Below are 72089 nucleotides of genomic sequence, written 5' to 3' on the forward strand. Positions count from 1 at the left end.
GCGAGTAAACTCTCTCCAAAAAAATATCTCAATTTTTTATTGACGATTGTATTATGTGGCATCTAAACACACTTGTGTTTCTTTATTGAATACAAAAAACAAAAAATAACATACTATTAGTTCATCTAAGATAAAGCGATAGGATGAGATGGTATCCCCTCCATGTCAAGCATGTTCATATAACTATTGTGTCAAACATGGAACAACTCCCTCTTTTTTCAAAGTGATGCTGGAAGGGAACTTTACAAAATTGGTACACTACATTTTCCTTTTAACTAAAACTAATTTCCTTTATATTAATTTTTTTTTGTAGTCTACACTTTTTAACTTTCATTTGGTGATTTTTCATATAATACCACCAACGTTCATGCCGGTGGTTTCCAATATTCTCAATACGTATGTTGGTTTGCAAGAACCGATGAGCATTTAGTGGGATGTTCTTCTTCTTGCAGACCATAATGTTATTCAATTTATCGATGACTGGCAATAATTTAAAATTGATAATAGCCTCAAATAGGGAGATTTCATTGTGTTAAAATGCATGGCCAACTCATTTTTTAAAGTTATAGTCTTTGGTAAAATAGGCTATGATAAAAACCACCCTCTTCATAATGTGCACACACATCCACCTCTTTATCGTAAGCCCACCCCATTTTTTCCAAGTGATTCATTTTAGGGCATTAATAACACAAGTGGTGAACCTCCAATTTCTGCCAACATCAACCATGTTGAAATCTTCTCACAACATTGTTCCTCTCTTGATCAGTATACTCTACTACGCCCATTCTCAACAAAATGAGTATTAATTCATCTGTTGTATGTTTCCTGCTTTTAGTTTGTATTTTATCAATAAATACTCATTCCTTGTTTTCATTTCTTCCCCTCTCCACCTCAGCAACCCCTGGCCCACCCACTAGCTTTGTTTCAAAGAAACCATACACAACTATGGTTGTAAAATGATGAAATATTGGTGGAACTTTTTGATGGTATGATGAATCATAAGGATTTGGACAACTACTGAGATGAGGGGTGAATCAGTAGATGGAAAAATGACTAAACTTTTTCCAACCTCAAAAATAATCTCACAAGTCAATCTCTGAACTAACTGGTTCAAACACTAAACTACAAATTGCAATATCATTGTCTTGAGTATACCGGTTGACTGTCATAACAGAATAATAGTATAATAGCTTTGAAATTCTCAAAACCTTTTAACAAAAATATTCAAATACTTTACTAACAATAGTAAAAGAACATTCAAAATTATTGTCGGTCATCTTATCATATCTAAGTGGATTTAGTAGTTAAGCAAGTTAACCATAGCAAACATAACCACAAAAACATTCACCACTTGACACAATGATTTTGACATGGAAACCCAAATGGGAAAAACCATGGTGGGGATGAATAACCATGAGTATTTTGAACTCTTCTGAAGTTCACCCTGTTAGGAGCCAAGCCTATTAAAGCTTTACAAAAAGTCCTGTTAGGAACGGATCCTGTTAGGGACCACCCGGTTAAGGGATTGACTATAATTCCCTATTAGAAGAAATACCTTGTTAGGAGAAACCTCGGTAGAGGATTTGAAATCCAAGCTAATGGATCACTTGGTTAGAGGATTTAGATAGCACTAAGCCTATTAGAGCTTACCTGATTAAGGGATTTGAGTGTTGTAATTGTTAGAGAACAACAGGGGTTTGTTGATCTGGTGAATAGCACTACTCTACTTGATCAAATCATTTTCATTCTTCTATCTACCTTCACACATACTACAGATACACCTTTTGGTTCGGCAACCAATCACACTTACACTTAACCAAAATTGCCAACTCTACAACAAAACAACTCATCGTTCTTATAAGCAAAACAATAGGTCGGTAACACATCACAAAATAAGATCCTTACCGTTGACAACCTAAAAGGCAGAGGTTTTGCCCTTCCTAACAGGTGTGTGTTGTGCTTTCAAGAGGAAGAGTCTGTGGACCACCTTGCCCTCCACTGTTCCTTCTCAGCCTCAGTTTGGGAAAGTTTCCTCAAGAGCTTTAGTTTAGCTTGGGTGTTTCCGAGTAAAATCAGAGATTTGTTCTCCTCCTGGCATATTCAATGGACTAACTCTTTTTTGAGATGTATGTGGCAGCTCTCTCTTCCTCACATCTTATGGGGTCTTTGGAAAGAAAGAAACAATCGAATCTTCAGGGATGTCTCCCTAAATCAAGATATTGTATTCCAAAAAATTCAAAGGGCTATCCAAGAAAATATGAGAATCATGGAGGGTCCTTGTTACTCAAATAACTCCCTAGAGTCAAATATCTTAAGGGCTTGGAATATGAAGATCACTGATGGTCCTAATCTCAGCTACAATAAAAGGCTTGAAGCTAAATGGCAAACCCCTCCCCAAGGCTGGCTCAAAATCAATTTTGATTTTGCAGCCAAAGGTAACCCAGGTCCTTCAGGTTGTGGAGCTATTCTTAGAGATCATAGAGGAATCTGCAAAGAGATGATTGTTGTCCCTATTGGAACCCAAACTAACCATAAAGCTAAAGCTATGGCAGCTCTTCAAGGCATAATCCTAGCCAAAAAATGGAATTGCCCCTATCTATGGATAGAAGGGGACTCAAATAATATAATAAAGTGCCTCAATGGGACTTCAAAACCTTCATGGTCGATTCACAACATAATCACTTCTGCTATTGACATTATTAGAACCTTTAAAAAATGCCATATCTCCCATATCTATCGGGAGGCCAACTATTCTGCTGATTGGGCTGCCAATGTGGCAGTTAAAAATGAGACAATTACCACATGGATGGGTGAGAGCGGACTCCCCGAAGATGTCAGACAAATAATAAGTGATGAGCGATATAGAAGTACCCCAAAGACTCTTGATTGACAGGGTAATAATGAAAAGTACTAATGTGAACACTTCGAGTTATTTCTATAATGAGAAAATCACTCATTATAACATCAATGCCATCAACTCCCACAATTGCTGGGTAATTGTTTTAGCTCCGAAAAGCTCTCTATTTAACCAGCTCTGCAAGTTTCAAAATTTGGCTGTGAGAAGCGACATCATGGGCGGAAATAGGAGATGATATGAGCCAAGTAGCTGCAAAGAATGGAAACAGAAGGAAGAGGTGTGGGGTATTTTGCAGAAGGGTAGTCTCTCAAACTTCATAGAGAGACTCCACGGCCGTGATGGAATGGTAACTAGCCTTTTCTGCAAAAACTGGAAGAAGGGCATGTTAAAAATGGGTGCCCAAATGGTGGAAATTGATGAAGATTTAATTGCTAAAGCTACGAGTCTCAATAGGGAAGGTTGAAATTTCTACAGAGATAGGAAGGTCAGCAGGGAAGCCATTGAAAGGTACCCAATTACTGAGAAAGAGAAAAAATGACTGGTAAAGTTGAGCAAAATGTACTACCCGCCTAGGGCTTTTGCCAAACCCTGGTGGGAAATTCTCTTTGTTTTAATGTGGTATATTACTCTAGATGGTAGGTTTACGAAAGTCTATGGGTATCATTTTGTTCTGTTAAACCACTTTAGGCATAATGATAAGGTGAATTTTCCTTATTTCTTGCTTTGCTCAATGAATGCTTCCCTTAAAGCCTACAAAGAGAATCCTCTGGGCAATACTACAATGCACCAAGGCCTAATGGTCCTAATTTATGACCATTTAAAGGCCAATCAAATTAACCGGATGCAGCCCTCTGTGGACTCTAAGGAATATATGTCTGATTTTGCTTTTTCGAAGGAGGAGGAATCTGACAATGATTCCTCATCTGATACTGAGGATAGCTCTGATGATTCAAAGTATGAGAGTAGTAAGAAGAGGAAAACAAGACCCTCATCTTCCAAGGGCAAAAAACTTCAAATCAAACCCTTAATCAGCATCTCTTCGGAAGAAGAGGATTCAGATTATTCTGAGGAGAAGAAGAACCCTAAAGGGTTGCTAAAGAAGAAAATTAAAAACCAAGCCCAGACCCAAAAAAAGCATAAGAAAAAAGAGGAGACTGGCAAGGAACCGGAAGCTGACAAGCAAGCTAGGACCCTGGAAGCCGAGCACAGCCTGGAAAAGGAGACAATGGAAGAGACTCTCAGGGTTTCCGACACTATCTCTACCCTCCATATCCCTAAAGATGAACAGGTAACCCCTGGAAAAGTGACTCCCCCCTATGGCCCTCCTCCCGAGGGCTTGCATGGTTTTATGAAAACTATGGAATGGCTCATTGATGGTTACAAGAAAGCTGTGGATGAGTATAAAAAACTATGCAACAGAGTCCTGATACTGGATACCATTAATATAGGGGAGGGGAATACAATGGCTGACTATATTAAGGATCTAAAAAACACTATTGCTAAAGTGGAAGACATCAGAGATGCTTTCAACCCTAGGTTTGAGAAGATTGAAAAGGAGATGCTGGACAGAAAAAGCCTTGCAAAAACTAGTGAAAAAACACTCTCGGATACTGTCACTAAAGTAGAAGAAATTGAGGAGTGCCTTGAGAATATCGCGGAGTAGAGCCTTAGTATTCTAAAAATCTCGGCCAATAATACTCATACCCTCATCAGTAAGCTTGATGATGACAAGGAAATCCAGGAAATTGACCTGGATGCTGAAGGTACAGGGAAAGCTCAAGGTCCCCGAACCCGCACCAGAGGCAAGAGGAAGGAAAAGAAAATGAACAAGGATCTGGAAGAGCTGAAAGCTATCGGGGCTACCTATGATGAGTTGGTGATAAAGGCAGAGGACCTGCTAAAGAAAATTGTTGAGTAGCATCTCCCCAGTTTCTTTGCTGTGTTTTGTTGTTTTGTTGCTTTGTTGTTCTTTCTGTTCGCTAGTCTTCTGGCCAATCGTTATGTATGCGGACTTTTAATCCTTTTTCTGCTCTTTCTCTTTCTATGATGTAAAGGTTTCAGGTCCTTAAAACCTATTTTTTAATCAATCAGAACACATCACAAACCTAAGATCTCATAGAGATTACAAACAAATCAGTTCAAGTATGACCGTTGGATTACATAGAAATCATTGCACATTATTCAAGACAACCTCGATCGCTCCTTAATCACCATTTCATCGATTCCTGGAACTCATCACGCAGTTTCCACTTCATGCAATGTACTTGATCATTCCCAAGATAAAACCCATATCTCTACACACCAAATACCATTTGAAACTCTTCACATACAACATGCATGTGTGGCATAGTCATTACTATTCATCATTTAATCATAAACCAATATAACTGATTTACCAAACTCCATTAGTTAGGGTTTAGTACATCAATAGGTAGGGTTATCGGTTGATCTCACTGCTTCTCAAGTAATACCGGTTTCCTTCACTATCTCGCCTACCAGTTGCAAAACAACATCATAACAACATCATTATCGGTTATAATTGACATCAATGACAATAGAATAGTTCATCAATGCAATCTTCATGCAAATGCCAACAATCTCCCCCTTTGGCATTGATGGCAATACAAGTATCAATACCCTTGATTGTAATGATTGAGAGTAATGCACATACACAGGTATAGGAATCCTAGTTTACATTTTACCATGTACTCTCCTTCAACTGAGTCTCTATGTCTTCAGCTAGTAACTGGCTATAGATCTTTTTATTTATTAATCATACAATTCTTCTCCTCGTAATCATATAGTTCTTCTCCCCCTTTGACAACAATGCCAAAGTGAAAGTAAAACATGCAGTGTCATACTTCACTGTTATGCATCAACAATGTGTAGCTTGATGCTCCCCCTATGGAATAACTCCACTCAACACCAATCCTACTTCAAGATTCTTCAATTAGCTCTAGGACTGATGTATTCCACTTCTGCTCAATTGACCTCATTAATGGGCACAACCCCTAGCTGACCTCTAAGATACTCAAAAGTAGTTTAGGTAGAGGTTTAGTAAAGATATCTGCTAGTTGCTCATTAGTAGATACATGCTCCAGTAAGACATCTTTACTTTGCACTTTCTCTCTCAAGAAATGATATTTCAGCTCAATATACTTTTTTCTAGCATGCAACACCGAGTTCTTTTAAATATTTATTGCACTGGTGTTGTCATATAAAATCTTTACTGGTTCTGTAATCTTCAACTTGAATCCTTCCAGAATGTGTTTAATCTAGATTGTCTGGGTACAATTCATATATGCTACAACATATTCAGCTTTAGCAGTCGACTGTGATATACAACTCTGCTTCTTGCTACTCCAAGATACAAGTCTTCCTCCAAGAAAGAATGCACCACCGGTTGTGCTCTTCCTATCATCAACATTACCTGCCCAGTCTGCATTTGTATAAACCTTCAAATCAAATTTACCTTCATATGGATACCATAATCCATAGTCAATAGTACCTTTCAAATATTTGAATATCCTTTTAGTTGCTATCATTTGTGTCTCCTTTGGATTCTTCTTAAATCTGGCAAATAAACCAACTGCATGAGCAATATCTAGTCTGTTGTGAACAACATAATACAGTTTCCATATCATTGATCTATACTCCTTTTTATCAACATATGCGGCGTCATCCTCCTTAGACACTTTACGACATGTAACCATTGGTGTCCCAACTCGTTTACAATCACTCATTCCAAATGTCTTCAATACCTCTTCCACATACTTAGACTGTATGATACAAATACCACTCTTCATCTGCTGAATTTGCAAACCTATGAAAATTTTTATCTCTCCTACTAGAGACATTTTAAATTCACTTTTCATCTCATTTTCAAAGTCATCACTCATGTCATCATTGCCTTCAAATATGATATCATCTACAAACACTTCACTAACCAGTATCTTATCTCCTTCAAATTTGAGATATATATTGTTGTCTTCACTGGTTCTCTGAAAAACCTATCTTAATCAGGTGTGAATGTAGTCTTTCATACCATGCTCTTGGTGCTTGCTTCAAACCATATAGTGCCTTATGCAGCTTACACACCATATCCTTTGCATGAGTCAAAGCATAACCATTTGACAGCTCAATGTATACTTTATCTTCCAATATTCCATTTAGAAATGTTGACTTCACATCCATCTGATATACTTTGAATCCCTTATATTCTGCAAATGCAAGTAGAGTCCTAACACTTTCCAATTTAGAAACTGGTGCAAATGTCTCTCCATAGTCTTCTCCTTCTTCATGTGCATAACCTTTGCATACCAATCTAGCTTTGTTTCTGGCTACTACTCCATCTTCATTCAGTTTATTCCTGAATACCCATTTAGTGCCTATCACATTTTTATTCATTGGTCTGGGTACTAGGGTCCATGTATTATTCTCAATCTAGTCAAGCTCTTCTTCCATAGCTTTAATCCAGTGATCATCTCCAAATGTTTCCTTAGCATTTCTAGGCTCAATAATGGAGATCATGCAAGAATTCTCTCTAATTCTTCTTCTGGTTAATACTCCAGCATCTTTATCTCCAATAATCTGGTTAGGATTATGATTGAGTCTCGCATACCTTGGAATAACATGATCATTATCTTTAGGTTCTTCTTCCTCACTATCATCATCTTCTTCTACAGAATCTACCTGTTCTGGTTGAACTCTAGAATTGGTACTACAACACTTACTTCACCAGTTCTGGTTCCAAAATCAGAATGTAAGGTTCATCATCCTTTTTCTCCTCACTAGTTTCTCCTGAAACTTTAGGATACTCATCCACTCAAACATTAGCACTCTCAATGATTCTCTTTGTCCTGTTGTTGTAACATTTGTAGAACTTACTCTTGGTGGAGTAACCAAGAAATATGCCTTCATCACTTTTAGCCTCAAACTTACTAACATAGTCACCTCTCTTGATAAAACATTTACTACCAGAAATCTTAAAATAACTCACATTAGGTGATCTACCATACCATCATTCATAATGAGTTTTATCCTTACCTCTCTTTACCAATATCTGGTTCATAGTGTAGACAGTTGTGTTAACAGCTTCTCTCCGGAAAATTTCTGCAACACCTCCTTGTATTAGCATCATTCTAGCAGCTTCAACAAATGACCGGTTGTTCCTCTCTGCAATACCATTCTGCTGTGGTGTCCTCGGTGCAGAAAGATGCCTCTTAATTCCATTGTCTTCATAATATCTAGTGAATTCCTTTGAAGTAAATTCACCACCTTGATAAGTCCTCAGACACTTTATCTTCTTACCACTTTCCTTTTCAGCTAAGGTCCTAAATGCCTTGAACTTACTAAAGGCTTATTTTTTGTCCTTCAAGAACATGACCCAAATCATTCTTGAGAAATCATTAGTGAAGATCATAAAATATCTATCACCTTGAATAATTTTAGTCCTTATTGGTCCACAGAGATTTGTATGAACCAAATCTAACAAATATTCAGCTGAGAAAGATTTGTTGTTAAAAGTTGAGGATGTCATCTTTCCTAACTGACATTCTTTGCACAGAGAATTCACCAGTTTGTCCAACTGAGGCAAACCTCTTACCAACTTGGACTTACTGACTTTGACAATGTTATCAAAATTTATATAACAAAATCTTTGATGACAAAGCCAAATATCATCTACTTTAGCAATTAAACAGTTGTTGACTTTAGGATTTAGGTGAAACAGGTTATCTTTTGTCTACTTGCCGGTTGCAATTAGTTCACATTTGCTCCCATAGATTTTGCATATTTCATTCTTAAATTCTAATGGATAACCTTTGTCATTGAGTTGAGCTACACTCAAAAGATTGTGCTTTAATCCTTCAAGTAAGAAATTTACTCTGGTCACTGGTCATGTGGTGTGAACAACCACTATCTATGATTCAATCATCAAAACTATCCATGCGAGAAATTAATTCCTTGTGATAAGATGTCTCCTCTTTAATGGCAACAAAGACAATGTCTTCATTAGCATCTCCCTCAGATTCCTCATCAGTGATACCACCATCAACTGCAATGAGACAATCTATTTTGCCTTTTCCTTTGTACTTATTGTACTTCTCACGCTTATGTTCATTGTCACCATTAGGACAATTAGCTGCAATGTGTCCAATATTGTTACATGCAAAACACTTCAAAGGTAATTTACCTCTGTACTTACTGATACCTCTGGGAAACCACCTGGCCAACAATGCTTCAAGCTCAATCAGACTGTCTTCATCATCAACTTCTTTGCTGGATCTAGACTCATAACTGTGACTAACATCTCTACTTTTCCTCATAGGTGGATTAGAAGCTAAAGCTCTAAATGCAAATTTGGATTTCTGAGCACTACCATCATAACCATTTAATTCAAATTTAGTAAGTTTACCAATGATGGAGTCAAGAGTTACCTTAGTTTTATCAATAGACTTTATCTCCTGAATAGCTGCAACTCGGATAGCATAGACTGGTAGAAGAGTTCTCAACACCTTACTAACCACTGTGGCATCCTCCACTTTACCACCAACACTCTTGATCTCACCAACTATCTCCATGATCCTTTGACCATACTATTGAATATTCTCACCTTCATCCATACACATGTCATCAAACTTACCTCTCAGACTCTCTTCTTTGGCAATTGTCACATGCTCATCACCGCTATACATTTCCTCAAGTTTCTTCCACACATCATAAGTAGCCTCTAGACCATGGACATCAACATACTCTAAATCATATAAAGAACTGATAATGACCTCCAATTCTTGATTATTTTCTTGTTGCTCTTTCTTTTGATCATCAGACATAGTCCCACTAGGTACAACATATTGAGTAACAACATGTTCCCAGTATTGACTTCCTAGAGTCTTGATATAGATTTTCATCCTATCACTCCATATTCTATAGTTTTCCCTATTAAACATTGAACCTTCTTTCTTCATCATGTTCTTCAAGATCTTTACCTCAAGCTCTTAGGCTTAGACACTAGAGGACCTGAAATGCTTTGATACCAATTGATGGTATGATGAATCAATAAGGATCTTGACCACTACTGAGAGGAGGGGGGCAAATCAGTAGATGGAAAACTGACTAAACTTTTTCCAACCTCAAAAATAATCTCACAAGTCAATCTCTAAACTAACCGGTTCAAACACTGAACTACAAATTGAATATCATTGTCAAGTATACCGATTGACTGTCATAACAGAATAACAACTTTGAAACTCTCAAAACCTTTTAATAAAAACATTCAAATACTTTACTAACAATAGTAAAAGCACATTTCAAATAACTACCAGTCATCTTATCATATCTAAGTGGATTTAGCAGTTAAGTAAGTTAACCATAGCAAACATAACCACAAAAACATTCACCACTTGATACAATGATTTTGACGTGGAAACCCAAATGGGAAAAACCACAGTGGGGTTGAATACCCACAAGTATTCTGAACTCTTCTGAAGTTCACCTTGTTAGGAGCCAAGCCTATTAAATTTTTACAAAAATTCATGTTAGGAACAGATCTTGTTAGGGACCACCCGATTAAGGGATTGACTATAATTCCCTATTAGAAGCAATACCCTTTTAGGAGTAACCTCAGTAGAGGATTTGAAATCCAAGCTAATGGATTACCTAGTTAGAGGATTTAGATAGCACTAAGCTTGTTACAGATTACCCGGTTAAGGGATTTGAGTGTTGTAATTGTTAGAGAACAATAGGGGTTTGTTGATCTGGTGAATAGAACTACTCTGCTTTATCAGATCCTTTTCATGGTTCTATCCGCCTTCACACATACTGCAGATACAACTTCTGGTTTGACAACCAATCACACTTACACTTAACCAAAATTGCCAACTCTACAACAAAACAACTCATCGACCTTATAAGCAAAACAATAGGTCGATAACACATCAAAAACCTAAGATCTCATAAAGATTACAAACAAATCGGTTCAAGTATGACCATTGGATTACATAGCAATCATTGCATATTATTCAATACAACCTCGACCGCTCCTTGATCACCAATTTATCAATTCCTATAACTCATCACGCGGTTTCCACTGCATGCAATGTACTCGCTCATTCCTAAGATAAAACCATTATCTCTACACGCCAAAAACCATTTGAAACTCTTCACATATAACATGCATATGTGACATAATCATTACCATTCATCATTTGATCATAAACCAATACAACCGATTCACCAAACTCCATCATTTAGGGTTTAACACATCAATAGGTAGGGTTACCGGTTGATCTCACTACTTCTCAAGTAATACTAGTTTCCTTCACCAGCTCACCTACCAATTGCAAAACAACATCATAACAACATCATTACCGGTTATAATTGACATCAATGACAATACAATAGTTCATCAATGAAATATTCATGTAAATGCCAACACTTTTCTCATGGTGAGCATTTGGAATTTGCTTTTCCTCTTTATGTCTTGGTCTATATAATATTTTGTCATTTTGCCTTGTAATTCTATTTCCTTCTTGTTGAAATTTACAAAACATTATCAAACTCAGCTAATACTTTGCACACGCGATGGTCGTTCTTGGCCTGTTAAATATATAATTGATAATGGTACACCAGTTTTCTCTACTGGTTGGAGGCAATTTGTTTATGAAACAAGGTTAAAAGAAGGTGATACCTGCATATTTGAAAATCTTGGCAAATGCAATATCCACGTGCACATTTACCCTTCTCATATACTAGGTAATTAATTAACTCTTCCCTATTTCATTTTTTTTCACATGTGTATGCTTACAAAAAAACATTATCATTACGAATTGCACATTTCTTTCCCTAGATATCAAATCTTTCCTTCTGCATGCAGGATAAAATAGGCTTCATCAACTACCGTGTGCATCTGTTTAATGAATTATTTACCAGTTGCTGAGCTTCACTAACTTTTTGGGTGGACAAAACTTTATTGCATTACTATTATATACATATACATATTATATAGACTCTATAGTTACTATTTTATCTAACAAAGGCATAGTTTTCACAAACAATATCTTTTTATTATACTCTATCCACTGCTTATATACATTGTGATACTTATAATAGACATGTCTCTTACCTTGAAATTTTTTACTATTTGTACAACTTTTTTTAGTGATTCTATTGGTGTTTGTAATATTACAACACAAATATGCAACTTTTCCAGGAAAATTCACACACATACTCATTGCTATCTACATTTAATCAGTATATAAAAATGCTTGAGTATATTTTTTATTTCAAAATAAACATCTTCTTCTTGTGTATGTATATCCATTCACATGTACATAGGTATATGTGTATATGTATATATACATTTATAGGTTCTACCTATCCAGTATGTTGGAAAACTTAAAATCTCTTGCCATTGTCCAGGAAAGGAGGACTTGTCGGAAACATACTGGAAAATGCACCTCGCTAGAAGACTGACACTTTCACCTCTTTCAATGCTATCTATCTCCTTAGTTATATATCTTTCTCCACAAATGCATATATACATGATTACATGCTTCTATGTATGCACCAAAAAAAATAAGCTAAACTTTCATTGCATTGTTTTCCCAAAAGAAAAAGCTTCCCTCCTCCAATAAGCATACCTCTAAACAAAAAAAACTTCACATTCTGGTACAATATGTCTATAAGTCTTTTAGTATGCATATAAACACATGCACATATCCAAATATACATCTCCAAGTGTGTATATTATATATATACATATGTATATATATAACTTCCCAAAAACTACATGCCTTGCCCTCCTCGCTCTTAAAGTCCCTTTGCACAACTTCTTATTTGCACAACATTTTCTGCACACCATTGATATGCATTGCATGTGGCTTGAACTTATAATTTCCAAACTATTTTTCTTCCACGTACCATCACTTCCATCTATTACTGGCATGTTTTATACATGAATCACACATTGTAGTCCACCCATTGTACAACTTCAACACTCTGCACTTGGTCGAGGTGCACATGTTTCTCAAGAAGGGTGTGACTATAATAATCATAATTCTCTTCAATCAGCGAAGGAGGGTGGAGAACCATTGGCAGGGAATTAGGGTTATACCAATTGAAGAGTTTTTATTTGTACAGTTTTTCAACTTTTGTTAAACTTCATTGCCTCTAAACATGATTTCACCAACTAGTGCTTCTCAACAGGTACAAAAGATTTTAGTTTGCAGTTCATTTGCCTAGCTTCTTATTTTCATTGTCAAATTCCATTACGATCTTTACCTCTTTATATTTGCAGTGTTTCTTTTCCTATTGTGGCCTGCATACATACACATTTTCACATTTTAGGCAAGCTTATCATGACCATTCCATTCACTGTAAGTACATCGCTTTTCAAATTACATCAATCTAAAGCACTTTTCTTATTGCAACACACTTCTCCTACAATTTTTGCTCACTTAATCACCTGTTTTGTACCTTGCAAATAAAGATCAGTATCTTCCCCACAATGATACTATCAATATTTTTTGTTGGTAGCTTATAATAAATACTTGCTCATTCAAAAAAAAAAAAAACTATTGTAGGTATATAATATTCTCTTCTTGCATCTTTATAATCTTTACTTTTGTTAGTACAACTTCCTTTCTATAATTCTTCTATTCAACTATTTTTCCTTTCGGTTCTTCCTATACAACACTAAAAGTTGCATGTTTTTTTATTTGTACTAGGTTCTGATACCATTGCAGGTCTTCTACGAGCATTCTCATTGAACTCATACTTTGTTGTATCTACAAATTGGCATAAAAACCACACATAAAATTTTTATTTTGGATGTTATCATTGCCTATTATGGCCGATATAAAATGCTTGTTATTGTATAGTTACTGTAACTTTCAAACATATCATTATGATATTAAAAGATGTACCTATACTCTTTCACAAATTTAAATGGTATTACTTCACCTTTTTGTATATACTTCTCCAAATGAGAATACTATAATACATTTGTATTGAATTGTTCCCTTTTATTATGTGTTTCAAATATTTCAAAACTTTCAAATTGTCTAATTTTTTTTTTTCCTTTCTACCTACTTCCCATATTTCCTAACAATCAATAAATCAGACTCATATTAATAATCTACTTTACCCCTACTCTTTTGCTTGCATAGTTAATCGGACTTTCAAACTTCCATTAATAATTGCCATTAATTTGCTCTTTTTATAAAAAATATATGCACCACCACCATACATTTTTAAAAGAAAATGTAGAAAGTTTACATATCATGCTTATACTCCTTCATACTTATAGTGCTCCATACTTATAATACTTCTTTTAACTTATTATTTTTAAATTTTCACAAACACTTGTAAAATCAAAATTTAACAATAACTATTTTCTTGCTACTCTACAATTAAAAGACACTTATTAATTCACAAAAAAATAAAAAATAAAATTAAAACTATAGATCTCCAAATTATTTTTACTTGAACATGATACAAAACAATTACTCACACTTGTCTAAATACATATCCCTATTATATCTCCATATTCACTAAATAAAAAGAAAAAAAAAATCACAGTCTTGCTTGTAAGCATACATGGATACCACACCGTACTTATTGTACCTTATAAAAATTAATAAAAATTCTACATTCAAGCTTGCAACAAAAAAAACGATTATCGAAAAATAATTCATGACTTATAACACATTTAACATTTTTCAATAAAATGCAAAACAAAACCACTTTGTTATTCATCTTTAATTGTGCAAAACAAAGTATCACTCTATTTCTAAAAATTTCACTATTTTACCCCTCTTACAACTTACACAATAAAAAATAACCAAATACTTTCAAGTTGCATTGCATTTTGCCTTGAAACATGGAAAAAAAAACCACACCTATATAAACCCTAAATAAAACGGAAATCACCTTTTCAATAAACCTACACTTGCTTCCCTCCAATACAAAAAGAATCATGCTTCCATAATTAAACACATAAATAAAACATTAACACCACAAGTCTACATTTCTTCCCTTTCGTAACCATAACTCAACAATATGTACCATCTCCTTTGTTCAATACAACAAAACCAATAAGAAACACGCCACTAAACCAAATAATCAACAACAAAAAACATAGCATTCAAAGTTAAGGTGTTCACTTACACATAACCACCCTCCCAACTATCCTACACACAAAAACAAATCATGCTTCTCCCTATCGACTTCGTTGCATGCAAACTAGGCAAGTGCTAGGTTAATTTAGACGCGTCTATTTGGGCTCCAAAATGGACCTATCGTACCAATGACATGCATCGACATACATGTCCAACACATGCATACCATGCCAACTTGCCATGGTGCTTAGACCCACGATAGGTGATGTGGAGTTTCTTGTGCAGTTCGTCGAGTTGCCAGTTTCACTCCTCGGGGCCCATGCGAAATTACATGGACATGCCGGAGGACGGCCACAATTGGCTTCATGGTTACTGACGGTTTATTGTGCATAACACGCACATTAAAAGTAAGTGAATGAAGAAACCGCATTCGGACAACATCCTGATGGGAAACAAAGGGCACTGACTCCAAAAATTGGTATGTTCGTCAAAGAAAAGACTAACATGACACGATTTGATGTACCTAATGTGGGAAAAGTCGCATTAAGGTTAGTTTTGTTAGACAATTCAAATAATCGAAAGACAACTGAGAGGGGTGGGGTGAATCATTTGTCACAGATTACCAGAACATTTAGCAATTAAAACTTTAATACCAGAGCCCAAAACATTAATACCTGAATGCTTAAACCAAATACCAGAATAACAGTTAAACCAATTAAGCATAAACAATAATCACAGAATAAATACCATCCACATGACACCAAGATTTATATGTGGAAAACCTGATAAAGGAAAAAACCACAGTGGGAAGTCTACCCACAATCAGATAATACTTCTGCAGTAAGTATGTGAATTACAATTAACGGGCTTGCACTTGCAGGAAGGCCAACAACCTAGAGCACACTGCTCATCACAAAAGGAGTCTCACTGACTACATAGAAATCCAAACTACAATCCTGAAGAAGTGTTTGAACTGCAAAGATAGCATCTCCTATGCCTGAGTATAGTTCCAGTTAAGCTCAATACCAGAGGACTAAATCCTCTTACATAAACCCAATTTGATCTCCAATGATCAACCAAATCCTCTTCCTGAATGATATTACATTATTCAGACATTACTTATCCATACCCCATTCCATTACCATGATCTACAATGAGATCTACCATGTTGGGAGTGGTTGTCGTTGCACCAAAAGATCGACATTTTAATGTCTGATACAACCACTAGACTTATATAATCCATAGGAGGCGGTTAAGCCATGTTGCAAACACACCGCTTTTGTTGTATAGAGATCAAGGGCGCACACCTTGCAACAATCCCTCCCTCAGCACAAGCGAGGTTTGAACCTATGACCCAACACTTTAATACCATATTGGGAGTGGTTGTCTTTGCACCAAACGATTGACCTTTTAATGCCTGATACAACCACTAGACTTATAGAATCCATAGGAGGCGATTAAACCATGTCACAACACACCGCTTTTGTTGCACGGAGACCAAGGGCGCACACCTTGCAACAATCCCTTCCTCAGCACAAGCAAGGTTTGAACCTATGACCCAGCTCTCTGATACCATGTTGGGAGTGGTTGTTGTTGCACCAAAAGATCAACCTTTTAATGCTTGATACAACCACTGGACTTATAGAATCCACAAGAGGTGGTTAAGCCATGTCGCAAACACACTATTTTTATTGCACATAGACCAAGAGCGCACACCTTGCAACAATCCCTCCCTCGGTACAAGTGAGGTTTGAACCTGTGACCCAGCACTCTGACACCATGTTGGGAGTGGTTGTTGTTGCACTAAAAGATCGACCTTTTAATGCCTGATACAACCACTAGACTTATAGAATCCACAAGAGGTGGTTAATCCATGTCGCAAACACACCACTTTTGCTGCACAGAGACCAAGGGTGCACACCTTGCAACAATCCCTCCCTCAACACAAGAAAGGTTTGAACTTGTGACCCAATGCTCTGATACCATGTTGGGATTGGTTGTCGTTGCACCAAAAGATTTATCTTTTAATGCCTGATATAACCACTAGACTTGTAGAATCCACAAGAGGCGGTTAAGCCATGTCACAAACACACCGCTTTTGCTGAAACAAAGACAAAACTCCCCCTATGAATAATATCTATATAAAGCTCTAAATTACACATATATCTCTCCCCCTAATGTATACAACTCCTTAAGTTTTTCTTTTTCACATCAATATCTCTCCCCCTTTGACAGCAATACCAGAAATCTGACAAAAATATCAAAGAAAAAACATAAACCACTCAATCACAAGGCTAACTACTCCCCCTGAGCAGTAGCATCCTCAAAACAATCCAGAATGAGTAGTATCTCTGATAATGCATACCGGAGTGATGCCAAACCACATCAATCAAGTCTCTACTGGAGGGGCAGAAACTCCCAATTTGACTCTGAAGTATTCAAATGATTCCTTAGGCAAAGGTTTAGTGAAGATATCTGCAATTGATTCTTTAGTGTTCACATAAAACAGACTAACTGTTGATATGTGGTGATTGATCAACAAAGTACTGTACACTCGGCCATTTTTGTTGATGAAAACCGACATTGTAATAAAACCCTAAAAAGGCCGACTTTGTTTGTTGCCCTAAAAACGCATGTTATAAGCAGCGGCTGGGATGCTTAAGGATCATAAGGTTGATGTACTTTTTTTGCTAGATAATAAGAAAGATTAGATGGCTCTGTATGGTGGATGTAACCCATTCTGGGTGAATCACATTATATCTCTGTGTTATCTGTGTCTTGTTTTATTTCTTTATCTTTTGTATTTAAATCTGCATATAATTGTTAGTTCATATTTGCTTCGGATCTGCTTGAAACCCTAGGTTTTCTATAAATTAACAGGACTTTCAGATTTGAGTGGGAGCAATGGAAGATTCCAAATTCAAGGTCAAAAAGTTTAACGGCCAGAATTATCAGTTATGGAAAATGCAGATGGAGGATTACCTGTTAAAAGGATTTGTGGTGACCATTGGAAGGAAAGGCAAAGAAAGTGACCACAATGTCAGATGAAGAGTGGGACATTTTAGATAGAAAGGCACTAGGATCCATTTGATTGTGCCTTGCACCGTCTGTAGCATTCAATATAATAGAAGCAAAAACGACTGTAGATTTGATGGTGACATTGGCTAAGTTGTATGAGAAACCCTCAGCTTCAAATAAGGTATTTCTTATGAAGCATCTATTTAATTTGAAAATGAGTGAGGGAGGATCTGTAGCGAAGCACTTAAATGAATTTAATACAATTACCAGTCAATTGTCTTCGGTAAAAATTACTTTTGCAGAAGAGGTTAGGGCTCTCTTGATTTTATGTTCTTTGCCAGAAAGCTGGAATAGCTTCGTTATGGTTGTAAGTAACTCTGTCTCTGGTAAAAATACTTTGGTATTTGATGATATTGTTGGTGTTATCCTAAGCGAGGAAATGTGAAGGAAAAGCATACGTGAGACTCCAACATCATCAAGTAGTGTTTTGAATGTGGAGAACAGAGGAAGATCAAAGGAAAGAGGAAAAGGCCCTAGGAATTAGAAGTCACGAGGGAAGTCAAAGAAAGGACGCTCTCAATCTAGAAGAAAGAAAGATTGTTGGTACTGCGGAAAGCCTGGTCATCTAAAGAAAGATTGTTGGTCTCGAAAAAACAAAGAAGGAGACAAAAATGAAAATGACAGTAAGGAAGCTAATATTGCAAGTAATACTTTACAAGATTATTTAATCTTATGTTTGGATAATGTTAATGATTCCTGGGTAATAGATTCTGGGGCTTCATTTCATGCTACACCCCATAGAAAATATTTTCTAGATTATGTTCAAGGTGATTTTGGATAGGTATATTTGGGTGATGATGAGCCCTGTCAAATTGTTAGAAAAAGAAAGATAAAGATCAAGTTGCAGAATGGAAATGACTGGTTTCTGCAGGAGGTAAGACATGTTCCTAATTTAAGAAGAAATTTAATTTCTGCAGGGCAACTAGGTAGTGAAAGTTGCATAGTTACCTTCTCAGATAGTATGTGGAAGGTTGCTAAAGGATCATTAGTAGTAGCTAAAGGTGCGAAGGTAGGCACATTATATATGTGTACTAGTAACACTTACTCTACCCTAACTGCTATAGAAAAAGTTACTACAGGGACAACAACAATAGATGTTGCAAGAACAGATTCGATAATGTGGCACCATAGGCTTGGGCACATGAGTGAGAAAGGGATGAAAATCCTTCACTCCAAAAATCGGTTGACAGGACTAAAGAAGATTGATTTAGAGTTTTGTGAAAACTGTGTTTATGGTAAATAGAAAAGAGTCGGGTTTATAAAGGTTAGGAAAGAGAAGAAGAGTGAGAAGTTAGAGCTTGTGCATTCAGATGTATGGGGACCGGCTCAGGTATCATCTCTTGGTGGCTTTTGTTATTATGTTATTTTTATTGATGACTCAACCAGAAAAACATGGGTATATTTCCTAAAACAAAAATTAGATGTTTTTGAAACTGTTAAGAAATGGAAAGCTTTGGTTGAGAATGAGACAAGGAAAAAGTTGAAGTGTCTCAGATCGGATAATGGAGGTGAGTATTGCAGCAAAGCATTTGAAGATTACTGCTCCTTAAATGGGATTCGAAAGAAGAAGACGGTTCCAGGAACTCCACAGGAAAATGGTGTGTCAGAGAGAATGAATAGGACTATCATGGAACGCGCGAGGAGCATGAGATTGCATGTTGGATTGCCCTTACATTTTTGGACAGATGTTGTACATACTGCCGTCTATTTGATAAATAGAGGACCTTCAACCCCTTTGGATGGAGGTATTCCAGAGGAGGCATGGACTAGTAAAAAGCTAAATTATTATTTTCTGAAAACCTTTGGTAGTGAAGTTTTTGTCCATGTTGATAAAGAAAAGAGAACCAAGCTTGATGCTAAATCTCAAAAATGTACCTTCATTGGATATGGGATAGATGAATATGGCTATCGGTTATGGGATTTTGAAAATAAGAAAATAATTAGAAGTAGAGATGTTATATTCAATGAGAAGGTTATGTATAAAGAACAAATGTAGGAAAAGAAGCATGAATAGGACAAACAAGAATATGTGGTGTTGGATGAGATTCCTAAAAATGAAATGCCACAGGTACCTGATGCTCAGCAACAACAGATTGTCCCACAAACTTCTGCAAGTGTTAGATGTTCTACGAGGTCAAGTAGACCCCCTGAAAGATTTTCTCCTTCTTTGTATTCTATTTTATTAACTGATTCTGGTGAACTCGAAGAATATGAAGAAGCAATGCAGGTAGATGCCAAACAACAGTGGGAGCTAGGCATGAAAGAGGAGATGGACTCTTTGATGAAAAATAAGACTTGGGACTTAGTCCCTTTACCTATAGAAAAAAGAGTCTTGCCTAACAAATGGGTTTATCGGCTGAAGGAGGAGGAAGGAGGTCAGAAAAGATATAAGGTCAGACTTGTGGTAAAAGGTTTTGCACAGAAAAAGGGTATAGATTATGATGAAATATTTTCTCCAGTTGTAAAAATGACTTCAATTAGAATGGTACTTAGTCTTGTGGCTACAGATGATTTACATCTTGAACAATTAGATGTCAAACAGCTTTTCTCCATGGAGATTTGGAGGAGGAAATTTACATGTTGCAACCACAGGGATATGAGGTCAAAGGTAAGGAGAACTTGATGTGCAGGTTGAAGAAAAGTTTGTATGGCCTAAAGCAAGCACCCCGGCAATGGTATCTAAAATTTGATAGTTTCATGGCTGGACATGGTTATCATAGATGTCATTCTAATCATTGTATATATTTTAAGAGATTGGATAATGACAGTTATATTATCTTGTTGCTTTATGTTGATGACATGCTTGTTGTTGGGTCTAACATGCAACACATAAATGATCTTAAACAGAAATTAGCCAGGTCATTTTCTATGAAGGATTTGGGTGCAGGTAAGCAAATTCTCGGTATGAGGATTACAGGGGACATGAAAAATAGAACCTTGAATTTGTCCCAAAGCGAATATATAAAGAAGGTGTTGAAAAGATTTAACATGCAGGATGCAAAAGCAGTCAGTACACCTTTGGCTAGTCATTTCAAATTGACTAAGGAGATGTACCCAAAGGCACAGGAAGAGGTAAATAAAATGTCTAACATCCTGTATTCATCAGTTGTTGGTAGTCTGATGTATGCAATGGTTTGCACAAGGCCAGATATTGCACATGCAGTGGGAGTTGTGAGCAGGTTTATGAGTAATCCGGGTATGGAACATTGGAATGTTGTGAAATGGATTCTTCGGTATTTGAAAGGAACTACTACGAAGGCATTATGTTTCAAAGGATCTAATGTTTCTCTGAGTGGATTTGTTGACTCTGATCTGGTGGGTGATATTGATTCACAGAGGAGTACTACAGGGTATGTTTCAACTATAGGGGGAATTGCAATCAGTTGGATTTCTAGGTTGCAAAAGGTTGTTGCACTTTCAACCACTGAAGTTGAGTATGTTGCTGCTACAGAAGCCAGCAAGGAGATGATTTGGTTGCAATGTTTTTTGGAGGAATTTGGTTAGACACAAGAGGATAGCCCATTGTATACTGATAGCCAGAGTGCCATTCATCTTGCGAAGAACTCTGCTTTTCATTCAAGGACAAAGCACATTCAGCTCAGGTACCACTTCATCCAGACTGTTTTGGAGGAGGGCTAGTTACGACTTGAGAGGATTCACACAAGTGAGAATCCTATCAATATGTTCACAAAGGCAGTTCCACAGGAGAAGCTAATTTCTTCATCAGTTTTTGTTGGTCTTCTTGATTGATAATTGTGAATTTATACCAATCGAGTCCTAGTGTTTTATCTAGTGGATGTTGCAAGTACAGTGGTGTCATCTAGTATCAGTCTCCAAGTGGGAGATTGTTTGGTTTGGAGCCTGATTAGTCTCCAAGTGGGAGATTATTGATATGTGGCAACTGATCAGCAGAGTATTGTACACTCAGCATGTATTCTCGTCAGGGTCCGGGGCCGAGCCAGGCCTCAGGAAAGTGGGTGAAGCCTGCTATGGGGGTTTGGGGGCAGCAACCCCCAAAGTGGGCGAAGCCCGCTATAGGGGTTCGAGGGTGGTAGCCCCCGAGAATTTTTTTTTGCCATTTTTGTTGATGAAAATCGACATTGTAATAAAACCCTAAAATGCATGTTATAAGCGGTGGCTGGGATGCTTAAGGATCGTAAGGTTGATGTACTATTTATGCTAGATAATAAGAAAGATTGGACGGTTGTGTATGGTGAACGTAACCCATTCTGGGTGAACCACATTAAATCTCTGTGTTATCTATGTCCTGTTTTATTTCTTTATCTTTTGTATTTAAATCTACATATAATTGTTAGTTCATATTTGCTTCGGATCTTCTTGAAACCCTAACACTAGCTTCATTTTCTTCCACCTTTTTCCTTCAAAAAGTTATACTTGTTAGATATGTGTTTTGTCTTAGAATGAAATACCGAATTCTTTGATATATCAATAGCAGCAGAGTTATCACAGTGAATAACTAACAGTTCATTACAATCCACCTTTATATCCTTCAACATTTGCTTCATCCATAGAACTTGTGTATAGTTAGTAGCAGCAACAACATACTCAGCTTCAACAGTAGATAAAGAAGTACATGATTGTTTCTTGTTGATCCATGAAACTGACTTCTTTCCAAGAAAGAAAGCTCCACCAGAAGTACTTTTCCATTCATCAAATCTCCAGCCCAATCAACATTTGTATATGCACATAATGTAAAGTCATCATCCTTAGGGTACCACAAACCATATTCCGATGTACCTTGTAAGTATCTAAAAATCTTTTTCACCGCACTCCATGGTTTTCTCTAAGATCACTCAAAAATCTAGATGCAATACAAATAACATTCATTATGTCAGGCCTAATCTGAGTCAAATAAAGAAAACCTCCAATCATAGATTTGTATCTTGTAGGATTTACCAGTGTAGAAACATCTTTTCTTGTTAATTTCTCACTTGTAACCATAGGAGTACCAACCAGTTTAGATTTTTCCAAACCAAATTTCTTTAATAACTCTCTAGCATACTTAGTTTGATAGATGAAAATACCTTTGTCAGTTTAAGTAATTTGCAAACCTAAGAAAAATTTCATCTCCCCAATCATAGACATCTCAAATTCATTCTTCATATTGTTATAAAATTCCTTACACAACTTATCTTCACCTCCAAAAATAATATCATCAATAAATACTTCAATAATCAGTATATCATCATCAGTGATCTTATAATATAAATTACTGTCAACATTACCCTTGGTAAAACCAAGCTTCAAAATATATTTATCCAACCTTGCATACCAAGCTCTAGGTGCTTGTTTTAATCCATATAAAGCTTTCCTTAACCTGCAAACCATGTTTGTATCATCTGATAGTGAAAAACCACCAGGTTTCTCAATATAAACTTCCTCATCAAGATCCCCATTCAAAAATGCACACTTAACATCCATCTGATAAACCTTGTAGTTTTTGTAGGCAACATAGGCAAGAAATAATCTTACAGCTTCAATCCTAGCTATAGGTGCAAAAGTCTCTCCATAATCAATTCCTTCCTTCTCAAAATATCCTTTACAAACCAATCTAGCCTTGTTCCTTACAAATTGACCATCCTCATTCAATTTATTCCTAAAAACCCATTTAGTTCCAATAACATTCTTATTTTTAGGTTGGGAACCAAAGTCCATGTGTTATTTTTCTCAGTCTAATCTAATTCTTCTTCTATAGCTTTCAACCAATATTCATCTTTACGTGCCTCAATTACTAATACCAGTTCAACTTGAGAAATTAAACATACCCCATTAGTTGTTAGTCTTATTTTTGTCATTACTCCATTATTCTTATCCCTAATGATCTGATCTTCTAAATGATTCGATCTCACATACTTAGGAGTCTTCTGACTCTCTATTCCTCTTCCCGATTCTTCAATTACTGTAGAATTTTATGATACTGCCGAAGTAACTGGTTCAACACTATGTTCTGGTAAAGGTGCTACCGGTTCATATATAATCATTTCCACTGCCGGTTCCTTCTCATAGACTCTGATTTGACCTCTATTCAGCTCATCCACTTTACATTAGAACTTTCCACAATTCTCTACAATCTCTTGTTATAACATCTATATTCTTTTCTTTCATTAGAATAACCAAGAAATATGCCTTCATCACATCTAAGATCAAATTTGCCAATGATATCATCTCTCCTGATATAACATTTACTACCAAAGATTCTAAAATACTTAACTGTAGGTATATTGGCAAACCATAATTCATAAGGTGTCTTATCGGTTTCTCCTTTGATATGTACTCTGTTGAATGTATAAACCATTGTGCTCACTACTTCTCTCTAGTAGATATGAGGTAGACTAGCTTCCATCATCATTCTTCTAGCAACATCCAAGATAGTTATGTTCTTCCTTTCCACAACTCCATTCTATTGAGGTATCAGTGGAGTAGAAAATTGTCTTCTTATACCATGCTTCTCACAAAAGTTATTAAACTCACCGGATGTGAATTCTCCACCATGATCTGAACTCAAACATTTAATCTTCAATCCTGTCTCAGTTTCCACTTTATCCTTAAAGATTTTAAACTTTTCAAGTGCTTCAAATTGTTCCCTTAGAAAAGTAACCCACATAATTCTAGAATAATCATCAATGATTAGCATGAAATATCTATCACCTTGAAAACTTTTAACTCTAGCAGGGCCACAAAAATCAGTATGAATAAGATCAAGAACATCATTAGATTTATCTTGTATACTCCTAAAAGAGGTTCTAACCTGTTTACCCATTTGAAATTCTTTACATACCGGATTATAGGGCTTCACAATCATAGGTATATCTCTAACTGTCTTAGTTGAACTGATCTTCACAATGCAATCAAAATTCACATGACACAACCTTTTATGCCATAGCCAAGTCTCATCAATTTGTGCAATCAAACATGTCTTCTCACCAGAATTCAAATAAAATATATTACCTTTTGTCTGTGTACCGGTTGCAATCTCCAAACCAGATCTGTTAATGATTTTGCATTTTCCATCATTGAACTGTAATTGAAATCCTGTATCCACCAATTGTCCTACACTCAAAAGATTATGCCTTAAACCTTCAACATAATAAACATTGTCATTATTGTTCTTACTATCCAATGATATAGTTCCTTTTCCTTTGATCATACGTACTTTGTCATCTCCAAATCTAACCAGACTGCCATCAAATTCTTGCAAAAATAGAAACTTCCCTTTATCTCTAGTCATATGATGTGAACAACCACTGTCAATTACCCATTCATCCTTGTCTTCAATTTTAGTAGCAAGTGCCTTCTCTTCTGTAATGCCCCGCCAGGAAACCCCGAAGGGTTTAAGTTTAAAACACTCAAATAGAGTGTAAAATTTTTTTTTTATAATAATTAAGAGAGTTAATGAAACGTTACAACGTTAAGATAGTTTGAAGTTGTCTCCGTACATAATTAGACACAACATTAAGATACATTGTAGTTATCTGTCGACTTAGATATCACAGCGGAAGGCTCAAACAATCCTAAGAGGTTTCCTAACGCGATTACATAACCTTACACCTAACTCAACTTGCGTCATCAGATCCATTAATCTGGATATCTTAATTACGGGATAATGCATAGGTCTTAAATACATATGTGTTCAAAGATATGACATCCTAAAATTTTAGGAGGCGTTCATTTACTTGGGTGGTTAGGAGGCCATTGAGGAGTTATTTATTCAATGCACTTAATCTCATATTTACATTAAGCGGCCCCCAAAAGGGTTCATGTGTTTAATATAATGAAGTTCATTCCTTGGGTTTGTGGTACCCATTCACAATTGATATATTTTTTTTTTTAATATTAAAAAGTATGGTTAATAAGAGAAGTTCGTTCCTTAAGGATTGACTACAACTAAAAGAGTGAGGTCCCTTTATTTGATTCCATGCGTAGCCAACTAATGAATTGAAGTTCTTTTATGAAAGGTAAAATATGAGTAGCCATGGAAATTCATTTGAAGTTTTAATAATACTACTAGATGGCTAAAATCATTACGTTGAAAATGTATTAGAGCCACATGAGTTCATCCTTTAACTTTAAGATATAGTTAGCAAGATAATATTTACCATTTCAAGATTAGAGTATAAGTTCCAAGAGATGTTCTTCCATTAGGATTGAAATACAAATTATCCTATTGCACATCACTCTTTTTTTTCTTATTGTTAAATGAATATAAGGTGAGAGAGATTCTTTTATTAGATTTAATGTATCAACAACTAATTGAATCCCTTCTTTCCAGTTCATCTTTAACAATCATAAGGAAATTCACTTGTTGGGGTTATAATTATGGTGGACTAGTTGAGTTTCACCAATTATCAAGTTAAATTTCGGTAAGGTAGATTTGTTAAGATTAAACGTAATTGACCAAACAACTATATCCAATATAATGAAACATAATTAACATGACGTTTCCCATTCTAGTTCAAACTTAGCGAACATGAGGGATTCCTTTTATAAACATTAACATATGGGTTTTCTAGTTGGGTTCACCCGGTTTTAGAAGTAATCTGGTGAGGGTTAATGATTAAAATTACAACATAAATTACTAAGTATATTCATTCAATACACAACATGAATATTTGATTGAGTCCACACGATTATCAATTTAATCCGGCGAGGATTATTGTTAAGATTAAAACATGAAATAACTTAGCAAATTTATCCTATGTAATGAAACATAACTGACATGGCGTGATTCATTTACTAAGGTAAAAGGATAGATATTTCTATGATGTTCTTCTTTTAAATTTCGATCTAAGAATTGTGACAAATTTTTTTTAACTTTGTTATTCCCTTTTTACATTCATTCCATTAACATTCTTTTTAACAATTAATCCAATGAAGTATTTCTATCTAGATTTCTTCCACTATTACAATTCAAATTAACATTACCCAATTACCATTTCCACACTTTAATTTTTGCAATATTTAAATACCATGCCATATTCATAATTCACAACGTTTTATGAACTTAAATAACTACAGTTATCCATATGAATAATGTTATGCATTTAAATTCGAATTCATTAAACTTCCACCATACACTCATGCAAGATTGCAGCCTTTCATGATAATTCAAAACATAAAACAAGGCACGCTATAAACATCGCATAACACAGATATGATCTCGGAGTTCACCCCGGATGGGCTACATCTCCGGGTCTGCTCAACTGCAAGACCCCTTTGGTATTATATATAGTTAAGGATACATATTTACATGTCTTTACAATCTTGCCTTTTAGGCGATCACAACCAACTACAATGACAATTTCAGTCAGTAAAAACAACTCTACAAGTTTTCCAACTAAGTTCACATAAATGTAAGCATTTCTCATTTGGGTATTTTACTTAATCCTTAGATACACATCACTGACATGTTGGTTTGGAACTATACACTAGCACCCCCCATCAATTTATAAATTCCCTTGCATATATATAAAACAAGTATATGTAAATCTCAATTTATATCTATCCGATTAAAATTGTCGTCTGAACACTAAGGGTTAATTCACGGAATGTATTCGTTACGAAGGGACCAAGAAGCCACATGTGATTAATATTATATGTTGATATAAGAAATTCCTAAGATATCATTTGTTAAATAACCACATTTAACCATAGTTTATGATTAGTAATTATCAATGCCAGTTATATAAATCAGAATGTGGCAAAAAGAAAGCATATATCTCTATATGAATTTTCGAGCTTCCAATATTCTAAATTCCATATATTAATCATACTCAGCTTAAATAATGTTAATTAAATAAGGGAGAAAAAATAAATCTAAATTTAAATAATAACGAGACTCCATATAAAATCAGTATAATGTTTTTTTCCCCTTTTTTTTTTTTCATTTATTAACATATCCTAAATTTATTATTTTATTATTTTCTTTTGTTTAAAACAATAATAAAAAAAAATAATAAATTAAAAACAAATTTAATAAACAAAATTTTTTTTAAAAAAAAAAACAAGGCATATTGTAACTGGGGTTACCCACGTGGGCCCCCTTGGTAGCCACGCTACCATTGGTAGCGCTGCTACCAACTGGTAGCAGGCCGCTACCCTTGGTAGCGCTGCTACCAGCTGGTAGCAGTAGCTACCATGGTAGCGATGCCTCCTCCCAGCGATGGGGGGGGGGCATAAAACAGTTTTTTCTTTTATATATATTTTTTTTAATTTTGTTTTATTTTATTTTCAAAAAAAAACATCCACTGGTAAAATAACAGTACCAGATCCAATTTTTTTTACCATTGCAAACCCAGACCGAACTGCCTGAGTGCAGTCCACAATTTGCCAAATGAATATATATAGATTTTTTTTTTTAAAACAAAAAGAACAATATAAGTAAGTAATACAAACAAAATGTATGATTATTTCACCAAAGCACAGTCTGAAAGCACAAATTTAAAGTCTTTTCCAGCAACCCCATTTTTGAAAAAAAAAAAAACACACTCACAGCCATTCCTCCCTTTTTTTTTCTTTTCTCTCTTTTTCATTCTCAGAATATTATGGATTTCAAAAGAGGGCAAAATAGAAGAGTCTTTGAAGAATAACCAAGCCTTCAACCAACTGAAAACTAAATCTTAATAAACACTCATGGGTAGCAATCCTCTCTATTTTTCTAGCATTTCATGGAGGGCATAACAATAAACAAAAGAGGAGAATAAAATTTCTTACCTCCAAACGCTTTCCAGGAAGAGATTTTGATGAAGATGAGCTCCCAAATCAGCTGCTCTCATTCCTCATCCCTCTCCAAAATCCCCAATCTCCCTTGCAAGAACCATGTTTTTCCAAAAAAAAACCAAAGGCCAAGAAAAACCCCCAAAATGCTTACCAAACAAGATTAAAAAGAAAACCCTAATTTTGCCCTAATTTTCAATTTCGAAATTAGGCATTTATTTTTGAAATAAAAATGAATGAAAATCCAAATGGGAGTCATTCATTTCCTCCTTATTCATTTTCCTTTTAAAATTTAAAAGCTTCCATTCCTTATTCAACTCTAATTTTTTTTTAAATTTTCTTCATAACACTTTAGCCAACACTTTATACTTGATTAAATTTAATTTTCTAAAAAAAATCGAACTTTTATACTTTATCCGCTTTACAAGTAAAATGGGACTAATTTCTTTTAAATAGTAAATTTTACCCTTTTTCCCCCAACAAGCGAAAATAATTAATTTATTTATATTCCTCAATTGACTTTTAAAATAATTTTTCCTTTTCTAAACGCATACTTTATTAAAATCGTCGTTATTAAAATTAACTATCAAATTAACTCGCTACAACAAAATAAAGCGACATTTTAAAATACATGACTAATCTAGAACAAGAGTCTTATTTATTCTAATTTCCCAACTACATATGCGTAAATGTTACAAATGTGTAAATGAGCATGCTAACCCCAGTTAATTACCTTAAGCTTGCCACGATAATAATTTAAAGCGATTTCTTAAATTAATGATCAATCATATAAAGAAAGCTACCCCTTTAAATTTCTGAATTGCTAATGTGCTCGTCTACTCATAATTTTGAATTTAATACTTAGGACCACAAACCTCACTTATCTCGCGCAAGGCACGCAAATCGAGGAAGTCTTCCAAGCCTCTCGACATGCATCCCAATGAAAGGAAAGCTCCACGAATCCACACACGATGCTCACCTAACCATGGCTAAGGCAAGACGAGAGTTATATGACCATTAAATCCGAATTCAAAAGATGAAGGAGCATACTCAACCTTGCAAATTCCAAAGGAGATAAACCTTGCCCTAAGCGGTGTTGTACCTGCAATCCCCTGCACCCATGAATTCATACAAGCATGCATATACATATACATATTCAATGAAGGCGTTAGCTCAAGATTTATCTCAAGGGTTAGGAAACAACTACATTTACGCGAGAATCGATGCAAAAGCACAATAATAAGTATGCACAATTTATTTATATTATCTAAACTACACATTGCATATCGGTTAATCTACCATTCAAGAATGTCACATAGGAAGTCAATCAAGGTTAAACGGGTTTTAAAAGTCTGACTAGGGTATGGGCATTACATTCTCCCCCCCTAGGTTCCGACTTACTCCTGGAAGTCGCAAGGTTAAACGGAAGTCCTGCAACACTTATTAGTCCTTAAACTCACTTAACAATTATCAATTTGCACAAACAACTATTTAGTCAACAATTTAAAACATTATTCACCAATAAAAATGCATCTAACATCACTCACACCTTCAAACATTCTATAATCTACACTCAATCATAGCAAGGATACGAGACTTTTCCCTTTTTATTTCACCAAATTTAAAGCAATTAAAATATATAAGCACAGTTATCATACTCATCTATCAAACATGGCAAGGAAATGTGCTCTCAAGGTCTATTTCTTTCACCAATTCATCTCTTTCACAATATTTTATCACATAAAACTAGCCTCAATAGAACAATTTCTACGACCAAGTTAACTTTCGTCAAATAAGAGCAAAGTAAGAACTCAATTGTCCACATTTTTCAAACATACAAGATCTTTTCCAATGACTATGCCCCATAACATAGTGACAAGTTAGTACCATTTAATCCATGATCACACATAATATCCATCCACAAGACTGGTTTGCACAACACAATAGGCTACATGTGAGCATGTCAAATGCTCGGTCAGAGGTAACATATATGATCCACATTTCTATGTCTGCTCTCAGAATAAATACATGATCAACAAATATCCATCATCTCACTCAAGGGCTTGATGGTGCTAGGGTACACCATAGCGGTGCCACCTTCCATACAAGTCCCTCGTGAATATCCCTTGTTGTGTAAGGTGTTTAGCCTCCAAGAGATAGTCACCACTCATAGGTAGGTAGTGGACCCTAGCTGTTTTCACAGCCTCACATACCTCCATCCTCAAGGTTCCTTGCGTCTACTTCCTCGTATACACTCATCCAAGCCCGTCTCCTACATTCTTGGAGAGGAATTCACATTACAACACAAGACCAGCATACAAAAACAGCAAGGATAAACCGGTTTAGCCACCAAAGTACAAAAGATTAAAGATAATAATTGTCAATTCCAACAATAAAACAAGAAAATAATTTCCGGATTTGCAACATCAAATCAAGTAAAATCAAGATCGCAAGATCGTGGCTAAACTGTCAAGGTCAAGGTAAAATAAATTGCTGGCCCACAAGGAAATAGATAAATAATTAAAAGAAAATCATAATTGCACATTACATCACTACGTGACTAGTAGCTAGCCACCAACGAGGAAGGAAGGAACAATCGTCTAGCTACCCTAGTAGCTCATCATGTGGTGTGGCCAAGTCACACACCCGCATGGCATGGCAGTGTGCTCCTCGGCATCACCCCGCATCACGTCGTCACGTGGCATGGCTCTATCCTATACCTATTGGTAGGCCGCATGGAAATGTCTACTACATCCCGCATCGTGTCTCCGCACGGCATGGCAATACTCCAAGCGGACAAAGCATGCAATGGACGTATCCCGCATGGCAGTGTACCCCGCGGATAAGGCACGCGCTGGTCACACTCCGCATAGCGATGTTCCTCTCAGGATACTCGCCGTAAGCCAGAGGTATACATGGCTAAGGTCTACCCATAAGTCTACCAACACTAGCCAGTTGGTAACTTATGTAGAACAATAACACGCCTCTCATGAAGACAAGGCAACAAATGCTCCAATATGTAAGAAAGTACCACGCCTCTCATGAAGACAAGGCAACAAATGCTCCAATGGAATCCAACAATATGCTCAAAAACTGACATCTATATGCTCAAGATAAAGGATAGGAATAAGGCTGGCACTCATGAACCTCATAAATCGGTTCATCACAAGGGGAAGTATTGAGTACACCTATGTTATAGTTTCGTTACAAAACCATGCTTTTCCTCGAAATAGGGAAGCTAAAGTCGCTTCGCGTCGACATCACTCGTACGCTGTTCATACTATTTCAAGGAACGGTGACTACTACTACTACCCCTTCACATACTGACTTATCAACAACCCGTGGGTTGGCACTCAGTAAGGGTACAAATAAGCAACATCACATAGATAGGTATGGTTTCCCATACTCATAAACAAACATTTTCCCCATGGTTGATTACTTCACCATCCCATGGGCACACAAAGCAAGTACGGGTTTTCTCACAACACACACAGAATAGCACCATTACTGGTTTAGTCACATTTACGGGGAGTACTTTACATTATGTTAACATATACTTAAGGGAAGTTTTAATTATGCTTTACACATGAATCACCAAACAAGGTTTACTCTAGATCCACGTCTTGAAATTTTTTCATCAATTCAAATTTACACAAAGAAATAACATCATTCTGATATCTTTCTCAATCTTCCCTAAGCATTTTCATTCACATTACTAACTATGCAATCTCCCTTTCCAAGATGAAAAATGTTCCCCTTTCAATTAGAAGCCCAAAGCAACATAAATTTTCATATGCATTATAAGAATTTCTTTAAATCACTGCATTCTAAATAGTGTTTCAAAAACAACGATTCCAATATTTTAGACAAGAGGAGGAAGAGAGTTGGAAAATCAACTAATTCCTATGAATACACAAGAATTTCAAAATCACACCATATGCTCGGATATAAGTTTATCATTTGAGTTGCACGATTTTATTTTTTTTAATTTTTTTTTCTATCTTTTAGGAAGGTTCCAAAACATCCTAACATGACATTTCTAATCATTATTGCTGCACTATAATGTTCTAGTTTTCCGAACAAGAATTCAAAATAACCAAATTTTCCTTTTGTAATACAAGTCTTCTAAAGCACAATCACTATTTGTAATACAATACAATACAATACAATAATACATCAAATCTAACATTGGAAATTCATAATATAACAAGGAGGTAAATAAAGAGCTATCTTCTAAATTTTACACATTCAATGCATACAATTCCACAAGTCTTTCATTTACTCTTTCTGAAACATAATAAGACAACTACCCATATCCAAAGCAAGTTAAAAGTGCGTCACTTAATAGGTCCTAAATCACACTAGTTTAATTAAGCACATAAAACAATCCTTCGAGGAGCACATTAGTTCACTCTTGAAGCTACTACAATATGTCCTCTTTTGGTATTCCTTTCACATCAAGCAATTTTCACAAACTCACTATGCGCATATTAAAGCACCTTACTTAAGATGAAATTTAATTATATCACTCCTACCAAGCACATGGAGAACCCTTTAATGCAACCATACAATTTTCTATCATTAACCAAAAATTAACTCCTAAATCAATCCTTTTCACAATCTAAAGCACAAAACGTTATGAAGCTCACACAAGGCTCAAGAAATATCATCCTTTCTCTTGCAATTAGAAAACTTAAATAAGAGACAACTACACATAGCAATTACTTTTAATTTTCCAGAGATAGAAGAGGAAGAGTCATAATCTCTAAATTTTCTACATAATAAGCATTAATATTTGCCATACTAGTTTTTAAAGTGGGCAATCATTAAGATAGAGCCAAAACCACAAACAAACACAATTCGTACTTTTAGGTTCAAGATATTAACAATCAACTTAGATGGATTAGTCACAGAGTAAAACAAGGCAAGAATGAAGGTACATACGAATCCTTTTCAAAGAAGAGAAGTCATAGACCAAGACCTCAATAGTAGACAAAACACCCATAATTATTCCCAAAACACCAGCATCAAGAAGGTGAAGCAAGGTGTGAACACACACACGTTACACACAAGAAGGGTTTGTTAAATCACACCCTCACATCAAGGTGGACAAGCATACAACATAAAGATAGACACGCACACAACAATTAAGGGCACAAGCGAAACCAGAGATCCCAGTGTTGCAACATGGGCTCTGATACCAAGTGTAATGCCCCGCCAGGAAACCCCAAAGGGTTTAAGTTTAAAACACTCAAATAGAGTGTAAAAAAAAATTTTTTATAATAATTAAGAGAGCTAATGAAACGTTCCAATGTTAAGATAGTTTGAAATTGTCTCCGTACATAATTAGACACAACATTAAGATACATTGTAGTTATCTGTCGACTTAGATATCACAGCGGAAGGCTCAAACAATCCTAAGAGGTTTCCTAACGCGATTACATAACCTTACACCTAACTCAACTTGCGTCATCAGATCCATTAATCTGGATATCTTAATTACGGGATAATGCATAGGTCTTAAATACATATGTGTTCAAAGATATGACATCCTAAAATTTTAGGAGGCGTTCATTTACTTGGGTGGTCAGGAGGCCATTGAGGAGTTATTTATTCAATGCACTTAATCTCATATTTACATTAAGCGGCCCCCAAAAGGGTTCATGTGTTTAATATAATGAAGTTCATTCCTTGGGTTTGTGGTACCCATTCACAATTGATATATTTTTTTTTTTAATATTAAAAAGTATGGTTAATAAGAGAAGTTCGTTCCTTAAGGATTGACTACAACTAAAAGAGTGAGGTCCCTTTATTTGATTCCATGCGTAGCCAACTAATGAATTGAAGTTCTTTTATGAAAGGTAAAATATGAGTAGCCATGGAAATTCATTTGAAGTTTTAATAATACTACTAGATGGCTAAAATCATTACGTTGAAAATGTATTAGAGCAACATGAGTTCATCCTTTAACTTTAAGATATAGTTAGCAAGATAATATTTACCATTTCAAGATTAGAGTATAAGTTCCAAGAGATGTTCTTCCATTAGGATTGAAATACAAATTATCCTATTGCACATCACTCTTTTTTTTCTTATTGTTAAATGAATATAAGGTGAGAGAGATTCTTTTATTAGATTTAATGTATCAACAACTAATTGAATCCCTTCTTTCCAGTTCATCTTTAACAATCATAAGGAAATTCACTTGTTGGGGTTATAATTATGGTGGACTAGTTGAGTTTCACCAATTATCAAGTTAAATTTCGGTAAGGTAGATTTGTTAAGATTAAACGTAATTGACCAAACAACTATATCCAATATAATGAAACATAATTAACATGACGTTTCCCATTCTAGTTCAAACTTAGCGAACATGAGGGATTCCTTTTATAAACATTAACATATGGGTTTTCTAGTTGGGTTCACCCGGTTTTAGAAGTAATCTGGTGAGGGTTAATGATTAAAATTACAACATAAATTACTAAGTATATTCATTCAATACACAACATGAATATTTGATTGAGTCCACACGATTATCAATTTAATCCGGCGAGGATTATTGTTAAGATTAAAACGTGAAATAACTTAGCAAATTTATCCTATGTAATGAAACATAACTGACATGGCGTGATTCATTTACTAAGGTAAAAGGATAGATATTTCTATGATGTTCTTCTTTTAAATTTCGATCTAAGAATTGTGACAAAAAATTTTTAACTTTGTTATTCCCTTTTTACATTCATTCCATTAACATTCTTTTTAACAATTAATCCAATGAAGTATTTCTATCTAGATTTCTTCCACTATTACAATTCAAATTAACATTACCCAATTACCATTTCCACACTTTAATTTTTGCAATATTTAAATACCATGCCATATTCATAATTCACAACGTTTTATGAACTTAAATAACTATAGTTATCCATATGAATAATGTTATGCATTTAAATTCGAATTCATTAAACTTCCACCATACACTCATGCAAGATTGCAGTCTTTCATGATAATTCAAAACATAAAACAAGGCACGCTATAAACATCGCATAACACAGATATGATCTCGGAGTTCACCCCGGATGGGCTACATCTCCGGGTCTGCTCAACTGCAAGACCCCTTTGGTATTATATATAGTTAAGGATACATATTTACATGTCTTTACAATCTTGCCTTTTAGGCGATCACAACCAACTACAATGACAATTTCAGTCAGTAAAAACAACTCTACAAGTTTTCCAACTAAGTTCACATAAATGTAAGCATTTCTCATTCGGGTATTTTACTTAATCCTTAGATACACATCACTGACATGTTGGTCTGAAACTATACACTAGCACCCCCCATCAATTTATAAATTCCCTTGCATATATATAAAACAAGTATATGTAAATCTCAATTTATATCTATCCGATTAAAATTGTCATCTGAACACTAAGGGTTAATTCACGGAATGTATTCGTTACGAAGGGACCAAGAAGCCACATGTGATTAATATTATATGTTGATATAAGAAATTCCTAAGATATCATTTGTTAAATAACCACATTTAACCATAGTTTATGATTAGTAATTATCAATGCCAGTTATATAAATCAGAATGTGGCAAAAAGAAAGCATATATCTCTATATGAATTTTCGAGCTTCCAATATTCTAAATTCCATATATTAATCATACTCAGCTTAACTAATGTTAATTAAATAAGGGAGAAAAAATAAATCTAAATTTAAATAATAACGAGACTCCATATAAAATCAGTATAATGTTTTTTTCCCCTTTTTTTTTTTCATTTATTAACATATCCTAAATTTATTATTTTATTATTTTCTTTTGTTTAAAACAATAATAAAAAAAATAATAAATTAAAAACAAATTTAATAAACAAAAGTTTTTTTTTATAAAAAAACAAGGCATATTGTAACTGGGGTTACCCACGTGGGCCCCCTTGGTAGCCACGCTACCATTGGTAGCGCTGCTACCAACTGGTAGCAGGCCGCTACCCTTGGTAGCGCTGCTACCAGCTGGTAGCAGTAGCTACCATGGTAGCGATGCCTCCTCCCAGCAATGGGGGGGGGGCATAAAACAGTTTTTTCTTTTATATATTTTTTTTTTAATTTTGTTTTATTTTATTTTCAAAAAAAAACATCCACTGGTAAAATAACAGTACCAAATCCAATTTTTTTTACCATTGCAGACCCAGACCGAACTGCCTGAGTGCAGTCCACAATTTGCCAAATGAATATATATAGATTTTTTTTTTTAAAACAAAAAGAACAATATAAGTAAGTAATACAAACAAAATGTATGATTATTTCACCAAAGCACAGTCTGAAAGCACAAATTTAAAGTCTTTTCCAGCAACCCCATTTTTGAAAAAAAAAAAAACACACTCACAGCCATTCCTCCCTTTTTTTTTCTTTTCTCTCTTTTTCATTCTCAGAATATTATGGATTTCAAAAGAGGGCAAAATAGAAGAGTCTTTGAAGAATAACCAAGCCTTCAACCAACTGAAAACTAAATCTTAATAAACACTCATGGGTAGCAATCCTCTCTATTTTTCAAGCATTTCATGGAGGGCATAACAATAAACAAAAGAGGAGATTAAAATTTCTTACCTCCAAACGCTTTCCAGGAAGAGATTTTGATGAAGATGAGCTCCCAAATCAGCTGCTCTCATTCCTCATCCCTCTCCAAAATCCCCAATCTCCCTTGCAAGAACCATGTTTTTCCAAAAAAAAACCAAAGGCCAAGAAAAACCCCCAAAATGCTTACCAAACAAGATTAAAAAGAAAACCCTAATTTTGCCCTAATTTTCAATTTCGAAATTAGGCATTTATTTTCGAAATAAAAATGAATGAAAATCCAAATGGGAGTCATTCATTTCCTCCTTATTCATTTTCCTTTTAAAATTTAAAAGCTTCCATTCCTTATTCAACTCTAATTTTTTTTTAAATTTTCTTCATAACACTTTAGCCAACACTTTATACTTGATTAAATTTAATTTTCTAAAAAAAATCGAACTTTAATACTTTATCCGCTTTACAAGTAAAATGGGACTAATTTCTTTTAAATAGTAAATTTTACCCTTTTTCCCCCAACAAGCGAAAATAATTAATTTATTTATATTCCTCAATTGACTTTTAAATTTTTCCTTTTCTAAACGCATACTTTATTAAAATCGTCGTTATTAAAATTAACTATCAAATTAACTCGCTACAACAAAATAAAGCGACATTTTAAAATACATGACTAATCTAGAACAAGAGTCTTATTTATTCTAATTTCCCAACTACATATGCGTAAATGTTACAAATGTGTAAATGAGCATGCTAACCCCAGTTAATTACCTTAAGCTTGCCACGATAATAATTTAAAGCGATTTCTTAAATTAATGATCAATCATATAAAGAAAGCTACCCCTTTAAATTTCTGAATTGCTAATGTGCTCGTCTACTCATAATTTTGAATTTAATACTTAGGACCACAAACCTCACTTATCTCGCGCAAGGCACGCAAATCGAGGAAGTCTTCCAAGCCTCTCGACACGCATCCCAATGAAAGGCAAGCTCCACGAATCCACACACGATGCTCACCTAACCATGGCTAAGGCAAGACGAGAGTTATATGACCATTAAATCCGAATTCAAAAGATGAAGGAGCATACTCAACCTTGCAAATTCCAAAGGAGATAAACCTTGCCCTAAGCGGTGTTGTACCTGCAATCCCCTGCACCCATGAATTCATACAAGCATGCATATACATATACATATTCAATGAAGGCATTAGCTCAAGATTTATCTCAAGGGTTAGGAAACAACTACATTTACGCGAGAATCGATGCAAAAGCACAATAATAAGTATGCACAATTTATTTATATTATCTAAACTACACATTGCATATCGGTTAATCTACCATTCAAGAATGTCACATAGGAAGTCAATCAACGTTAAACAGGTTTTAAAAGTCTGACTAGGGTATGGGCATTACATCTTCAAGTACATTCTCTTCCATTACTGGAACATCTTCCTTGATAGCCAGGAACACCCATTCCTTCCCATTGTCGGAACCACTAGCAGAGTCTTTTGTCGATTCATCATTAGAATCAGTAATGCCTTCCTCATTTGCTATGTAGCATGATTTGTCTCTTTTTTTCTTGTACTTATACTTGTTCTGATATCCAAGGTTAGGCTTAAAAGATCTTCTAACTCTTTCTTCAAATTTTGAATTCCTTTAAGGACATCTAGATGCAAAATGACCAATCTTATTACATGCAAAACATTTAAAAGGTGTTTTTCTTTCATACTTACTTCATGTCAATCCTTTAGGTACTCTTTTAGCAAATAGTGCTTCAAGTTGCTCAAACTCATCATCTTCTCTCTTCATATCATCCAATTCCTTTTCATATAAAGCTTTCCAATCTTGCTTACCAGTTGCTGATGCAGATGCATGAAAAACAGGTTCAGTCTTCATAGCTCCAGAAGGTCCAAATTCTTCAAGCTCAAAAGCAGATAATTTCCCAACCAAGGTATCTTTGTTGACAGATGAATTAACCATTGTTCTCAACTCATTAATAGAAGTATCCTTCATCCTGTAAGCTGATGGTAGGGCTCTCAAAACTTTAGAAACAATTTCATCTTCACTCAGAGTTCCACCACAACATTGAATTCCCATAACAATCTCATTTACCCTTTCCATGAATGCAGTAATCCTTTCATCTTCTTCCATCTTCAGGTTTTCATATCTCACCCGGTAACCATAAAGTTTAGTATTCTTCACTATAGGGTCACCTTCATTAAGAGTCTCCAACTTATCCCATATAGCCTTTCTAGATGATTTGGCAGTCAATCCCATTATTTGTTGATCAGAAAGTGCACACAAGAGGGCTTCTCTTGCTCTACAATCCTTCTCAAGCTCCTTATCTAGGTTTGTCGGAGGAGGACTTCCAAATGCCGAATTATGAGGTGTAACACCATTCTGTGTGATCTCCTAAATCTCCTTGCCAAGACATCTCAAATGAGTCTCCATCTGAATCTTCCATACTGTGTAATTTGTTCCATCAAGCCTAGGGATATCCCTTTGAAAGATAGCTCCAGATGAACTGGATGAACTTGAACTATTAGTCACCATAGGATCTTCCTCAAGCGGTTAAGCTTTCTGCAAAGAGGACCAAAGCTTTGATTCCAATTGTTAGACAGTTCAAATAACTGGAAGACAACTGAGAGGGGGGTGAATTAGTTGTCATCACAGATTACTAGAACATTTAGCAATTAAAACTTTGATACTGAAACCCAAAACATTAATACCAGAATGCTTAAACCAAATACTAGAATATCAGTTAAACCAATTAAGCATAAACAATAATCACAGAATAAATACCATCCACATGACACCAAGATTTATATGTGGAAAACCTGGTAAAGGGAAAAACCATGGTGAGAAGCCTACCCACAGTCAATTAATACTTCTGTAGTAAGTATGTGAATTACAATTGAGGGGCATGCACTTGTAGGAAGGCCAACAGCCTAGAACACACTGCTCATCATAAAAGGAGTCTCACTGACTACATAGAAATCCATACTACAATCTAGAAGAAGTGTTTGAACTGCAAAGATAGCATCTCCTATGCCTAAGTACAGTTCCAGTTAAGCTCAATACTAGAGGACTAAATCCTCTTACATAAACCCAATTCGATCTCCAATGGTCAACCAAATCCTCTGCTTGAATGATATTACATTATTCACACATTACATATCCATATCCATATCCATTCCCTGACCTCATACCTATGATGATCTACAATGAGATCTTACATCATATATATACAAACCCTCGACCATAAACAATCAGATCGGCCACCAGACAATAAACCAAATACATAATTACAAAACATGTTAGCCTTAGACCAAACAAATAATATCCAACACATAAGATATCCTAGAAACACATTGAGAGGTCCAATCCACATGTTACATTAAGTCGGACCATAACCTAGATATATCGGGACCCAATATAGGTCCACACACTAAAGCAATGATCTCCATCTGCCAAGTCTCGAACATGATCACCAACAACATCCTGAATCTCCACCAGAAGCTGCACCAACACCACTTATGCATATCATCAAAGATCTTCACCAAAAGCTCTGCCAGTGAAACCCTCACCGGAACAATAAACCAAGCTTGGCAGCATACAGGAAAACATCTGATCACCAAATCAAAACCAAATGACTAAGCATGAATCAGAGTAGCATGAGTAAGACAATTCCATAAGCCAAACATACTGGAGCATATCGGATCATCATGATCTAATCCAACCATAAACCAAAAAACACTAGTACATTCGGGTCAAAATTTCGAAGGCAAATCGTCGTCATTCCGATGCAATTTCGTCGCACTACCGACAAAAATAGTCGTCGAAAAAATTTTATCAGAAGTTCCGACTATCCTTGTGGTCGTCACAATTCTGACATCCTCTCTAACCGTTCTGACGGCTCCCATGGATGGTCATACCCACAAAGAATATTGTCTCGATCTTGGCCTTCCGTCAGAATTCCGACATCAAAGGGTAAAAATTCCGACGAGGATGCTGTGCATCCGACGGCACTCCTATGTTGGAATTACGATGGCCCCATGAGAGTTCTAATGAGGATGTTGTGCATCCGATGGCACTCCTCTGTCGGAATTTTTACCCCTTGAAGTCGGAATTTCGACGGTAGGCCGATTTTTTGGAAAAAAAATTTTATAGAAAAATATTTCTCTACTATCTCTCTTCTCTATCTCTCTTCTCTATCCCTCTCTACTATCTCTCTTCTCTCTCCCCTCTTTAGGTCTCTTTCTCCATCCCTCTCTTCTTCTCTCCCTCTCTACTTCTCTTTCTCTACCCTCTCCAGGTCATTATCTCTTCCTCTCACCCTCTCTCATCAAAAGAGAAATAAAAACCTGCATGGCCTTATAATTCATGAGTTGAAGTTTGAGTTTAACATTTTGGAGGTAATTTTCTTAGACTATTCAATGCCCATTCTAACTATAAGGTCAATCAAAATTCAAGATAAACCTATGGTAAAGATGAGGATCTCAAGTTCATTGGTAGAGGACTCCACTTTTGATGGGAGAAAACCCTAGTATTTAGTTTGGTAAGCTCTAGTCGAAGGTGCAGTATGACAACCACGTAGAAGGAGAACCATGACATGTTGCAAAATTAGAAGGGAAATTCTAACAAAGAGTAGCTACATGTCTAAAACATTCAAAGCATTTCATGTCTAGGCTAGCTATCTTCTTTACTCTAGTCTAGGATTTCACATTTTTGAGAAAGCATGATTTGTATGGATGGTTTGTTTGTTTCAAATGAAGTATAGTCCAGCCTCCACCAAAATAACAATGATAGTAAGGACTAGTAGAGTAGTCTGTTAGAAGGTTTAGACATTGATAATAGTGTCTAGGTTTTCCCCAATTCTTGAATAGCATTAATAGATAATCATAAGTATAGCAAGGAATAGATTACTTTGAGCTTGTAATGAAGAAGGGTTTTGAATTAAAAAGACAATGATAAGATTTTTTTTACGGTTCAAAACACAAAGACAATCACAACAGAAAATTACAAGTTATAGGGTTACATTGAGTAGGTTTGATTGATTATTGAAGAATATATTGTGTTTCTCTATCAATAAATAAGAGGTCTCAAGAAGCTAAAGACAATGAAAACTAATTTATGGGCAACCTTTTGACTGTCAAGAAGTGATTGCCTCAGATGAAAGTAGTGATAACAAAAATATCAACAAAAGACAACCAATAAATGATAAATTTGCAGTGAGATCATAGTGCCTAAATTAGTCTAAAAGCTTATAAGGATCAGAACCAAGCCATATAAGCTTCAAGAACAATTTGAGAGCATCAAAGACATCTACCAGACATTAGAAATTGTCAAATCAATGACACATCAGCCTCATTACAGTCTTATGTTGTATTAAATAGCAAAAGCCAAGTCTAAGATAGTGTTAGAAGGTGTGTGAGAGTCTTCAACATGGATAACTGATAGGTATAACACTGAGAGCAGCAATATATGAGATTTGATGAATGATAGTGGCCATGATATGGAGATGACAGTGTCAAGTATCACTGTCAAAGCATGAATAGAGGTCCTAATCTGAGTCTTTTCAAGAGAGAACAATAAATATGAAGCACCAAGGTCTACAGTCAAATTAGAGACAACCATCTAGCAGCCCAAAAAAGAATCAAAAGGCTGTGAAAGGTCAAAATCACAGTATTTCCATAGCCCATGAAGTTCTAGAAGATGTGCAAGGGCAGTTCATAGTGCAAGGTCATAGGTATTTAGTGTCATAATTATTTTCTTCACCCCCAGATCTTGATGAAAGATAAAAGGATGCCATGACACAAAGTGAAAAGTCTATAGCACTAATAAATAGGTTAGCATTATGTCATATGCATACAAGACATCATGAAGCAGATTTGACAGTAATAATGTTGAAGTAGTCATCAACTCAAGCATAATGAAGGCATGGACACTGAGCATGCAAAAATATAATTGATAACAGTGGTGAAATGATTAATGTTGTATCACAATTTGATATCAAACTATCTATGAAGATGGTTGTTGAAAGGTTTAGTGTTGGTTTTAAAGGTGAAAACATTGCATGAGGTCTGCCACCATAAAGGAAATACAAAGCTACAAATAAGACAGTGACCATTCAAAGATAAAGCTACAAAGAACTATCAAAGAAACCACAGTCCAATGAAGAATCAAGAGACAACAGGCCTAAGTGTAGTCTCAGATATTTGAAAATGTCATTATGGATAGTTAAGAAAAATAAATGCATTCATGATATTTGCACTCAACAAAAGAGAAGGGTTTGTATTCATCAAAGATTAGTTGAAACACTTGTGAGAGAAAGATCAATATCCATCAAGCCATAAATAAGATAATCACCATTACAAAGCACGATGAGTCAAAAAGGCAATCAAGAATTATCAGTTCAAAGGATCAATAGGTGAATCTTCTCTTGTTGATAATCTCTAGTGATAGTGTATAAGATCCCTGTTCCAATCTCAATGTGCCAAAGCTTGATGAGAAGTCATGGATTAGAAGTTACAAATGCCTTAAACAGTTTTCTATTGAGAGAAGCCATATAGTCAAATCAAGACTCAAATCCACAATGGTAAGATACAAACAACGATGATAGTCAAGGAGTCATTCATTGTAGGGTTTTCATAAAATTTTAGAATATGGTATGAGCAGTCCAAAGAACTATGACACTTCACTGAAAGGAGCAGCATATCAATCCTTATTGGCATCAAATTATACAAATGACAACTAGGGATGAAGCTACAGGAGACAATCACTATCTTAGTTTAAGACCCTAGAACAATATAGCCCCAATGGAGAAAGCAAAAATCAAAACATAGGAGAAGTCCTAGAATCCCACTAAAATCTTATTTGCAGTCGCAGAGTTGCAACATCAAAAGCATATAATGGTAAAGATGACCTAGGGTTCTCTTTTTATTATTGTGACAATATTATGTGAATATGATAGTTTAGCAGTCCTCGAATGCATGTGAGTAGTCCCAATGAAGAAACAATAAACCTGCAATCATGTTAGACAAGTATTGAAAGTATAATTCATAGAGCAACCATTTCAACTAGGTTTAGATAGCATATATTCATAACTATTTCAATTTTATGTGAACTACACAATATCTATAATGCATAATTGGAGTTAAACCATAATAGGGCTTGGATGAGAAACATGATAGGGCACCCGAAGCTATCCACATGCTAAGCCCAAGAGTGGATATACCCTATCTCCTACCCTATCTCGTTGAATTCATTCCTACACCAAGTGACTATGAACAAAAGCGTAGGTATTTAACAACAATCACATGGTCCATGGACTAGTGATCCTCCTCTTGATACTCCATCTACAAATGAGAACATCTCTTGTACACGTTGCTACTTTTGAATTAAAAGTTGCTTCTTCTAGAACTTTCCATGACTCTTTGCAATAGGATTATATGTCTTCTAGATTCACCCCACTAGGACACATTCATATCAAGCATCTTTACTTTTTTGAAAAGTAGACCACATTTCAGATCTAGATGACACCATAATGACTTTGATTTCCTCTTGCAAGATATTCCTCCATCATGTATTGCTTCATCGAAGTTCAAATTTGCTTCTTCAAGGGCTCTCAATGATTCTCTATATAGGATTCTTCGTGTCTATGAGATCCACTTCATTGGGAGGCCTACTTAAACATTTCACATCTGTTTGTAGACTCTCACCTTTCAAACATTTCACATCTTATAATTGAGCTTCACTTTGTTTTGAGAATAGTTTAATATTCTCTACTTAACAGGGCCAACCACATGAAGGTGGAAGCTCATTTGGCCCCTCCCCCCCCCCCCCTAACATCACTCTAAATTCCCCATTAACATCTAACATTCATTCATTCTTTCATTCATTCTGTCATCCATTATTAAAATATAACATTCATTCATTATCACATAACGTTCATTAACACATAAAATTCATTAATTTTCATTAAAATGCAACATTCATCAATAATCATCAACACATATCATTCATGAACATTCATTAGCACATAATTACATTCATTACACATAAAAATCAGTCATTATCAAATAAGGTAGATTACAATCATTTCTTTCTTTGTTTTTTTTTTGAAGCTATGAAAAGACTAAGTGGAACATCGGTTTCTTCATCATTTCCCCCATTTGCGGATGTTATGCTCTCTTCTCGTGCTCTTGATGTATGCCTAATCCTATACAAAGGACGAGGATGCTGAACCAAAGGGGGGTCCTCTGCAATAAAAAAGAATTGAGTTAAATTCAAAACATTTTTTTATTATTGTTACAAGTATTTCATTAATTTAAAGAACACAACCGTTACACTCTTTACCTGATGGGGCCACATCATCTTCCACATCATTTTGTCTAGCCTCAACCTTGACATGCTGAGCACCCTCTAGATCCTCTGGAGTTGAAATACGAAACATTACATTAATCAATACACCAATTACAATTAAATTTGTTTAAAGGAATAACAGTGGTCCTCTTTACCTGATTGGGGAACATCACGCTCCTGATGTTGTCTACCCGAATCATGCTCCACTTGGTCACCACCGACTACATGCTCTAAAATATTAACAATAAAGGTTACATTAATTACTACACTAATTTTCAATTTAAGATGTTTAATTGTATTAATAATTACATAAAAAAATTTGAATAGCAAATGAATACCTCCACTACTAGGATGCACATCTGGACCTTCATGTACAGGTTCTGTTCCACGATTATCATGCTGCATTGCAATGTCACGCGTAGTGTTATCATTGCTTGCTTATTTAAAAAAATATAGTCACTTTATGTTGAAACTTAACATCAAATAGATTATTGGTTAAGTATTCAATTTGAAATAATTTTAATTTAGCTTAATTACCATTGTGACAGATGCATCAGAATCTCGTGTTTGCCCACTCAATTCTCGTAGCTGTTCAGCCACGGCTATATAGCCTTCCTGGTAGCCAATTCTCTTGTCATCTTCTGTGGGCGCTCTATTGAATTCAGAGCCCTGCATTTTTGCTTAGTATTGTGAATTTTGCTTGTATTGTTTGATCAAAAAAAAATTGTTTACAATGTATAAATATTTTGATGTGATACTTAATTTACTGATTCTTACAATTTGTGCGGCAAGTTTCATATAACCACCAGAGCCGAGTTTGTGTTGCCCATGCTTTTCTTGTCTTGCCTTGGTTGCCTTTGACGTGTCACTCAATCTATGAAAAGTTTGAAATATGTTAGATTATATAAATATAATGAATAATTAGTACATATTCACATTCTTAATAGTATCACATACCTTCTTCTGGCATCTGGTGGTGTATTTCCTTTTTTCCTTTCAATTCTCTCCTTTGCATCCAAAATCAGGTCCTTCCATTCCCTCTCTGGAATCATGGGGGGACACTCATACTTTATGTTCTTCTCTAAATGTGTCCTGTATTGGTTGCTCACATACTTTAGATATGTGCCAGCTTTTTCCAGGAACTTAGTCTTGTCGAATGTGTCATTTCCAAACAACCCTACCATATGGTTTGTGAGTTCATCTTTTAACTTTTTTTCTTGGTCATTCCACCTTTAAAGCAAAAACAAACCTGTTAGATTTAGAAAGAAACTGAAGCTACCTTTGATATAGTTCAAGAAATGGATAAAAGGAAAACTATTCTAGCAATGATATGAAATCAAAATAGTGGATAAGGGTTAGTTCACGTATGATGTTCCACCTTTTACATATGGTGGGCCCAAATATCTGCAATGAAATGTCATTAAGATTTTTATAAAAAATATCATTTCCTACAAAAAAAAACATGGGATCATTAGTCCAAAATGAGTGATCAGTAAGCAAATTACAATTAGACTATATATAATAATATTTTAAAAGTACCTGGAACCTTCTGTATCTTCAAGGGAATCAATTCTTCGTCACTCACCACCAATGTGGCCTGCAACGTTCCTGTACTAGCAATACGGGAAGATCCAGGAAATGATGGTATGTTATCAGCAGTACTCGCCTCTGGCGCATCCTCATGTGCAACTCTTGCCACAATAAATGAATCCACTATGAAATGCCTCCAAGAAAGAACACTTCAAGGGTAATAAACACATAACGAAAGAGAGAGAAAAATAGGGATCTACCACCAGTGGGCGGGTCAACACGAGCCAGTGCAACAGATGATGTCTGCATGCTACGTGTTGCCGACATTGCAGTCGGCAATATAGTTGGGCTCGACCTCGGACCCATGTCAGCACTTGAAGAGTAATACATTAAATATGTAAAACATTAAAAAAGCAAGTTCACAAGTCCAAAGGAGTGGTTTTAATATATAGAACATGGTCATCACCTGAACTACTCGCAATACCCTGATCATCGCCACCAGGATGATGAGGCCTTATAAATTTATGGAAAAACAACACATACATATTTTAGTTAATGACATAAAAGAGATAAAAATATAAACCATTATTGAACTTTTGTTATGATTAAAGCTTTCATTACTACTTACTTGCAAGTTTTCCATTTTCGTCAACAATAGTTGCACCCTCTTTGTTATCTCATTAGTCTAAGGACTTATGGTTGCCAAATCAAGAATCTCTTGCCTAATTTTTCTAAAATTCTTTTGTACAAATTGCATAGGGTTTGCGTTAAGTGTGATGTCATCAATGCATAACACTGTCGAGTGCCCCACATCCCTATGGAGGTGCTGAGGTACTGCAGGTTCCTTTCCCTTATCCTGAACATCCGTCTGTGACAAGAATATAATTAACACTATCAAAATTACTTCAAAACACTCAAGAAAAGATCATAATGTAACAGTTTGATTCTATCCAATTTGTACAATTACAATGAGGTTTACCTACTCCGTAGACGTGTCGGGACCTACACCCCTATCTGTGCTATGTGGTGGATCCATGTGGCCCTATGACAAAGAAAAAATATAAAAATGTTAGCGAAATGAAACCAATAGACTTAGCAAAAAAACTTAATAATACAATGGTTTATTGGATTCATTAATTGGAAGTTGGCTTAAATGGTATATATATAGTACATACCACCCCCATGATAGTAACTTTGTTTGTATCTATACGATTCAAATTGTAATCGATTAGCAGCTCTTCCCCTACACTTATTGATTTTATCGCACATACAAACACACAATTTCCCTCACGTGCCTCAAATATGCAATTGGGTTGCTTATTAGTTGACCCAGGTCGTGTACTATTTATAAAACCTGCAATATTCCCTATTGCTTTTGGCCTTCCATCAATGTATACAGCCACTCATTTACTTTGATCATTATCTTTTTGTTGTATATAATTGGCTGATAGTGCATACCTACACATACTTTTTTTATATCGAACAATCTGCATCCAATCATTATAATTGTAACAAGGTCCAACAAACTCCATCAATTCGGCAACTTTGTTGTAACAGACCTTTATGTTGTCCATGGAAAATAGGCCCAAACCATGTAACGACGAAGGTGCTATGTGATATATCCTCTCATTAACACAAAAATCAGTGTTTATTGGAGGAAGTTCCTTGGGTACACATTGTTGCAGTAGATGTTTGTACCTCAAGGGCACCTCAATGTCGCCTTTGGTCTTATCATCATAAGAACATGACCCCCCTTGAGCAAGAAAAAATTCCATTTGTTTATTCAATTTTGTTCTAATCTTTTGACCTCTAGTTGATCTCCCTATTTGAGATCTACTACATGTCTCACTTTCCTCTTCTATTCCTGCATTTCCCTCACTCGAGGAAGACACATCTGACAAATACCTATTTGGTGATACCTGTGCACCATCAAATGAGAGAGTTAGTTGGTAATGAGAGATATATTTTGCAAATGAGGGTAATATTGATGAAGAAGTCGGCCATAAAGTTGATGTTGAGATTAAAATTTGAGTAAGTCCAATTGGGGCCTCAAGTGTTGATAACTGTATTAGATTTGCTGCTAATGTTGATGTTTGAAAAACTGAGGAAGTTTGTTTTTCTTGTAATTTTTTAAAAATATATTATTTCTATAAGGTGTATTGACTTATACCTGTCGATCCATGAGACTGTGCAGGATCCTCGTCAAAGGGGTTCAGGTTCCTGCACCAACAATTGAACATCATAAGCATTACATTTGTAATTTGATAAACAATAAATACTGCAGTATCATAAGCATCACATATGTATCATCATATATGTAACTGAGCATCATAAGAATCACATATGTATCATCATAAACATGTAATCCATCACATACGTATCATAAATCACCATCCATCACATAGCTAATAAGTAGTCCACATTCCATAAATAAACACAAAGTTCAAAAAATGTCACATGTATCATCATAAGCATGTAATCCATCACATATGTATTTTAAATCACCATCTATCACATAGCTAGAGGTGCATCATGAATTAATTAAGTAATGGCATTAGAATTCAAAACATATGAATTATTTATGTAACCATATAAGTCAAATCAATTTCTATCAAGATATCAATATTAAATAGATAATATAATAATTGCATCTCATACATTTCATTCATGTCATTGATCTTCTTCTTCATCCAACTCATCATCATCATCATCATCATCATCATCATCATCATCATCCTCCTCCTCCTCCTCCTTGTCGTCATCATCATCGTCATTGTGTTCATCATCATCATCGTCATCACCATCACCGACACCATCACCATCACCATCACCATCATCATCGGCAGCAGCACCATCATCATCATCAACTTCTTCTTCGTGTACATTTTCGTCAGGAACATCATCGAGTAATTGTCGATCATGATCATCTATATCATCTTCTACTTCTTCGATATCTTCTTATTCCATCACATTATACATTATCGGCCTTCCTCTTGGATCATGTCTAACAACAAATGACCAACCCGATTTATGTGGAACCTCCGAGTAAAATACCTACTCACATTGACTTAGAAGAACATGGGGCTCATCCCCAACTCGTTCAAATGACCTTGTATTAACCATTGTAAATCCATTATCATGTTTGATAACAATTCTATCAGGGTCATTTATATTTAGTCGTAGCCTATACCATTTGACGACGAACAAAACTAATTTGAAGGAATTAAAGTCACACTCAAGTATATCATCCAAAATGCCATAGTATCGATTTTGAGACACTCGAGGATGTATGTCGTTTCTAGATGAAATATTGGTCACCTCAAAGACTGCAGTTATCCCAGAATCACAAGTTTTCTTCATGTCATCGAACTGTTTGATGCGAAATTTATGACCATTGCAGCACATAGCCTTGTGGTGTTTGACCTGCAATATGTCTAACATATTAAAATTATTGCATCATGAGTTGATAAACATATGGGTGATTAATAAAATTATACGTACCTGTTGATCTCTTAAACCATATGCTAAATCAATTTCCCTTTGTGTAACATTGGAATCTCCATTACGATGAGCTTCTTTAACCAATGAAGCGACACCATCCCATGTTAATGTGCGACCAGAATGTTGACATCGTTCAATCCATGCCGTCATCCAATCAAGATTGTTTGCAATATACAAATGTAGCGCATCTCACTCCCGACCAACTATACAAATAATTAATAGACCAATTACAATTGATTTATTTAGAAGGTGAAGAATTAATTTACTACAATAACATCTTATAATTACCTCTCACTTTCTTCAATCTACCTTTCCCCATCAAGTGCTCCCCTTCGAATTTATTAATGGGGTTGGGATCCCAAATACGATCTACGTGGATTTTTGCTACAAACTTAGGAAGATATTCAGTAATGTACACCATAGTTTGGTATACCATATATCCCTCCACCATATAACCCTCAGGATGTGCTCTTTGTCGAACCAAAGCCTTCAAAAATTTCAAGTGCCTCTCAACCATCCACATTGACCTAGTGTGTACAGGTCCACACAATTCGATCTCCTCAACTTGGTGTATGAGGTAGTGTTCTTATGCATTGAAAAAAGTTGAAGGTAGACACTTTTGCATTTCACACATTAGATGAGGGATTTTTCTCTTCCAATATTTTATATCTTCCTTGTGGATTTCTTTAGATGACAACCACCTAATTAAAGAGATTGAAGACACAAAAATATATAAACGAGACTTTACAAAATAATATACAAATATATTGCATAACAAGTAAAAAAAATGGCAAATATAATATCTCTATAACAAATTGAACAAACATCACTACTTACCTCATGTATTTTCCAAGATCATATATGACTTGCTTGATATTATTGTCGAAGTGGTCTGGGAGAGATAGAGGTAGAACGTACTGCAACAATTATAAAATGATCTTTTCATTGTTTTCTAACATAATACAATGAAAAGTACATGCGTAGTATACAAATATATAGTAAATACACAAGAACGCGAATTACCTTAATGAAGGTATGCCAATCATGCATTTTCATCCCTGGCCCAAATTCACTCTTCTTTGATATGAGATTGTTTATGTTGGTAACAAATCCTGTGGGAAATCGAATTTTTCGTATGACTTCTTTTATAGAATTGCTTTTCTACTCCGTTAATAACCAAGGAAGGGCACTTATATTAATCTGATCTCCATTTCTATTTGATTGAATGACATTTTTCATTGTATGATTGGATTCCACAATGTCACTACAAATTTTGACAATTTTTCCTTTGTCACGCCTTCCATCCAATATTTTCCATAATTTCTCTATTATATTCTTTCCAATATGCATTGTATCAAACAAATGCACAATTTGTAGTTGCTCGTAGTAAGACAACCTACTGAATTATCTAGGACTTTTTAGTCCCTTTGGAAGGTGGCCACCCATGCCTTGATGACCTTCAGTATCATCAATTACATCATCAGTAAACAAAACACGATAGAAAAATTCAAATTCCAAACATAAACCATTAGATGGAATGACATTACCTTGACGATTAATTCTATTATATTCCAACTTCCATTAGTGAGGAGTCATTCTTTGTGGCTTTGATGTAGTCTCTTCTTTCCCATTGAAAATATGTTTTTCAGTATTCCGGTACTTATGATTTTTGTGAAGGAAGTGCCTATATTCATCAAACACCTGCTTTCCTAAACTTTTTGAATGATGGGATTTCATCTTTGGACCACAAACTAGACATGCAAATTTTCCCTTTGTTTGAAGACCTACAAGATAATGTATAATTCTATTAAATCTGTTAATTTTTATAATTATAATCATCATGCGCAACTTGAACACTATAACGTACTATAAGGAAGTTAAGTAGCGGAAACAACTTCCTACACTAACCTTGAGAGGAGGGTAATGCAAAACTTTTTCAGATCGTTACAACAGTTACAGAAAATAGAAATAGATATAATAGCATTCATACCATAACACAGTGATTTACGTGGGGAAAACCCTTTCGGGAGAAAAACCCCACCCTCCAAAAGCAGCTCAATATTTATTCAGTAATCAAAAACAGATTACAACATACTTGCAAAGCAATCTCTTCGCAGGAGTAGCACTAAACAGAGATTCAGAGGCAACTTAATAGCCATAGGACTCTTACACACAACCTCTATCTCTCACACCTCATAAATAGGAGATACAATACAAGAAACCGTCAAACGGTATTACAAAACCATGGGCTAAAACCACCCAATAAGGTGTAGTCGACCTTATCTTCCTTCTAGATGCCCTATGACATGTTAAAGCACACATCAACACGTGTCGCTCCCTTTTTACAGCTCATTTATGTATTCAATACAAATTATTTTTCCTATTTCAAGAGTACAAACTTCCGGAGGCCATAACTTGAGAACCGGGTGTCCGATTGACAAACCGTTTGAAGCGCCGGAAAGCTCGCGAAGTGCTCTATCACCTCGTAACCCGCTTCGCCGGTTACGGCCACTTTTCAAGGCATTTCGGAGCCTCTAAAGTCCCCAAAATTAAGTTTAAACATTTTATTGCACCCCTCCAAGACGAAAACTTTAATATCTTCAAAACTAGCTATGACCTTGCGACGCAACTTTACCGGAATGCTTATCTAGCCAACCAGAAGCTTCAGGGAGAGTTTCGCACCATTTTGTGCTCAAATGAAAACTTACTATAAATAGTAACCTCACATAAATGCAAGGTTGAGACACCATTTTTCCCAACAAATCTCCCACTTGTCGAACACCTTGCATGAGCGGAAGGGAATGTCAACACAATGAATCAATTGCTAGGGGCCATAAGGCCCATAGACTCTGCACACCATCTGAACTTCTCTGTGCTCACAGCCTTAGTTAAAGCATCTGCAACATTCATCAATGTTTCCACCTTAACCAGCTTCACCCTACCATCTTCGACCATATCTCTAACAAAATGATACTGAACATCAATATGTTTGGTCCGGGCATGAAATGTCGGGTTCTTAGCTAGGCTAATTGCACTCTGACTGTCACTGTAAACTTTCACTATACCTTGTTTTATTCCAATATCCGAACACAGTCTCTTAAGCCAAATGGCCTCTTTACAAGCATGAGTAGCTGCCATATACTCTGCTTCAGTAGTGGATAAAGCAACCACAGCCTGTCGCTTACTTATCCAACTAATTGCACCACCAAATAAAGTAAACACATAAGCACTGGTGGATCTTCTGCTATCAATATCACCTGCCCAATCTGAATCCACATAACCATGGATATCAAGGGAAGTCATGTCTCCAACTGAATTACCATGATAACACAAAGAATACTCTGAAGTACCCTTCAAATATCTGAAGACCCTTTTGACTGTATCCCAATGAACTCTACCAGGACTAGACATATATCTAGAAAGTACTCCCACTGCTTGGGCAATGTCTGGTCTAGTACAGACCATAGCATACATCAAGCTTCCAACTGCACTCTGGTAAGGCACTCTGCTCATGTCTTCCATCTCCAGTGGGGATGTAGGACAATCTGAAATAGATAGTTTCATTCCAACTGTAAAAGGAACACTCAATGGTCTACAATTCTGCATGTTGAACCTCTGTAACACTGAATTCACATACTTACTCTGGCCTAGCCATAGCTTTCTGTTCACCCTATCTCTTCTAATTTCCATCCCAAGAATGTGCTTTGCTGCACCAAGATCTTTCATTTCAAATTTAGCAGCGAGCTGAGACTTCAGTTCTGAAATCATACCTTTCCCTTTGCCAATGAATAACATATCATCAACATACAATGCAATGAATAAGAAATGATCACCATAAGATTTATAATAAACACAGTGATCTGATTTAGAACGTTCAAATCCCAAACTCAACACATATGTATCAAATTTCTGGTACCACATCCTAGGACTTTGTTTGAGGCCATACAAAGATTTCTTCAATTTACAGACCAAATTACTTTTGCCTTTCACCACATAGTGCTCTAGCTGTGTCATATAAATATCTTCCTCCAAATCACCATGAAGGAAAGCAGTTTTCACATCCATTTACTCAACCTCTAAATCATAAGCAGTAGCAATAGAAAGCAAAAATCTAATGGACGTCATTTTTGCAACAGGAGAAAATATCTCACCGTAATCAACACCCTTAACCTGAGAGTAGCCTTTTGCAACCAACCTTGCTTTATACTTCTCAATGCTTCCATCTGAACCAATCTTTTTCTTGAACACCCATTTACAACCAACAGGTTTTCGTCCTTCAGGCAATGGTACAAGATCCCATGTATCATTCTTTTTCAAAGCTGTCATTTCTTCCTCCATAGCAATCTTCCAGGATTCTGCATCATTCATACCTAATGCCTCTTCTACAGATTTCGGTTCATCCACACTAGTATTCAGAGCAAAAATACATCTCCAATCATTAGGTGAATACCTTTCAGGTGGTTGTCTATGTCTTGTAGACCTTCGAACAAGCTAAGTTGGAGGTTCTTCCTCCTCTTCTGAAGATTCAGAGCTAGACGAGCTCTCCTCAAATTCTTGCCTATCTAGGGGTCTCGATTCAATTCTTTCAGGTGTAGAAGGAAGTTGAATCACATCTTCTTTTTTAGTCTGTTCCGGCTGCAATGTAACAGAAGGAGACTTAATTTCTCTAAAAATAACACTTCTACTGTGAATTACCTTTTGTGCAACAGGGTCCCAAAGCTTGTATCCTTTCACACCATAACTATACCCGATGAAGATACATTTCACAGCCTTGTTCTCCAACTTTGTTCGCTTCTCCTTTGGCACATGTGCATATGCCTCGCAACCAAAAACTCTAAGATGTCTCAATGAAGGCTTGTGACCTGACCATGCTTCCATAGGTGTTTTATCAACAAGAGCTGATGTAGGAGACCTGTTAATCAGGTAGCAAGCAGTGGCAACAGCTTCAGCCCAAAACTTTTGTTCGAGACCAGCACCACTCAACATACTCCTAGCCTTCTCCATCAGTGTCCTGTTCATTCTTTCTGCAACTCCATTCTGCTGTGGAGAATACGGAGTTGTCTTATGCCTGTTAATTCCACAGTCTTTACAGAATCTATCAAAATCATTAGAGCAAAACTCACCGCCATTATCAGTTCTCAAACATTTTATTTTCTTTCCAGTCTACAACTCAACCATTACTTTAAATTCTTTAAAATGACTAAAAACTTCAGATTTACTCTTTAGAAAATATACCCATGTCCTTCTACTAAAATCATCAATAAATGAAACATAATATGTGGATTTTCCAATCGAAGAGACATCTACTGGACCAAACACATCAGAATGGATAAGATCCAAAACACCACAAGTTTTATGAGAACTAGAGTAAAACTGAACGCGGTTTTGTTTTCCATAAATGCAATGCTCACAGAAATCAAAGTCAAGGTTACAGTCATTCAAACCTTCAACAAGGTTTTTATTTTTCAAGGTCCTTAGACCCTTTTCTCCAATGTGGCCAAGTCTCTGGTGCCATAACATAGTCTTCTCTGCAGGTAACTTTGCTTCAGACGAAAGAGCATCCTTAGGTACCCAAAAACCATTTCCATCCACTGAAGGTGAAACCTTCAAATCTTCCAATGAAGTATCCGCAGATTTACTTTTTACAGAAGTGCTATTACACTCAACAGTGTATGCTTCAAGCTTATACAAAGTGCCAAACCTGACACCTCTAGCAACTACCATAGCACCCTTAATCATCTTACATCCTGCTTCAGAAAAGACTACCTGCACACCCGCATCTATCAGTTTGCTCACAGATAACAAGTTTCGTTTTAATCTAGGGATATACAGCACACCATTAATCCTTTTTATTCTACCATTAGAAAACCTGATTCTAACTTTACCTCGACCAACAATGTCTAGATGTGAATCATCACCCAAGTACACCTTACCTCCATTAAATCCTTCATATTCAGAAAACCAATCTCTATTGGAAGTCATATGAAAAGATGCACCTGAGTCAATTAGCCAGGCATCATTACCTGCATGAGTCGCCAAAGCCGCAATAAATGCATCGCCATCTTCCTTGTCGGACTCAGAATCAGAATCGAACCTTTTCTTTTTCTTCTTCTTTTCTTCTTTGCAGTCCTTACGGATGTGACCCGGTTTACCGCAATTCCAGCAAATGACTTTGGACTTTCTAGGAGATTTCGATCTCCCTTTGGATTTGGACTTGCCGCGCTTCTCATTCTTCTTGCCTTTCTCTTTAGGTCTTCCACGAACGGTTAGGGCTTCCTTTGAACTGATGGATACCTTCCTTCGCATCTCTTCACCGAGTAGGGCACCCACCACGTCTTCAGATTTCAAAACAACAGAAGTACTACCGATAGCCATAACAAGAGAATCCCACGAATCAGGCAAAGAACAAAGCAAGATCTGACATTTCTCCTCCTCGTCCATCTTAACACCGACGGATACTAATTGAGCCACCAACATATTGAATGCTTCCAGGTGGTCTGCAATTCGTCCACCCTCTTCCATCTTCAAGGAATACAATTTCTTTCTTAAGAAAATTTGATTTAATAAAGATTTCACTTGATACATCTCACCAAGCTTAGTCCATAGCTTCTTTGCAGAGTTTTCTTCATGGACATTGATTAGAACAGAGTCTGCCAGGCACAGTCTGATTAGACCCTTGGCTTTTCAGTCCATAACATCATATTGAGCTGCCGCAGTAGGATCTGAGGGCCTTTGGACATTCGCATCAACAGCATCCCAAAGATCTCGATCTATTAGCAGATCTTCCATCTTCAGCTTCCACATCTCAAAATTACTTCAATTAAATTTCTCCACCTCTATTCTCCCTGACGAACTCACCATCTGAATATTCCTGCAACAAGATCAAAAAGTGTCTTCTGCACAAGCTCCCACTCAAATCTGGATTAGTTCAAAAAACCCAACTGCCCACAATTGAAACTAAAGGTGATCAGGCTCTGATACCACTTGTAAGGAAGTTAAGTAGCGGAAACAACTTCCTACACTAACCTTGAGAGGAGGGTAATGCAAAACTTTTTTAGATCATTACAACAGTTACAGAAAATAGAAATAGATATAATAGCATTCATACCATAACACAGTGATTTACGTGGGGAAAACCCTTTCGGGAGAAAAACCCCACCCTCCAAAAGCAGCTCAATATTTTATTCAGCAATCAAAAACAGATTACAACATACTTGCAGAGCAAGCTCTTCGCAGGAGTAGCACTAAACAGAGATTCAGAGGCAACTCAATAGCCATAGGACTCTTACACACAACCTCTATCTCTCACACCTCATAAATAGGAGATATAATACAAGAAACCGTCAAACAATATTACAAAACCATGGGCTAAAACCACCCAATAAGGTGTAGCCGACCTTATCTTCCTTCTAGATGCCCTATGACATGTTAAAGCACACATCAACACGTGTCGCTCCCTTTTTACAGCTCATTTATGTATTCGATACAAATTATTTTTCCTATTTCAAGAGTACAAACTTCCGGAGGCCATAACTTGAGAACCGGGTGTCCGATTGACGAACCGTTTGAAGCGCCGGAAAGCTCGCGAAGTGCTTTATCACCTCGTAACCAGCTTCGCTGGTTACGGCCACTTTTCAGGGCATTTCGGATCCTCTAAAGTCCCCAAAATTAAGTTTAAACATTTTATTGCTCCCCTCCAAGACGAAAACTTTAATATCTTCAAAACTAGCTGTGACCTTGCGACGCAACTTTACCGGAATGCTTATCTAGCCAACCAGAAGCTTCAGGGAGAGTTTCGCACCATTTCGTGCTCAAATGAAAACTTACTATAAATAGTAACCTCACATAAATGCAAGGTTGAGACACCATTTTTCCCAACACGTACCACAAAAATGTGTTAGCCCTGGGGCATCATGTATTGTCCATACAAGCATTGCATGGAATTGAAATTGTCTTTGTCCTATTGGTCTAGAGATGTCATACATGGTCACACCATTCCATAACTCCAGCAACTCATCGATAAGAGGCTCAATATATACATTCATATCTTTAACTTGGTACTTGCCTAGTGGAATGAACAAAAACATTACATAATTATTATGACCATTTTACTGCAATATTTATAATTAAATGTAGATGACTATTAAATGATAAAATACTTAGAACAATCATTGCCAACATTATGTGCTCCCTCTTTATTGACATCCATGGAGGAATATTATTGTTGATAACAAAAATAGGCCACACCGAGTAAACAGATCTCAACTCTCCAAATGGATTGACACCGTCCGCTGCCAATGAAAGCCTAAGATTACGAGGTTCTTCTTTAAAGTGTGGCCACTTTTCCTCTATGTCCATAAATGCTGAACCATCTGCAGGCATTCGAATCATGTCATCTTGACTTCTATTGCGTGCATGGTAATCCATAAATTGTGCCAAGCTAGTGCACCTGAATAATCATTGCATACATGGAATAATGGGAATATAACGAAGAACCTTGCGAGTCACCTTTTTTGTTATTTGATCTGTTCAATATCTACTGATATGACATTCAGGGCATTATGTTCCAAATTCATGTTGTTTATGATATATAATATGATCATTGGGACAAGCATCTATTGTTTGATACTACATTCCAATATCTTTCATAATGGCAGATAATTCTCGATATGAGCGAGGTAGAATATTTGATGGTGGTAAGAAAAACTCACCTATCAATCTACAGCAAAAAAAAAAATTTGAGGTGTTAATATAAAGAATATTAATGGTACATGATTCACCATTTATTAACTGTAATGACATGTATGACACACCTTAACATACGAGAGATTGTTATGTTGGATAAACCATTCATAACCTTCAAGTTCACCAACAACAATACAGCAGAGAGAAGAGTTGTTTGGGAGCCTTTGTAAAGGGGCTCATATGCCTTCTCAAGAAGAGGTAAATCATGAACATCAAGGTCATCCTGATCATCATGATCAGTTGTGCCAGTACTAAATGTGTCATGGATCAATGTATTTGTACCATCATCTTCAATTGTGTTTTCTGGTGCATGATCGTCATCTTCCATGGGATCATTATCTTTAGCTTCGATATTCACACCTCCATGTTCCTCCACTTCCAAAACCATATTCTCAGGGTTTTGTTGATCCATACCATGTGCTCTAGGGTGCTCCACCTATATAAAATTGATATACATAAATAAACCGTGATCATGATCTCATTATCCAGTATTTCTTATGTATATAAATTGTTAAAACGATATAATGAACAACTTACCAGTGGATGATAATCATGTCCCCCTTCAATGTGACCATGCTGCCTACAATGTTTCTTAGCTGTTTTGATTAGAAGTCTTCTAGTCTTTAAGCCCTTCCAAATTTTGCAAGGACAATAACATTTCCCATCACCTTTTCTTTTCAAGTTAGACCATAATCTAGCAATTGTCTCCTTATTTTGTTCTTTGTTGATATTATCTGACATGGTCTTTCTTCACAGGCAAAAAAATCAAGCTATGGAAACTTTAGTGCAAAAGCTTCACAAAAATTGCAAATCGAACCAAAACCATTGAACTTAATAGAGAACGTATTTAATGTAGCTGATTGTGTGAATTTCTGAGCATTGTGTCTGCAAATTCTTACTAAAAGTTTGCCTGTTGCAGACTTTCTGAGAGACATTTTTTAGTATTCTAAGCAAAGCATTTATTTAAACATACACTTATTCATCCACATTGCAGGGATAACAATACAAGGCTCACATATTGGTCTAAGAGGATGCCATGGTCTCACAAAGTAACCAAGAACCATATGAAATGATGGCCATCTTGAATCCACACACAACTAGGGAGGATCCATACGATTATGTATGACTTCCCCCTTGTTTGTTTAATGGGATTAGCCAGCTCCAAGACATAGCCGTCAATAATCACTAAGAATGTACAAGTGGATCGTAGCTACCCATACAACAAACACTTACCCCTATCCTCAAATTTTCCCAATGTATGATTCCTTATATACACTCATCCAAGGTTATCTATGTCGATCTTGGTGAGGAATCACATCACAACAAAGAAGGCAACATTTAAAAATAGCAAGAGTTTCACTAAACTACCAAAGATCATAAATATTGAAAGAAAGAAAAAATAGTAACAATAATAAGTCAAATAAATGTGTTCAATTCCAATAGCAAATCAAACATAGCCACAATAACTACACAATAGAGAAAACTCACAATAGTGATTAAACTAATTCAAACAAGATAAAATAAAATTGTTGGCCCATGCAACAAAGATGAGAGATCATCAATAATTGAAGGAAACTTCACAATCCTTAAAAGTGCACATTACATAACTATACGACTAGAAATTGTGGCTAAATAGAGTGAAGATTCATCATGACTCCAATAATAGTCCCTCATGTGTGCATTTGTGGCATGAACACAAAAACTCCCACACGGCATGGCCATGTACCTAATGGAGAAGACATGCCTAGGCTACATGCCCAAAAAACATGACTATAATAATAGTCCCTCATGCATGCGTTTGTGGCCTGCACACTACAAATCCTAACATATCATGGCAATACACCTCAAAGAGAAGACACACCTAGGACCACATTACACATAGCAACGTGCCTCACAAAGAAGACATGTGTGAGGCCCTACCTGAACCCATCCTATCTCTTTAGTTATTTTCATATTGGAACTATTATGGATGCTAGTTTTGACACACTATGGATATAGAACTTTATATGGTCCCACGATTTTGGTAATATTGATATATATTGATGCTTCATTTCTATGCCTTGTGGTTATAGAATATTATATGATCCTAGATTAGGGTAACATTGTGATGATGTATGTTATTATCTGAATTTCAGGATTTGTTATAATGCTAGAAATATGTTTGCATATCTTGTAAATGGATCAAATTTTGAGGATTATGATGAATTGCTTTGATTTGTGACAAATCGTATTTTATAATGACAAGTCTGTGCAGAATGAATGTATTGTATTCTAATCATGTGTTTTATATTATATAAGGCTATTGGGAAGTACTAATGTTTAAATTGAGATGTGCAGGAAATTATCCATGTGACCATGGAAATATTATGGAGAATCAAGCCTAGGCCTATGTGCGTTTGTAAAACCAGGGGTTGTCTATTTGGAGAGGCAACACCCCGTATGTATTGTATTTTATTCGTAAATGTAAAATGTTGCATGAGTGTAAATTGTATTTATTGAATTGTTTAAATCGTTTAAGGGACAATTGCCATGTGTGTATTATGATGTGGAATTATTTTGTAGTGTCACTTGACACCTATGTAGCATGTTGTGTTGGCAATTTGTCATGTCACCTTTCTTGGAGAGTTTTATTTTTTGTTAATTGTTATATCTCCTAATTATCCTTGAAGGAACCAAGAAATCTAGGTTAGTGAGCCACAAGGAGGGTCAACTCAGAGTTGACCCGTAGGTTAACTTTAGGTGGACTTTCTAAGGGTCAAATCAACTCCTAGAGTCAATTTTAGAGCATTTCTATTAGGCCTCATGGGGTACCTATGGGTGAAGGCCAAAATTGGTCATGTGTCCTTCCCTTAGGACTTGTTTAACCACCCAAAAAAGTGGTTTTCCCAAGATGGACGAATTCCATCTATAGGAGTGCCATCCTTGGTAGGATAACCTTCTTGATGGGAGTAATCCCTCTTCCCCATTCCATTTCCCTTCTCAAGGTACCTAGGTTAGGGAGTGTGTAAGACCTAGGGAAGACCAATCCAATGGGGGATCCCTCACTCTATCCAAGAGGTTGGAAGGAGTGAGAGAGGCCTTCTTAGGCTAGGAATGGAAGCTTAGTGAGCTAATCACCCACTCTCCATCCTTGGAGATTTTTGGGAGAAATTCTTTTTGGAGGAAAAAACAAAAACAAAAACAAAAAAAAACCAGTTTTAGGGATAGTAAATTTGGGCTAAGTATTTGCAGAAAAAAAGATTGAGGATTTGGGCAGCTCTTCATCAAGCTTTCCCCTAGATTTTCCTTGGCAGTTCAAGGTTGGTGTTACTTTTTCCCTCTTATGTAAATGTAAAAATGTTCTAGAATGCTTGAATGGAAATTGTTGTATTTCTTTATTTGTGTTGTACTTGTAAAAATCTATGTGATTTCTTGCTTATTTATGTTTTATGTATTGTTGTGCTTGGGGAGTGTTCAAGACCATCCTATCTTGGGAGGATAGATTGGTCTTGGGGGTGGAAGGAGTTTGATAGCCCTTAGGGTGAGAGGCTCTCATTATGAGAGTGATCTCAAGGGTTTGTCCATGAGACCCTTGCTACTTTTCTTTTGTGTTATTTCACTTGGGGGTCATAAGGGGAGCAAATATGGCATGTTTGCCTTTTTGGGGGTCATAAGGGTGTAGGGGTTAAGGATGATTTTTGGTTATGCTTTCATAGATGCCATGAGTTGGCTGTAAGTTTTATCTAGCAGAATTTTCCCCTAGGGTACTTGGTCCACTTCCACCCTAGTAAGACATCACATTTTGTGATGGAGTTTCAGCTTGGGAAGGGATGTGTTTGTTGTGTTGATTTTCCCCTTTGCTTGTTGTGTTGCTTGGTTGTAACCCCGTCTAGGTCTTGATTCTCCAAGCTCGGGGGTGGCTTCTAGTAAGCCTAGGCTGGGAGGTGAGCACCCCATGGTCACAACCCTAAAATTTTATATGCAGGTTGCTGGGAAAAGAATCTAGGAGTTGCAGATTTTTATTCAGATACAGATTTTCTATTTAGATGCAGAAAAGCAAAAATGTAATTCTATGATTTGTTGCAAAAAAAAAAATGTAAATAAAGAGCTTTAAGTTGTTTTCTTTTATTCTCTATATAAGGAAATGTGTTCTTTTATTCAAGTCCTCGTCATTAAGAATGAGAGACCGGTTGGATTATTTCACCCATTTTAAATATGGGCCATTGTATTTAAATATTCTGTAAGCAATGTATATTTTATTTAAATTTCGAGGCCTATTATGTTGCTGTAAACTATATCAAAATTTTGTCTTAGAAAGAATTCTGTTATCTTGTTTATTTCTGCAATTTAAAAAAAAAAAAGGAGAAAGGAATGCATTATGTTTAAGTATTTACTTGCAAAGTTTAATTACTGCTATTTTGTTACTTTTAACTCTGTTTAGGCATAGCTGAAAAAGAACTAGTATTTAAACAAGTAGATTGCTGTAGAAAATATGTTGCATAACTATTTAAAAAAAAACAAAAAAAAAACTTATGAATGTTGTATATTAAGATAAATCACACCTAGGAAATGAGATCTAAAATCAGTGAATGTGCTAGTATTTAATCCACTCCTGCAAGTTGTAAAACACATATATATATATATATATATATATATATATATATATATATATATATAAACATATATATATATATATAAACATATATATATATATATATATATATATATATATATATATATCATGGACCTATGTATTGTTGTTAAAAAAAAATATATAGGGGTTGCATGCTTATGTGTTAAAATTATTCAAAATAAGCTTCCTAACCCTATTAGGTTTATATATATATATATATATATATATATTTTATTTTTTAAAAATCATATAAAAAAAAAACTAGAAAAAAAAGGGAGGAAATCGGGGGTACCGGTCGAGCCACTATGTGTTAACACAGTGGATGGCTCACGGCCGAGCCACTGTGTTTACACACAGTGGGGCGGTGTGGGAGGCACCGCACTGTGTGTAGACACAGTGGAATGGTCGCGGCTGCCATTGTGCTACACACAGTGAGCGGTGCCCCGCCACTGTGTGTATACACAGTGGGTGGCGGTAATACCATCTGCCACTATGTGTGCTGCCCGCCACTATGTGTACGCACAGTGGGCGGCGCTGCCCGCCACTGTGTGTACGCACAGTGGCGTCCGGGGGAGCCCATGCCACCACCTCCGCCCGTAGCTTTCGAAAACCCTCCGTCGTCCATGGTCGTCGTGCCCTAACCCGACCCCGTACCTGCACAGTCACACACACAAACCACAAAAAGAGAAGAAAAACAAACCCTAACCCATTCGAGTAGGGTAAAATAAAAGAATATTTTGGTGCAACAAACCCTAACCCATTTTAGGTTAGGGTTTAATTTAAATTAAATAGAAGAGGAGAAATTAAAACAAAAGTGAGTAACAAATAGGAATGCAACCCTAACCCAATTTCAGGTCAGGGTTAGCATTTTATGAATAAGGGATTTCTTTATGTAAAAGAATTTTGAATTAGATATGGGAAATTTGAATTGAGTTTTAATATTTTAACTAATATTTAGGGTTATTTAAATAATTGAATTATTATATGCTTATATCCCTTAGAGAATTAAAATTTTAATATAGTTATTTCAAAAGGGTTTAAAATGAAGATTTAATGTAGTTGGATGCACTATACACTTAATCAAATTAATTTATTTAATTAGTCAATAGATTATCCTCGATTTAATTGTGGACGTTGGGTTATATTGTAAATGGAGAAAATTTAAAAGGGGAAATTGTAAATTAATTTTATGAATCATAAGCCTTTGAGACCGGCATTGGCCAGATGAATTAAATCGCCAAAATAAAAAGGTTAGGGAAATATTAAAATTTATTAGGATAAAACTAAATTTATTTGACTAATGACCTTGTGAAATTTGAGCCTATGATGGTTAGATTTAAATAATGAAATTGGCGCGCAATCAATCAATTAATTTAAAAATTGAGAATTCCTTATCATTGTTCGGTCAGAAATGAATTCAAAGCGATTTAGGTATTTAAATAATCCGCGACTTATTTAACGGTAGCTTATTCTAAGAAAATTAATCTAACTAATTAAAATGCGACAACCCCCTTGAGAATAGTTAATCTCCATTAATTAATGCCGCTTATTTGATTTAGTTAATTCAATCCAACTTTAGAGAACAACTCTCTACACATTTTAGTTAAGACAAAACTCTAATGATCTCTTTTAATGTAGACTATGTTATGAGTTATGTTGTTAAAAAAAAAAATTAAATTAAATTTGTTGTTTCATTTTTGCCCAAAAGTTTGGGCACGACAACATGCATAGGGCACATGCCACATAGCAATGTGTCCTATGGAAAAATGTGCATGCATGTCACACACCAAAGCTATATGTATACATCATGAGGCACATTCATATGTTATCAAACACAACCTATTGTATCTAACATGAGTTCCTCTCTACATGTGTGCAAATTTTCCAACACTAATCGCCACTAAGAAGGAATAATATAAAATGCATCTTCAAATATTTGTGTGTGTGTGTGGAATTGTGTCTTTGAACCCAAATCGCTACCATCAACAACATGTAACCATCACCTACACTATATCAAAACATAAGTATGGTGTGACATCATATCTATTTGTATAATGTCAAAACACATGCAAACATGAAAATCATCATAGCATGACAAAAATCAATCTCCACATGTTGGAACAAAGATATAAATAAGATAATAGGGTAAGAGGAAACCCGTACCAAGAACCACATACCAACTATTGACAATGCCATCAAGATAAATGTAGGATAGGATACCACTATGAGCCATCCAATGGTCCATTCTATGAGGAGAACTAGGGGACACTATCTTTGAAAGGTGTGGTCAATAGAGATAATCCCTACTAATGCCACAATATGTCACCATAGCTTCTTGAGTTTTCCATTCTTCTACTTAACACCACATTTATTGAGTTCCCCAACAGCGAGGTTGGTTCTCAATAGGATGCACAAACATGTAAACACACAAGCATGGTTTCATCATACTTGTACAACAATACAAATTCATTTTTCTAGTTAATTACTTAGTGTAAAAATAACTCCATTACATAACATAGGGTAATAATCACCATAAGTTTTCAAGTAAACTGCCCAAACATCAATTGGAGTTACTCTTTCTAAGGTACAAACATAATTTATTTATAACTTCAAAATTAAAATAATCACAATACATCCAAATAAGTTCAATAGTGCATGGAAATAGACAACATGATCCATAATTAAACCCATAAATTACCCTAATTGGATATGCTAATAAAATGGTGTCTCAAATAATAGAGATTATGTCGGACCTATAATAGAGATCTAGACTTTGTTTCATCATACACAAGCATGGTTTCATCATACTTGTATCCAAATACACCATCCATAGATAGGTACTCAGTACCACAATCTCATGGGTACCCTTTTAGCTGAATTTACCCTATATTTAGGTGAATCTACCCTTGTATCATTCCTTGATCTAGTATGTCATTCCACCAATCAATAATTTTTCCTTATTCTTGGGAGAATACACCATCCCTTAGGTGAATATGCCATATCCTTAAATGAATCCTCCTTGTCATCATCCTAAGTCCTCTTTTTGTTAAGTCTTATCCCTTCATCTTTAGGAAAATCCACCTATCCTTATGTGAATCTACTTTCTCTAAGTCCTCTTTTTGTTCAAGAAGACACACTCAAGCCTTCATCACATTCCATAAAAAGAAAATCATTATTCCATATAATTGGAAGGAAATTATATATTGCAAAGATTACTATGAAGGTCTAAAATAGTAAAAGAGATGAGACTAATCTTTTATTTCTACTTACAACAGTGAATTGGTTGAGATATACTCATAGACAAAGTGAATGACATGTATGAGAACAACCTTAATAAAGGTAAAAGGGACAATAAATAGTAGTGATAGATGACAATGCATTGAATGTGCCAAGAAAAAGACAGTGGAAGCCATGGAGAAATCACTATCAAAACAAAGCCATTAAATAAAACTATGTTGGTGCATCTTGAGAAGCACAGTAGAACAATGAAAAAAGAACACTACAGGATTCACATTACAATGACATCAGTGAACAATCATCTCTTAGCATGTATCTTCATTGACTTTGGTTGCTATAGAAAAATATAGTGATCATATGCAAATACAATTACATGGTTTGAAAAAGGATACATTACCATATGATATAGGCTGACAAAGATAAAATTTAATATGTACTTGGAAAAGGGTCTTATTAGTAAGACTCATCATTCATATGTTTACTCCAGTCTATGTTTATATTGCATAGAATATCAAATTTGGTGATACTATTTGAATATGTGAGCATATGTTATATGGTTTTGATCATCGGCTAAGAGAATTGTTGCCTAGTAGTTTTCTAACGACATTGAATATAGTGTCTAAAAGACTTTGGGCTTGAAACACTTTCTAAAGGCATTAAAAGAATGGGTCACTTTATGTCACTAGAAAATGGGAATATATTATACTTAACTTTTTTTTATCATCCCATCGAAATTCATTTACAATATCTCAAGCTCTGGCTATGACACACGATAGTTAGGGTTCTTGCTTCTTGGATGAGGAAGAAATTTGGACATTCCATGATAGTTTGGTAAGGAAGTCGATGACTCATTGAATACTGAATGAAAGGCATTGGTTTCAGTTACAATGGATATTTATGTGTATCTTTTCATTATTCTCATTTTGTTTCAAGGTTTGAAAAGTAAAAGTTTGTTACCCTATTTCCCATTGATTGTTATATTTTCAACTATGTAACTGGTAGCCCATGTCTGATAAATATACAAACTAGTATGTATATTTATTGTATGATTAAGGGTTGTTTTTGTAAAAATCCTCGTTACTGTCGTGTCTAAATATTGTTAAGCATTTGGTTCAAAAACATTTTATCAACTCATTTCGAGCTTTGCATGTGTAGTGTCTATTGGGTCAAGGGTTTCATGATCCATAACTGTTGTATTTTGTTAAAAACGTTTCTCTGCAACGTTTGCCAGCATCCTCCCTGCGTGTGCCAAAATAGGAGCAAGGTATGGACATCCATCAAAGCATAATCGAAGGGGGTTTTTTGTCAGAAATTAGTTGCAAATGCTCCAATAACAAAAATCGCAAAATGGGGTGGCATACACATAGCATGTGATTAATTCGCAAAATGGATTAATTCGCAAAAAAAAAACCAGTCTCGATATGATTGCGGAAAAAAATTAGTTGCCCTTACCTTGCTTGTGCAGAGATCGCTCCGGCGAGGGGGGGCGGGGGCAGGGAGGCAAGACGGTCATCGCTTGCTTCGATCAAAATGAAAATGCGTTGTGTTTTTTTTTTTAATAAAATGCCCGATGTCGTCGGAATTCCGACGAACATGGGCATATTTTAAAAAAAATTCAAATTTTCACACAATGCTCCTTGTCCGTCGGAAACCTCTTTCAAAATTTGACCCCAAATGTATTAGTGAAACCTACTGAGATCAAAAGGATACTGGTAAAGCATCCAAAATAGCTAGTGTTGACATCAATGACAAAACATCAATGCAACACATATCAATTCCACCAAATTGCCAACAAGTTTATCATTTGCGTGATATGGTTTGGATTTTGTGTTTAAAATCACTACGGTGTGCATTTTTAGTTTGAAGCTATTATGGTTAGTTTATATTGCTTGATATAATACGACTTGGAGCTATACACACACAGGTCAGTTGATATAATACGACTATACACACACAGGTCACGTTAGGGTTAGACACATTGACTATGAGCTATACACTCTGACAAGTCGCTTGATATATTATGGCTATACACACACAAGTCACGTTAGGGTTAGACACGTCGAGAGACGTGTCTATTCTGGCTCCAAAAAAACTTACAGCGTGACTAACACACGATGTTAGTCCCACCTTTTGAACCGTAGATTTTCGATTGGACGATTGAGATTGCGCTAGGGTTAGAAGCCGCGTTAGTGTTAGAAGTTGCATTAGATTTTTGATTGGTCATGTTAGGGTTAGAAGCCGCGAAAATAGGTCGTGTTAGTTATAATCGTCGTTTTGCAGGTTAACATGTTGGGCTTAATCCGTGAAGTAGCGAAACGGAGAAAGTCGTAACTGATTGTGTCTATTCACGCGAAACTATGAAAGTGCTTAAAACTGTGTTAATCGCAATGATGAACAGGTGTGTTACTAACTGTAGATTTTTGATTGGATGGTTGAGATTGGGTTAGAATCCGCATTAAGGTTAGAAGCCACGTTAGGTTTTCAATTGGTTGTGTTCTAGTTATAATCGTCATTTCGCAGGTTAACAGATTGGGCTTAATCCGTGAAGTAGTGAAACGACGAAAGTCACAACTGGCTATTTTTATTCACATGAAATTGTGAAAGTGCTTAAAACTACATGTTAGTCACAATCGTAGTCCAACGGGTGAACAAATGGTTTGACTCGTGAAGTCACAAAATTGCGAAAGCGCATAACAACCCGTGTTAGTCGCAATCGTTGTTTCGCGGTGGTAAAGAATGTGTTTAACAGGTTAGATGTGAAATTCTAAAAGAACCTAACATGTCATGTTAGTCGATATCACCATCTCGCGGGTCAACATATGGTATAGACCCGTGAAGTTGCGAAATTGCGAAAGCGCCTGACACACAATGTTAGTTGCAATCGTCGTTTTTGCGGTGGTAGAGAATGCATTTAAAAGGCCATGTGCGAAAGTTTGAGAGAATCTAACATGTTGTGTTAGTCGATAACATCGTCTCGTGGGTTAATAGAAGGTATTGACCCGTGAATTCATGAAATTGCGAAAGCGCCTGACACACTGTGTTAGTCGCAATCACCATTTCACTGTAGTAGAGAGTGCGTTTAAAAGGTCATGCACGAAACTGCGAATGAGGGCAACACGACGCATTAGTCATCATCGTCATCTCGCGGGTCAACAGATGTTATTGACTCATGAAGTATCAAAATTTTGAATGTGCACACACACAGTGTTAGTTGCAATCATTGCTTCGTGATAATAGAGAATGTGTTTGACAGGTCATGCGCGGAAGTGCAAAATCACCTAACACGGTGTGTTAGTCGCAATCGTTGTCTCGTGGGTCAACAGATGGAATTGACCCGTGAAGTCGCGAAATTGTGAAAGTGTATTACATGCCATGTTAGTCTTCATCACTACTTCACGGTAGTAGAGAATGCATTGAAGAGGTCATGCCCGAAATTGTGAAAGTGCATAACACGTTGTGTTAGTCGATATCGCAATCGACTTAATAAAATTAATTTTTCTATTAGTTGTGTGTATAGGATGAAACCAAGGTCTTCGTAGGAGAAGATTATATGTGAGGGTATAGGGGACATGGATAGGTGTAAGTAAAATATTGAGACCTACCTTAATAGGCAAGGCTATTGTACCTAGTGATTCTCTACCAACATTATCAAAGCCACAATTGGATAGAGAATAAGGTTGAATAATATAAGTACCCACAATAATTTTACACTTACAGCTCACCATCTGAACAAATTCAATCATATTTGATGTTAAACTGTCAATTGCAAAAACTTATTCGTACGTTTGAGAAAAAACTCCTTTTAGAGATAATACAATATCTGAAAAGGCCACTGATATTGTTACTATTTATGAAAAAAAAAATTCAAGGCACCAATCAAATTTCATTCTTTCATACATGGCAAACATGCAAGCTGTGGATTTGAAATTTAAAAAGTAAAAGGCATCTTATTCAATACAATACATGCAACATTATCTCCATTTTGTTTTCATGTGTGTACAATGTTTCAGTTAAGTGAGATGGCATAAGAAGCACCTCAAACTTAAACAAATGTTTCTTCAAATAAATTGCCTTATTCTATAGTATATTTATCTATGAAAAATGTTTCAGTTAAGTGAGATGGCATGAGAAGCATCTTAAGTATATTTATCTATGACAAACCAACTCCGTATGATTGTACATGATGAGAAGCTTACAATTCAAATAACGTGAATCTAGAAGAGTTAACACAATCTCCATTTGTACTTAAGTTCATCATGAAAACAATTTCTTTATGTTGTCTTGATCTTTTACTGATATTCAATTACCTTGGGCATAAATGTATCATTCAGTCTAAGAAATTAAGTCTGCAGTTTTCGTACATGAATTAGACTTTACTCCAAACAATTTTTGAATTTGGGCATAAACCTATCATTCATTTTTACTGATTTTATCATTTACTTGATCAAGTTGTCATTGAAGGTATTGGTTTCTACTTTTTTTTCCACATATACAGTATTTCACAAAGAAGTTCTCTGAATACGTCAACACATATTATATGTTCTTCATATTTGTATCAATAGCTATAAGTTGTGCCATTTACAAATTATATTAGGATCATGGTGTGTTTTTCTTGATTGGTGAGGCTTCATGAAAATTGTTTTGTTTGCCGAGTAGGACCCAGTACTTGAAAATACAATTATAGCCAACCAAACTAAATACCACTGTGCTACCCTCAACCCTATCTACCCTAAACAAT

This window comes from Cryptomeria japonica, chromosome 11 (genome assembly GCF_030272615.1).
Source record: "Cryptomeria japonica chromosome 11, Sugi_1.0, whole genome shotgun sequence".
Lineage (NCBI taxonomy): Eukaryota > Viridiplantae > Streptophyta > Pinopsida > Cupressales > Cupressaceae > Cryptomeria > Cryptomeria japonica.